The sequence below is a fragment of the Carassius gibelio genome, chromosome A22 (assembly GCF_023724105.1).
Source record: "Carassius gibelio isolate Cgi1373 ecotype wild population from Czech Republic chromosome A22, carGib1.2-hapl.c, whole genome shotgun sequence".
In the NCBI taxonomy this organism is placed as follows: Eukaryota; Metazoa; Chordata; class Actinopteri; order Cypriniformes; family Cyprinidae; genus Carassius; species Carassius gibelio.
Window position 1 is genome coordinate 11,846,994 of NC_068392.1, and position 72,089 is coordinate 11,919,082.

At 37.3% G+C, this 72,089-nt stretch overlaps 1 long non-coding RNA gene across 1 annotated transcript; it reads right to left on the reverse strand.

Annotated features, from left to right (window-relative positions):
• Positions 1 to 6,005: 6,005 nt before the first annotated feature.
• Positions 6,006 to 29,469, reverse strand: LOC127942594 (uncharacterized). Its single transcript, XR_008149349.1, has 4 exons — positions 29,330 to 29,469; positions 19,076 to 19,227; positions 11,345 to 11,416; positions 6,006 to 8,149 (listed from the first exon to the last, which is right to left on the reverse strand). It is a non-coding gene; the product is annotated as an uncharacterized LOC127942594 (long non-coding RNA).
• Positions 29,470 to 72,089: the final 42,620 nt, after the last annotated feature.

Sequence of the window (72,089 nt, forward strand, 5' to 3'; positions counted from 1 at the left end):
AAGGAAGGCAAATCCATAGTTTATCTGTGATTATCACATTATATCACAAATATAGAGAACTTTTTGAATATTAAACATTTTGTTAATTTGTTAATTTGAAGCATTTTTTAAGTGAAAGAAAATAAACAAAGAAAAAAAAACATGCCCCCCCCCCCCCCTCTCTCTGGAAACTTACTATATATTTCCTACATTTTATTTTGTGACACGTTTGTTGTTTGTTGATTGTGCCGGCTGACTGAAACAGGCTTCCTGTAAACCTTAATGTGAAAGGATTACAACTTACAACCTTGTGTTAAATGTGTTTTATAAAAGGCCTGGACCCACAAGTAAAATTTAGGGAGCCCGCTTCTTTCAGAACTTGCAGAAAGTTAACACTCAAACGTATCTGCTTTATTTTTTATATTGTTCCAAAAAGGGTTTCAACACTGACAAGCAACAGTACATGTCTTTGAAAACGATAATGACTACTGCTTGCAAAACATAACAAATGTTTGCTGAATTTGTTTCCCAGGACGAAAGTCAAATATTAACCACCTCTTCACATACACTGTTGTCAGTTTCCTGTACTGTAAGATATTTATCATCTGAATTTTGAATTTTTTGAGGCAGGGGAATTAATTTGGAGCTGCAGCGTTTAATTTTTAACTTCATGCATGCATTTTAGATGCTTCCTCCGCATGTGTCCATCAAAAAACTACTGGTAAACAAGCAGAAGATGATTATTTAATTAAGAATATACCTGTCAGATAGAGAGAGAATCTATAAGACGAGTAATTTAGCAACACAAAATTCTGCTCAGGCCGCGTTGAGCCATTCTGTGTTTATCTAAATAAAAAATTATAATTAATTGTAAAATCATCATAGCAAAAAATTTAATCAAACCCACACAATCCTAGTTGACCCATTAGAAGTTGTTATGGTTATGCTATTTTGCAATTAAAGAATTAATAAAGACAAATGAAAAATGCATCAGAGAATTGATATATGATCCATTTTCATCTAATGGACTCTAATTAGCACTTGGACCATTTGCCGTAACAGATCTCGAGCTGCAGACTCCGACAGTGCCAGGTGGATGAGTATTGCTCTTATGTTAATCCCTTCGTCATTTATACCTCCTAAATAAGGCTGCGGGTCAAAGGGCAGCTTTAGCCACCACTGGAGGTCCATCTTTTTCACTAAACACACCACGGCGAGGGTTAAAAATGGCAGTGAGATGCACAAAAGCATCCAGTGACCTTCCAAGTGAGTCTCAGTGTTCAGAGGTTTTTGTGGATGTTATCACATAAAAACATCTTTCTTGCTCTCTCTTATTAGCTTCATCAAGGCATAATTTAAGTTGTAACTAAATATAGTAAATTATAGTGAGCTGTGTCAGCTTTAAAGGCTGTAAATGCGTTGGTAAAACAAAACTTACATGCAAGCAATTAAGCTGTTTACTAACTGCAAAATCATCATAGTAATTTTATAATTTATTAAAAAAAAATGTTTATTTATTTGGCATTCTGGAATAGTTCAAATTGTAATGACAGTTATAACTTTTGTGCATTACATTTCTAGTAAAAAATGAATAAGTCAATAACGTTTAATATTCAGTACCACTTTAAATGTGAAGTAATTATTATGTGCTGTGGTTTTAACTAATATTGATAGATAATACTGGATACAGTGTGTTATAAAATATATGGATGTTGGGTTGGATAAGCAATGCTTTTTTGGATATATATTGCCGCCTTGTGGTGGTATATATTGCCACCAATAATATTTTTTTAAAGGGAAATGTATTCATTTATTTATTTACGATTATGATTTTTGCCCTTGCATCTTCCAGATCTTTTCTGATGTTTCTTTTTATTTTTATTTTCTCCCTACTTCTTTATCAGAGATCTTCTGACAAATATTATATATATATATGCCACAGTCCACACATGAGGAACCTGACACAACTGACCTCGGGTTGGAGGTCATCATCAGGTCATCACCCCTCCAACAATCACATCACACTCCATCTCAACTGCTATGCTGATAAAATCATCAAGACAAACTACTTCTATATCGACCCATGCCATAATAATGTAAATGACCCTTAATAATTTCTCAATGAATTTTTAGTTTCAAACGTTATTTCAGTTTAACATAATTCAGATTTAGCCTATTGTCCTAAAAGTGCAGGAAATGTTAGAATTAACAGAATCACACACACACACACACACACACACACACACACACACACACACACACACACACACACACACACACACACACACACACACATATATATATATGTGTGTGTGTGCATATATATATATATATATATATATATATATATGTGTGTGTGTGTGTGTGTGTGTGTGTGTGTGTGTGTGTGTTAAAAGTATGTTGTGTTAAATAATAAGAGGAGCATTTTAGGCAGCCGAATCGTGAATTTTGCAACATGCTCTTTGATACATTAATTGGTAGACTACAAATCTTTTACCATTCACACAGTATGACCACCAGGTGGCGGTGTCTGTTTAGTTATGATGGATTATACACATTTAATCGCTATCATAAATGTATTTCATATTTCTTCTAAATATTATTATTATATTTAACATTTTAAACAGTAGATCAATTAGCAAATAGAAAGTGGCATTACTAGGCTAGTATTTTAAATTAATGAATAAATATAGGCTATCACACACATTTTTTATTTATTTAAATACCCTATAATAGGCCTCTCTATTTGAAAGTGTTTTACTACAAAACAGTTCGCCTATGTCTGAGGTGTCAAATAATAGAAAATTCAAGATTGGAATTTTTTTTTCTAAGCCTACTATTTGCAACATTAAAAAAAACATATACATAACTGCTCAAAAAAATAAAAATAAATAAATAAATAAAAAGATGCACGTAGAGTAATTCATATTTAAAACTAAAATTGAATACTAAATGATTAGCCTAATAAAAATGTAAGGCTTCCCACAGTAGCCAACGCAGCGTTTATTTTTCTCCCTAAAACTCCAGACAGCTTTTCGCCTCCAGGACACACTGTGCTATTTAAACCTAATTCTTTATTTACTCGTTTTGCTGCTGGTACATTGTTCACAGGACCCCGCTGAACCTTCATATCTTCCAACTCAAATGTTGACACATGCTAATAACACCTGACAAATGTTAATGTTGGCCGAAACTGAACAGGGGACTTTCTGAAGTCCGCGGAGTAATCGCAAGCATCAAGATTTTTGCAAGCACGGTCATTCTCGTAAAACCGTAGCGCAATAACTCATTTATTCATCTGATGGGGGCTGATGTTTTAGTGGAACGTCAACCTGAATGTAATTTACGCGCTGATGTGTGTCACGATCATTTTGAGTTCCTCCAACTCCACAAAAGGAAGCCATTGAGCTGGGGGAAATATAAAAGCACTGCGGTATTTCTCAAAATAGTGTCATATTTGAGGAAACCCTCGAGTATGTGCACAGTTCGACATGTCTAACCGCGAATATTCACTCGAGTCAATCCTCGTCTGATGCTCGGCTCTCCAGGAGCCTCTTCTTCTCAAACACCTGCAGTCTTCACATTTCCTGTTGTCAGTTTGGAAACCACAGTGACATTCAGAATTCGAAAAAAAAAGAGAAGAAGAACGGTCTGTCCCAAAATACTGCTGAGGTCTGTAACTTTGAAAACAAGAGCTGAGAAGCCTCAGGGCTTTAATTATAGACACCCACACAATGAGCAAATGAGGGGCTTCAAGCGAAGCGAAGGTGATACAGAATTCGCATTTCTGTGTTTATTTTAGAAAAGCCAACATGCTTATGATGGGAACAAGGGCTCGAGGAGAACAAAGCAGGAATTGTACAGTATAGGCTACATAGGCTCGGAAATGGGTCTCAATTTTTTAACAAAACGTGGCCTAAAACATAAAAATTCTATTAAAAAAAATAAATTTGGTTCCAAACAAATAAACGAATGGGAGTCAAATTCTAGCTTTAGGGAAATGTTTGTTTGTTGGGGTGGTGCTCTCAGGCCTTCTGGGTATAATGGATCTTACCCTTTTTATTGTTATCAATTAATGTTTAATCTTATTGTTTGCCTAGTTATATTGCAAATGGCCAATTTTCATTTTTTATTTAAAAAGTGCCTGCATGAAAGCAGTTCAATTCATATATATATATATATATATATATATATATATATATATATATATATATATATATATATATATATATATATATATATATATATATATATATATATATATAAACACACACACACAAACAAGGAACTAACTAGCATCTACAAAAACTATCTAAACACGATTTATATATATATATATATATATATATATATAGTTTATTCCCCCCAGAAAATTACATGCTGTTACTATACTGAAAAGTATTCCATAGCTCATTGTGTAACAAGGGAGTTTAAGAAGATATAAGATACTTCAAAAAGGATTTATTTCTATTTGTTTTCCTCAAAAATGTTTGGCAGTTAATTCAGCTTAAACTACTTAAACATTTATTTATTGATATTTCTGACTACTTTTGAGAAATTGAAAGGTCTTACATTGATTTGTACTTAAGGGGCACAGAAAACATATGTGGCCAATATAATTCTCCTATATATAATACGATATATTAGCAAAATAGCTAAATGTAGCAAAAAAAGTAATTCATATAAATATAATTTATTAATAGCAAACCAAAAAAATGGTGGGAATTTAAATACATATATCTAATAAACTATTTACTTAGTTCTCAATGTTATTCAGCCATTTAGCAAATTAAAGTTTAAATTAAATTTACAAATAATTTCTGTACAACAGTCACTGGTAACTCAACCTTGCGTGCCACATATTTTAATCCAATCAAATTCTTCTAAGTGTGAACACCCCGCCCCCTAACACCCTTCAGCCAATTAACAAGTAGCAAATGTTCAAATCAGTACTGGCTATTTAAAATGGAAGTTAAAAGGTAGTTTATATATAGTAAGTGCATTACCCATCAAGTACTAAAATAATAAAGCCTATAAAATTACATTTTTAAATAGTTTAATAAATTTGTCTGATCAAATGACAGCCACCGTCAGTGTCCATGACTGGAATCAAAACACAATGTCAAAAACATGAAGGCTATCAGAATTACTTTGCCAGGATGCTTTGAATTTGTTAATGCAGTCTCCAAATATCTTTCATGTGACAGTTTTCATCAAATAGCCTAAGTATAATCCTGCCACGGTAAGTAAAGTAGCCCAATGTGAAGAAATCACACACAGCAGGTCTCTGATGGAGGCGTAATCTGATGTTAATTAATCTGGTGGATTGACTGTGGTTTAAAATCTCAGCGGCGAGCGGAGGAGTCAGTCTCTGTCAGCAATGTCACCGAGGTGCCACGGGGCCTTCACCCACAGTGATACGATAAGCCACTTCAGCCTCTTGACAAATTTAATTTGGATTAATTTTTTATAAACTACCGGCAATGTGACATAATCTTGGATTGGCCTAGAAACGGACAGTAAAACCGTTAGCCTCTAATTAAGATACGGCCTGTAAATGCAGTGTGCTATCCTCCTCTGATTTCACCGTGATCGGTTTAGTTCAGCTCAAACGAGACGTGTAGATGATTTCACAAGCCTTGAACTTATAGCTCAAGTGAAATAACTCTTAAATAATATGTGTATTTTAAGCTATTTTGTTTATTTATTGAGCGCTTAACCACATATTCGCAGTTTCCTTCAGCCATTTATTACAAGATGGAGGGTTAATGTGTAAAAATGGTACTGACTTTGACACGCTCTATAATCAAATAAAAGTGTAATTATCTCTACACACACAGCCAAAGACATATAAACAGATACATAGACACATACACAATACAAATGACTGCAGTTTTAACTGTAAAAGACTGCGAAAATGCTACTGTAAAAACCTGTTAACTGTTTAATGGTAAGTTTAGTTACTATATAGGCCTATGGAAACCTGTAACAAATCAAACAATACAAAAATGTAGGCTTGCACAGGGTTTGGATAGGTCTTGTCTTTATTTATTATACAAAGGAAACATTCATTGGCCTTAAAGGGGCCTTTGACATGGTGTTCTCGGTCGAAGAGCCACAAACAAACTCAGATGAGCAAATGAGTATACCCAGCTCTGTCAGTTAATATTTATATCCGATGGCACATTGCGAGAAGGAAATCTGGGACACAGTTGCATTCATTGTTCAGTGAGCTTTCTTTAACTGTCCAACCCACCGACAGCAATGAATGTTGATTGTGACCTTTTGTCGTAGTTTTCAAAGTCAAACTTTTCAGGCACCGTCCGAGGCTGCCAGTAGTGTTGGAAGACAAAACCGTTGTGTCTCCAGGAGTGCATGCTAGAATTCGTCTTTGCCCGCGGTGGGGAGAGACGAGGCTCGGTGGGGCTCGGCCGCAGGGTACAATCAACGGTCGATGGTTTTTTTCTATTTAGCTTAAACTCACCGACAGCGTTGAATGTTCACTGAGGCAAACGGTGGCCTGATGGTGAGTCGACTTGACAGTTTGCGCAGAGGTCACTGTGGAGACAAGCGGGTGCATCCCACCTCTCTATGCTGGAAGGACATAGCACAGGTCACCTACTCCAAAATACAACACAATGAATTCTGCTCTCAAACTTATATGCCCTTTTGAAGGTTTGGGAACACAACATAACAAAAAAATTGACTGTATTTACTCCCCTTTGTCTTATTGTGCACTATAAAAAATGTACAATTACATTTACAGTTTTTATAATCTTTAGTTGAGATGTAATAGCACTGAAATATTTTTTGCTGATGTAATCAAGGCCATATGGGAGGGGCGAACATATGAACCAATGATATTTGATCATTTCTTCACTATTAAATCAAGCCCCGCCCAACATTTTTTCCAGTTCAATATTCTTTTTCATTTGAAAATACAATACAGAAGTTGTTGCTAAGTGAATATACAAGTAATTCAAAATAGAGTTGACATACACATCATCATTGGTGATGGCTTTTAACAAACACAGTCTTGCTAACATGACTATAAAGCAAACACAGTCTTGCTGTAAAAAAATGATTAAATTCAGTATCTATATCTTAAATATAGCACATCTGCCCTTAATACAAGTGAAAGCAGTAACAGAGAGACAGAGAAAGCAAGAAAAGGAAACAACAAAAGAGAACAGATGTTATATGGAAGATCTGTAGCATATTTATATGAAACTTATAATTTATTATTCAATAAATACTGAAAAGGATCCATTATAAGAACTATTATCTTAAGTCTATTCAAAAGGTGAGAAAAAAGCAGATACTTTAAAGGCGCGCTCAGTATTTTTTTTTGGTTTATATTGTGCTAGTTGCAATTTATAACATGACATACTGACATCCAGTGTTATGGATGTAGCCTGATGCGAAACCAAAAACATTTACTTACTAATACCATTGAAGAAATGCTTGTTTTCATAGTTCACTATGAACAATATATTCAGCAAGTAAAAGTTTGCAATAATAGGATGGTTAAAATAACTAGTTTTCAGCAGGAAAGTGTCTTAAAGTGGTAGCCTCCATGAGGCAACCCACTCCATTTAAAATAAAAAAGCTTTTATTGGGCTACTGATTATGTCTTTTAAAATCACATTTACTTTTTACTGTTTCGTAATATTTGTTAAGCACTATTTCTTTTTGTGTATAACTTTTAACAAGGGGGGAAAAGAATGAGTGCACCTTTAAAGGATAATTCTCCAAAAAATTAAATACTGTCATCATTTACTCAACCCATGTTGCTCCAAACCTGCATGCATTTAAAAAAAAAAATGTTGGTAACCAAACAGATGCTGGTAGCCACTGACTTTCATTGTATTTTTATATAAGTCAATGGGGACTAGAAACTGTTTGGTTACCAACATTCTTCAACATCTATATTTTGTGTGTTCAACTGAAGACAGAGACTCGTACAGATTTTTGATTGGGAACCACTTGATGGTGAGTAATCAGAATTGTCATCTTTCATTTGAATCTCTTTAAGTCAGTATACATATTATGTGCTCTTGCCATCTGAACATTAACGCTTACCTTTACAGTGGTGCAGGATAGGATAAGTCTCCAGGAGTGTTTTTTGCCCCCACCTCATCCAATGTATCTTCTGAACCAACTTTGGAAACTGCCAAGACACCCACACATACACCCACACACACATAAAGAAAGAGATTGTGGTGAAAACGAATCTGTACATTAAACAGATGATGGGTGTGAATCAAACAGCTAACCACACCCCTACCCCCACGCAAATAATACACACACACATACTTTGCCACACTTTGACTTAACTGCCGCTCTCTTCTCTTCAACACCCTCACTTTGATCATCATAATTACAGTAATTGGGTCGGTAAGATCTTCACACAAGAGGCCTCTATCAGGACGAAGGAGGAGGACATCGCACACACACATATGCCACGGCTTCTAATTGCATGCTTTGGTGATACTGAAAAACATGGCTTCCTCACATATCAGGCAGACAAAAATATCTACACTGATGTATACCAGACATGCAGCCGTTCAAAGTCCAAAAACACTGTGTGTGTTTTGATGAATGGCCAACTGAAGCTTACTGACAAACAGGAAGCCCACAGGCCTGTGAAAAGGATGCACAAAGATTTCATACGAAATAGCTTTGTGGATATATATTAGCATGCTAGGATAGCATCTCAATAAGCTTGAAAATCGTTCCATCATGGACATCTGAAGTCATGACCTTTTTTTTTTTTTGGTCTGTTTCACAAATTTTTGGGATTGTGAAACATTATAAGATAGATTTTAACTGCGGTTGCTTGCATAAACACCATCTCGCAATGTCATAGCAGGGAAAATAAGGAAGTCTCATTGTTATGTTAAAAGTGCCTTTTTGAAAAATAAATTATGTGATAAAGTGACAAGAGGTAAAAGCTAACTTCTAAAAAGTTATTAAATCAGTTTATATTTCAAAGCGTATTTAATTATTTCCAAGTGTTCTGAAGCTTATGAAACTGCTTTGGAAATAGCGGTTTTAGTAGAGACTTTTATTATGACAGGCAGCCATAGTGACTAAGTCTGCACCACATGTTAACAAACAGAGTGTTCTACAATATAATGTTTAATAAAGTTCTTCTAGTCATCTAAAGTTACTGAAGATGTCACAAGATGCAAGTTCTCCAAGTCCAATGGACTCTCACGGCATGTTGAGTTAGATGTTTCTCGTGAAGGAGAACCATTGAATAAACTGCCAGTCTTCAAAGAACCGATGTGCTCGTTAAATTACTGGAGAGAGCTAAAAAGTCTAAAATGTTACTGAAAATCTTAAAGTAGTCATGTGAAAAATGTATTAAGAATGCAATGAATGCATATTTATTGGATATGAAGCAACTGTGATATTTCTATGCTAACAGTCCAAAGTGGGAGCTGTACTGTTGTTATGTTAAAACAGCTTTTTTGGCGCAATAAAAACTAATAGAAGCTATGTTAAGTTATTGTACACTGGAAATAGCTTATACTGGAACCAAAATGTTCTCTTAAAGATTAGCAGTCATGCTATTTCATGCTAACAGAGCTAAGATTAAAAAACACAACATTAGCGGCTAAGCTAGCAGAGCAGCGGGTGCACTAGGTGCGTGTTCTGTGCTCCTTGTATTTAAATTTCCCTCAAGTGAGATGTGGGAGGCTCTTAGAGAGCAGGAAGCTAATGACAGTTTGAGTAACAGTGGGCTCGTTAGTCTCCCACCTCCTCCACTGTAGACACAATCATTTTTCTGGATTATTTACTGCTGTGCGCTGGTTTCCTCAGAGGCCTGCGCCGCGCAGCTTGGCAGCCTCTACCGCTGCGATCTTAACACCTTCGATGAGAGATTATATACACACGTGTGCTTTTTTGGCTATTTTTATTCAAACAGTAGGTACTGTGGAGAGAGAAAATGTCAATAAACCACTAGGCTTCAATAAAACCTAGGTTTAACTGAACAGGAAAAAATAAAGAAAAATCATAGATTTTCAATATCTTGTCAGATTTTCGGATCCCACTGCACTGCATACATAATATTTGACTGTATTTTTGATGGCACAAAGTGCTAATGATAAAATAGTTTAATAAATGAACTGCTTCCACTGTATAAATGAGTCACTCTCATAGTAAAACCATAATCAGTTTTACATTTACCAAGCTCTAGATGCTGTTATAAAACCATGGTTCATTTTTTGTTTTGTTTTTATGGTTTTACAGTAAATGCTCCTGTTAAACCATTATTATTTTTGCAGTCAATATAGCTTTTCTACAAAAATAATAGACCATGATTACGGTAATAAAATCATGATATTTTTGTAGTTACCATGGTTTTTCTACAAAACTTGTTACTGTAGTAAAACCATGGCTATGTTGTATTCCTACGGTATTACTGCAATTGCAGTAGTAAAACCATGGTTATTTTTGTAGTCACTATACTGTTTCTACAAAAGCCATAGTTAGACCATGATCACTGTAGTAAAACTATGGTTATTTTTGTAGTTACTGTTTTTTACACCATATAGTTAGACCATGATCACTGTAGTAAAACCAAGTATTATTTTCGTTAGAGCTGCGATTTCTGTTCCGAACATTACAGTACCTTCATGTGGCGTTCCAGTCCCTCAATACCTGTGTCCATGTTGTGACTCTCCTTAATTTCTTTCAGCAATCTTTACTACCCTACCATCACTTGATTGCTATTGGGCAAAAAATAATCACAATACAAGCCGATGCCCCTTTCAGTCCAAAATTACGCTAATTTCCAACCCCCTCTGACTTCGTAACACAAAGGCGAGACAACCTGGCCTCTAATTGGACATTATAATTGCAGATGTGAATTAATGGGCCAAACAATGATAGTGTAAGCACATAAAACCTCGATCCCCGACCGGCGGAGTAAATGGAAAACAGATCCAGAATAAGGGAGGATCTTTCCCATGGTAACCCCTGGCCGGGACTGGCATGCTCTAATCCTGCCACTTCAGCAGGGCTGTTGTTATGGAGAGAAGCAGGATATTTTTCTATTGTGTGGATGGAACGGTCGCCGTTGATTGTATGGGGACACGGGTTTTATTGTAGACCCACACACACACACACACATTACGATACAGTTTCACAAGAGTTAGCACATCATTATCCTGACGGTCTAAACACAAGTGAATGTGATAGCTGGCTGGGAATGTGATGTTGGGGTATTATGTACACACATAACTCCCCCCAAATACGTTGAGACAATGTTTGAGGATCTCACAAGCAGGCTTCTTCATTTCTCTGACATAATTACAATAAAAAGATTTCGCCCTCCCTCAAGGAGAGTAATTACCTCGCGACACGCTGAAAGCTCTTCTCATTGTGAGATGCCACAGACAAGACGCTGTCTCCTTCATGTCTGGAACTGAGAGAGATGGGGAGAGAGAGGAAAACGTTTAACAAAATGGCCTCTTTTGGGCAAATCACTTTCATAATATATGGTAGAAGAATGATATTTTAATAGACTGAGGAGATTTAAGCCACATATCTGAGGTTTAGAGGGAAAAGTGCACGAGGAGCCGTTGCATTTTGGTTCATTTCTCTTTTTGTAACAAATCATTGAAGGGCGTGGAGGACGTGAAGGATTTCTCCAAGCACTTTGGAAAGAAGTTGAAAGACTTCTGGACTTCCTTTTGCAAACACTCACGGTGTGTACAAATTCTAGACTTGGAGGGGTCAGTCTGAGGGAAGCCCGTAAACTTTTGGCAGGAGTTCTGCTTTACTCAATTCTGATACATTTTGTAAGAGTTATGCTTAAACAATTTGCCAGTGAGGCAAGAAAAGTAAACTTCCTTCAAAATGATATATTCTCTGAAAACAAGTCATAATATCTCAGATAAGATAACATTATTTGTTAAAAAAGATAAATAAATATGAAAGACAATGAAAATGAATGAATGAATAAATAAAATGACAAGAAATGAAAATTAATGAATACATAAATATAAAAGATGAAAATTAGACGAAAATGAATGAATTGAATGAATGAATGAATGAATGAAAAAGATAGGCCTTCATATATAATTAAAATAAATGAATGAATAAATCTAAAAATATAAAGTGGGATGAAAATAAATGAATGGATGTATGAATGAAACAAATTAAATGAAAATGAATGTAAAAATAAGACTAAAAAATCAATAAAAAATCGAAATGAAAATTAAGTTAATGAATGGATGAAAAATACATTCGAAACAAAATGAGTTGAAAAAGAATGAAAGAATAAATAAAACAAATATACAAAGGAAATTAAAATAACCTAAACAAATCAATATAAAAAAATAGATGAAAATGAATTAATGAATGAATTAAAATACAAATGAATTGAAATTAAACAAATAAATAAAGTTACAAATAATTAAATAACAGCTCCAAATGAAACTAAAATAAATGAATGAACAAAATTAAACATAAAAATGAGACGGAAATAAATGCCTGAAAAATTAAAAAGATACAAATGAAATGAAAATGAATAAATCCAAAAGATAAAAAGATGAAAATTAAAAAGATATTTAAACAACTAAATAAATTAAACAATCATTTATTTTTGCAGTGTGATTTGAGACCATAAATCATTAGCCTAGTGGTCTAACAATGTATGGCAGAATAGTATTAAAGGAAGTCTGAAAATAACCACTTGCAATGAATCACATGATTATAATTTGAATGCTATTAGGTAGCAGTGGTAAGTTATATCTGTTCTTATCAGTGTGATACAGTATCATTTGCAAATTCAACCGATTCAACCATAATTTGCATAAACAATTGCAATTCAGTCAAATTAATTCTCCCAATTCAACATTACAAGCAGCTTTTGAAGAAACTGCAGCTGCACGTTGAAACAAAACATTCAAAATATAGGTGGGTTAAAGATAAAATTTCAAAAGACTGAACTATTTCCTTGTGTGCTCCTTTAACACATTCGGCCTCTGTGTGTCACAGATAAAGCTGCTCAGAGCCAAGCGGCTTCACCTGAGTGAGAAACGTCTGTGTTAGCCTGCTAGGACAGATGGCAGTCAACCTTCGATATCTCAAATGCCAGGTACATGTGGGAACACAGTGATGCCCAATCTCACATGTAGCAGAGGCAGAAGATGAAAAGAAGGAGCCAAGGAGACTGACAACATGTGAAACATGCAAGTCTCTACGGCGCTGTCGGACACAAAGAGCACCTGGGAGACAAGAGCTGAAACTACATCAATTCATTCTGAAACACTGAGGGCAAAACTAGCTTTTTACTTGGAGACAAATTAAGGGCGAAGTTTACATTTAAACATGTTATACATTTAAATGCATTGTTAGGACAGCAATAATGATAATATAAGTTTAACATTTCTCTTCGTTTGATTTCAAAGGTAGTGTATCTAATCAAACTAATCTGTATTTTGGCATAAAATCGGTCTGAAAAATAATTAAGAAATTAAATCTATTGAAGTTTTAGAAATGACAATGAGTGAATATTTTGCTTGTTTTCTAATAAAAAAAAAATGTAAATGTTTGAAATATTTATGGCATATTTAGCAAAGCAATAATAATCATAATAATAGGTTTATCAACTCTTGTTTTTGTGGTGTCCAAAGTCATGTCAAATAAAACTGTTCTGTATTCTGGCATAAAATCTGTATAGAAAAATAATATTTAATCATATTTAATAAATTGATCCTGACCAAAAATTAAACCAAAAGTTGAACCAAAGGATTTGTTTTTGCTCAGATCTTTCTCTTTAAGAGCTCAGATGTAATAAATCAGCTACACATTTGATGTTTCCACACCAGAAGAAGAAGAAGAAAACTAGGACAATTGTTGACATACTATAAGCAAGATCAGCTCTATGCTGTTACAAAGTTTGATCATTTTAAAATTATGAAATTAATTATAATTGCTCACATTTATAAACATTTACAATTATAGCATTTATAATTATAAATGTCGACAGCAGACTTTGGTATCTTGACAAATCTGAGCCTTTTTTTAATTGTAGGATAAAAATGCAAGACGACGGAAGTCTCCATCATTTAATCTCATCACAGTATGGAAGAAACATTTAAGAATCTAAATCTGTCCTACGAATTGCTGGCTCTCCAGGCACACTGAAGCCCCTAAAATCAGTTTTAATAAAGATCTGTTTAATCTGCTCAAATCACAGATGCCTACAACTCCAACACCCATGTGAAGCACTGAATTGAATAATGTTAAGTCATCCGGTTTCATTTTCCAAGCTTTCATCTACTTGACAACTTGAGGAACATTTTTATTTTGGAAACTTCTTGTGGTTTGCAATTTGCAATAGTCTTCCACCAGCTAATATATGCACAAGCCAGAAACCTAAACAAGGACCACCCACAAACTGCTCTGAAACCTTACAGTGCACAACAGTCTAGAAATACATATAATTTAATAACATCAATGTAGATGCATGAAACTGAGATGATTTTAATGTTTTAATTAAACATTTAAAACCTCAAATATCTACACAGTGGCATGACTTCTGCAGATCAGCCTCCATACATACTCATTCATTTTTTTCTAGACTTTATTGTGGTGTTAACCAGTTGTAACTTGTCGCCCAAGCTCTGGACCACCCAGATTAGCTGTCTAAACAAGGCCTTAGATGTTTTAATTGTCTCCATCTTCTGGGAGTGCCATTGACTTGAAAGTACGTCGACATAACAGCAGTTACCTCCATCATTTGTGCTTCAAGATTTATACAGAGTACAAATTCGACACAGTGAAAACCAGCTATTACACACCCAAACCTTATATCGAAAATAGAAATTTTAAGCATTTACAATGCCATTTTCCAAGATAAAATTACTACCATCTTCAATTTTATCTAAAACAAACCTACAGAAATCTGAGAGAAAGGCTCAGAACTAAAAAACAAGGTTATACGATTAATGTGTAAACATTTCCAGGGCTAAAAAAACACATCTGCGAGGTAGCAATTTTTATTTGTAAACCTGTATTTTGTGTTCCAAGGTCGTGGGTTCAATTCCCACACTGGTAAATATACTAAAAAACAACATACAATAAATATATAAAGATAAAAGCATCTATGAAATTCACAGGCCTACAAGCACAACGTAAACACCTTTGACGTAAGAAATGTTATGGCTTGTAAGCAGGAGCATTCAGAGCTACGTTTTTAAGATGAAAGGACATCATAAATTCGGAGACGCTGTAATAAAAGACTGTCTCCCAAAACAAGACGCTCCATGGCCTCTGATAGTCTGTAATTTACAATGACAATATCAGGGACAGTCACGAAGCAGGAGGCAAAGTGCAGGGTAGCAGGAGAACATAGGCTCCCCCCCCCCCACACTTTAATGATTCATCTTTTGTCTTAGAAACATTCATCTTCTTAGCATATCCAAACAAACTGTTTCCCCTCGAAATCTTCAAATGATCCATTAAAACGAGCTCATTTAAGAGCAACAACTATTCAGGCTGCAAAACACGGGGACGCTGAAAGAAAACAGTAAAGGGTGCGATCGCCCCCTCCTTCCTCTTCATAATATGCTAAGTTTCACCCCGAGGTATTAATCTGTTTCCATTGTAGCTAAGCGCAGATGCTATCAAGCTCCATTTGTCATTGACAGCGAGGGTAATGACCCTGAACTCGCGTGAGCAGCTCCTGGGCTGCAAAGACACAAGGTGGTAAGTAACTCAATATATTTTCCCACAGCAGCATTAACGGCTACAAATTTGCTAGGCAAATTGAGTGTGATGAGCACATTTTATACCGCTTTGGCTCGTGGTGGTACCGACTTAATCTCTTTGAGACCATTTATCTCTCTAAATGCATTACGGGCAAGGAGGGCCTTTTGTATCATTGTTCATATTATCATTTTTGGATTACAATGTTGGTTGTTTGGACTAGACATCTTGACCTAGTGCTTGATTTATATGGAGAATATCAATATCTAGTTAAAAAAGACATGGCAGTTTCTTTGTGTACAAGGCAAGCATGGGTATGAATATTCACAAAGTTCCTACAGAAAGGTCCCATATTGAGGAGATTTTCCAGGTCTTTCTATAAACACAGTCATGTGAAGAGTCTTTTATCCCTTCACAAACCCTGGGCTCTAAAGTGCTTTCAGTCCATCTGAAGATTCAGCACGTTATGAAAGAAACAAGTCAGGAATGTACTGAACACCACTGTGTCCAAAACAAGCCTCCACAGAGCCGAGGATTTCAAGTGTTCGTGAACTTAGCAGGAATAACGTTCTCACATTCCATCTAGGTTTGCCTAAAATGCTACGATCATTTCAAACGCTACTGTACGAATCACCAAGATAAAGACACAATGTGGTTCGCCAGTGGTTTTTTACCTCCGGTGATAAGTGAAATGGTTGGCTGTGCTTACATTGGCAGGCAGGTAGGAATGAAAGGCCAGATAATCTCTCTTTGGTCAAGTGCCCGTGGGCCTGGCAAAGCTCTCGGAGGTAGCAAAGCTATCCAGTTTTCATGCCGGTAACTATCGCTCAGGTCCTGTAGTCCAGCTACCTAATTAGCACAGGCCCAGGAAACACGCTCATTTAGCATGCTGTAAAGTAGCAGGTTAACTATTCTCCCACTTACAAAAATATACACAATTTCCAGACAATATTCAGTTCTATTTTCCAGTACTAAAATATGAATATGCAACACAGGCTAAGGGTTAGCACATGTGCTATAATGTTTACATTTATAATCTGTGTTTTTATCCAAAGCGGTGCATTTAAGATATACATTTGGCCATATGACCATGTCGTTGCTAGCGCCATGCTAGCCAGTTGAGCTATAGGAACACTTCGGCCTGTGGTGCTGAAGCAGTTAACCAACGTAGATTATAAAAATGTTGTGCGAACATTGTTTTGAAGTATTTCTAAAAACCTGAAATGTCCAGTTTTCTAGTTGTGATTAGAACATTATTTAAATATTATTAACATCACATAAACTTGAACAGAAAGACAAAGACTTTAGCTGGACTATGCAAAAAGCGCATATAAACGTACTTACAGAGTGGAATACTACAGGCAAATACGAAGAACCAAATACGTAACTGTCAGTAATCAGGCGTTTATATAAATTCAGACATTTTCATCTGTCAGCACTCGTTCAACTGTCCCTAAAATCCTCCTTGACAGCTCTAAAACCCACCAAGCTTGTGCCAATTACCACAGGACAACGTTAGCCGTCCCGCTGCAGTGTGATTTTATAAAACTTCTCTAAGGGCCATGTCTGCTAATACGCCATGAAATGCACCGTTAGCTTCGCAAAAACCAGCTAGCATGCTAGCTGCTACCCTCCTGCTGGGTGCGTAGAATAGGGTGAGTGGACCTTGGGGCTTCCCAGCATGGGAGTGAAGACTTGAGGCAGAACTCTTACAAATAAGTAAGAGGAATAACTAAAATGGCAGAGTTTTAGCATTCTCAATTAGTGCTTTCAATAACAGACCCCAACCCCCGTGTCCAGTCTCACTTATTTGGAGGGAGCTTTCAGTTGGATTCCCCAGCCATGCAACAGTAGTCAAAGGCTGGAGGTGTGTTGTTAACACAGCAGGAGAGGATGAGGCTGAGGTGCGAGAGAAAAGGACTCAAACGGCTGAGTGAATCACATCCAGGAACACAACAGCTGGAGAGGTTGTCGCCAGAGGGAATAAAAGTAGCTTTTAAACACTTGTTGAGGCGTGTGGAGGTCTACAACAGGGTGGAGTGGGGAAATAAGGAAATATAGAAAGAGTCTGTTGAGACTTTTACAAGGGACGAGAGCGAGGGAGGGTGGGTCCAATGGGGGATAGAGAAGGAAGAAGAAATTATAGCCTTCTGGCCATCAAGCTTTTCCGTGTTACCTATAATCCTACAGGGCCAGTCTGTCTGACCACTTGACAGACTAGAGATAATTTACTCAAGCTTTTAGTTTGGATGAAGAATACTCTTAGTCGAAGTGGCTGAGAGTTTGTGTTGGGAATACTAACTGGCAGCACAATGCAACATTTTTGGCCCTGGAGAAAAGCAAACACTTTAAATGAAACGGCTGATCAGTAAAAATGATATTTTTGGATTTAAGGGCAGAGCTGTAAAAAAAAAAATATATATATATATATTGCACACAAACAACATTTAAATGAGCAATGCACAGAAAAACTAAATTCTGTCATTATTTACTCACCTTCATGTCGTTCCAGAATCATCATGCTGTTGTTTTGCACCGCTTTTTAGACAACAACTGTCTGTAATGTTTTTAAAAGCACTGTAAAAGTATTCTGTACACTGCATCCTGTTTGGTGTCAATACTTCCAACCAGCGACAAGAGTTTCAGCGAATAACAACTTAAATTTTTGAAGTATATGGCATCAGAAGACTATTCAGTCGTTTGGATCACTTTTATGATACCTCATGGCGTTTTTTTTTTTTTTTTGTCCTTTTTGGAGTCCAAAAGACATGTTCACTATAAAGATTATCCATAAATGTTTATTTTGCATTAAGCCGAAAAAAGCCCACTGTTTTGGAACGATATAAAGGGCAGTGATTTGGTTAAACTATTCCTTGCTGCAGCTACAAATCACTGCATGCTCGTGTTTAATGGTCACTCTTTTAGACTACCTGCAAACTAACTTTTACATAATTCCAGACATCTTCATCGTCAGCAAAATTTGGAATAGCTATATTTCAAAATTAAATTCTTGTGCTGCATCTCTTAACCCTAAAGATGACATATTGTTCCAGACTAGCTCATAATAGTAGTCATATTGCCTTGCGGTGAGGTAATTGCAGTGAGTAAAATACAGGGAGTCTCAGATGTCGGTTTAACATGACGAGGTTAGATGAAGGCACAGATAATCAGTCAAGGAACTGACGCCTGAGCGTGCAGGATGAGCCAGAGAAGAAACGACATGTTCTGCACCTGGATCACATGGCAAAATGCCCAACACACACACACACACACACATGCACGTTTGCAGACTCTGCTGAGCAGCCATTTGAGGACACAGAATGTGCATTTCAAGTTCACCACAAGTCCTCGGAGGTAAATTCGTTACCTTTATCGGTCAGCTTCGGCCCATAGTGGTCTGACTTCGGTGGGTGAGCTCTGCCAAGTCGCCAGAAGAACCAGGCTAGGTTAAAAGACTCCCAACACTGCATCTTTTAACAGCTTCCTTCGCTCTAGCGCTGTTTCTGGTGTCTTGATACCCTATGAAATACAGAGGGGGGGGGGGGGGGGGAGGAAGAACGATAAGAAAATCATTTCACCAGATGGAACTGTCTAAAGTCAGGCGAAAGCAGAAGGCAGTGCATTTCATTTAAAAAACTCAATTTGACAAGATGAGATGAGGTTGCGGATTCCAATCATTACATTCAAATCCTTTTCGTTATCTTTCCCGCAGCACCCGCAAGATGTACAAAGGGTATTATGGAGAAAAGTCCTGACAGTACAACACCTCCCAGTCATCAGACTCGTGACTGTGCGACTACCAGCTGTGTTTTTGCCCTGAAAGGATGAGCAAGGCTTGACAAATCAAACATTTGCCCTGCCCTGCTCTATATTACACTGTGTGGAGAGGTGACTTCAGCATAAGAGGATGACTCTGTAGTGGTAATAGACGCTCATCAAATCGCCAGCAGCTGTGCAGCTATTCAACACACTCTCCCTCTTTCTATTTTTTTTTTAGGCCACAGCTGCACAGATAAAGGATGAGGCAAATATTGCACAATGAATGACAAACATAGAGCTTCCACAGCTCGTTCGAGGCTGGCTATACATTTGAACACTCAATGCTTGTCCTCCTCAACGTTCGGTTTCAATGGTCAACCGTTCATATTTAATTGCCATTCCCGCCAGCCCCCACCTGGCTCTCCGCTCACCCTGCACAGCCCAGAACCCCTGAAAAGCGGTGACAGTGCGCCTTTGTTCACCCCAGACCACTCCTCTCTCTCGGCGCCCCCCATCCACCATCCTTTGGGTTGACAGGCATGCCTGTACAAGCTCCGCAAAAACCGAGAGCGGGAAAGACAGCGTGAAAAGTCAGAGAGAGAGAAGCGGGGAGGGTCTCTCCTTTTAAAGCTCTGACGATTCCTGCAATTCTGTCAATTCAGCAATACCAGAGGGGGCTTCAAAAGGGGGTAGGAGATGAAGCGTCCGTCAGTGTACAAGCCCTCCAAAAAAAGACTAAGATACTGTAGATTTACACTAGGAATCAATAATTCAGCTATGCATCACTTTCTAGGATCCAGTTTGAAAAAACATCCAAGGCTAAAGTGTTGTATGCTTCCCTGAGTTCGCTTACAACTACAACCCGAAATTTCCTCTAAACATCTGCATAACATCCCATTACTAAGATAGACATTCAAGTAAGACGTTCAGGCTGTATACATGTGCCTTTATTTCCCATGTGGCACAGTTCCCTTCGCCATTAGATCATAAGAAACCATAATTTCCCTGGTTTTAATTTAAATAGTCATTTTATGGTCTGTTTTATTTTAATATCCATGTTTATGGTAGCCATTTATCTTGGGGAAGATGCAAACAGATTTCGAACATATTTAAACTAATTAAAAACGGTTCGGAAACAAACACATAGAGCATTTTAGACTTCTGTCTTATTTTATGTAGCAAAATGTTTATGTAATGTTAACATTAACATAAATTATAAAGCCTATATTCTGGAAACATCAAATTGGCCTGTAGAAATGGTATGGGAAAGCCAGAAACATACTATAAGCAAGTATGCAGACAAATTGTACATGTGTGTTTATCTTTAACAAACCTCAGTACTCAAGTGGCCCACATAGTTACCTGTTTGTGCCATTAAAGTCGGAATGAAACATTATTTCTGTTCGTCTTTTCTTCCTCATTGTAACGTATATCTTGATTTTGTCCATTGGGGATTGATTGGATTGTTGTTACTTGCTAATTGCTACGATCACTCAAGTCATTAAAGATGTTGTTGCAAAGGGGGCAGGATGTTAATGTTTTTAATTAGACATTACCAGGGCACTTTTTTTATAGTGATTTAGATAGATGCATTATTTGTAATGAACACTGCTCACTAACTAAAAAAAAAAATGTCCATTTTGATTTCATGATAACTTAAAACCATGACTTTATTCAGGTACTAACTAGCTAGCTGTTAACAAATTGACACTTCAAGAGTATGTCGTATTTCACGTTAAGGCCCATTATAGTGCTACTTGTGCCAGTGTTTATGGTGCCCCTTTACTTTGGGAAAGATGCAGACAGATTTTAAACATCTTAAAATCCTTAAAGTGGAAATAATCCACAGTTTCTGTCAATCTCATGTTAAACTTGACTTGAGTACCTACAGAGTAGTATTGCATCATTCATATCCCTGTAGAGTCTTTAGCTTTATCAGATTAATAAGAGACAGATAGAGCTTTATGCTTCTCTCCAAAAACAGCCAAGCTCTTGGTGGCGTGCCGTGGGCGGAGCTTAAGAGTCACAAGCATGCAAAGCTTTTGCGTAGTGGTCATCTGCAAGCAGTGACATCGACAAATAAAAAGGGAACAGAAACTCTATTGACTTAAAATAACTATGGCTAACAAATTAACGACTGAAGCACATTGATGGGTGTGCTGTTGTTGCTCACGCCCTGATTGATGTGTGCACGCTCTTCCAGGAGAAGCGCCCATTTAGGGAATTCCACCCTTTATGATGTCATACAGAGCAATACTCTGAAAAAACTTTCAGAAACTTGACGAACCCTGAAGGAATGTATTTGTCACATAAATATGCCGTCATATGTCCGATGAATTTTTTGGAGAATTTGGTCATGTTTAGCATAAGAATACAATTTTTTGAAGTTTAAATAAGTCAGAATGCATGAAATAGCATTAGACATCCCCTTTGAAACATATAATGTTTACTTCCTCCACATGTTTATTTTAGACTTGTTTCTCTAGACTTATGCCTATATGCAAAATCCCAAGCGCATGAGTAGGTCAGAAACATATTTAAGGCATGTGCGCTAGATAGTTATATCTCAGGTAGCTACTGTAGATATAAACATGAGGAGTGTGTAGAAGAAGACAGATCATGCCAAGGCTCGCTACAGCTCCCACTGTGGCAATGGTGAGAGGTCAAAGTATGCATAGCTCAAAGCGTTTGCTTTCACATACTAGCACAGAGTATGTTATTTTGAGTATATACGTAATGTATTAGGTTTTAAATCATAAGCATTTTCCACAACGCAAGAGAAATCATTCGCATCCACTTGTAATCGTGAGTAGAGCAGCAAGACAAATGTTTGGACTGAAGATGAGCACTCCTGTAGTGGTTGTGCTGATTCCACAATCCTCAGGCAATCCCTGGATAAACCTTGAGTGGAATAATTCAAGATTGTACTTAACATTATTAGTCTTTAACACAGGAAGGATTTGAAAAGCATTTTTAAAACAATGACATATAATACTGATTGTAAAAACATTGCTCTTTTGTCCTTTCCAAATCTATCATATTACATCACAACAATTCATTTGTATAATACACATATTTAACTATTCTTTTTTGTCATTTTTGATCCCAAAGGCTTAGGGGATTATAAAATTCAATACAGCATATTATAAATTGGAGCTGAGAAAAGAAGTAAATGCTCTATACTAGGAAGACGTGTTGAAATACGTTGAAAATGGTGAAATGTCTCAATGACAATTCAAATTTGATGACTACACCCTAAGTGGGTTTGACTTCAGGTGCAAGCAGAAGCCATGCTAATGCAAATGCCAACAAAGGCAATGCCACAAGTCAATGGGGGAAGCTTGATAATAGTCACACACCAAATTGACTCCAGCACAGATGTTTTTTTTTTCAAAAGGACTGTTTAACTCAAATTAGGAGGTGACCAGGGCAGGACCACAGGGAGTTTGGATGCATTCGTAAACAGACCATGAAAACCTCTTGAGATTACTAGTCCCAGTACTCAAATTGACAAAACAGGGAGGCTTCAGCAGTGGTGCTAAACTAATTGAGTGGTCCCTTGGGGGCTTCAAGTTCATTGTCCACCATGTCTCAATTAAACATCCATCAAACTGGCATCTGTACCCAAGCAACATCAATGTTCTTGTGTATGGCACATTTTTCAAACGGTCTCAGTCAGGTCAGAAAGCAATCGACACAAAGTCTGATAATGTAACTGGCAATCCCAGCTGCACACTATGAACCAATAATTTGGCATGTGCCACCATAGAGATAACAGAAAGTAACCTTCTGGTGGTTTATTCATTGTGGAAATGTTGCAAGACGTAGCACAAAGTGTTGACGCCAAATTGCTTGCCAATTTAAGCTTCCTTTCTGCTAGCTATGGATAAATGCTTTGGATATGAGAACCACTAATGCTTGGATGCACTTCTTGTAATAAGTACAATATGGAAGTGCTTTGAAGTTCACCGCTCGCAGGTCTTTAGCTCACTTTGCAAAACTTATGAATAGGGTTCAAAGACATTCAATGAATCAACAGCAACTTGAAAGTTGGACCGGTCCCTGGAATGCACTGAATGGATCACACAACAGAGTCTCGATTTGAAACGAGGGACAGCCGAACAATAAAATGATACTATATCTTTTACGGATTGCAGCACAACTGACATCAAATAAAGGCTCCCTGGTGCTGCTCTGCTTTGATAGAGCCACAAAACCGGACAAATGCTGAATTTGTCAAAACTGCGCATTTGACGGCTTTCATCTTGGATTGAGCTTCTGACAATGAGATTGAATTTCCATCTACTGACTGGAACAAACACGTCCGCTAAATCGAACACAATGTTTTTTTGCGAGTAGAATCATTTTTTAAAATGCTGGGATTGAGAGAGGCTTGAAGAATCAAGCGGCACATAGAGACAACAGTGAATTAATTCCACTCTTCCACACGGCCTGTCGGAAAATGCTGTCAGGTTTCAGCGGGCGAGCCCTCGACACTTGCTGCTTAAACTCCCGTTAGTCTACCTAGCCTGAAACAAAGCCAGCAGGAATCCACCAACTCCACAGTTTTGCCTTGCCCCTTTCACGGTCCATCTCTTCAATTTAACGGATAGCACAGTAACAGTTATTTGCTTTCAGCTGTCTGAGGGGATTCTGGTTGTGTCTACCTATACTTCGGATCCAAACTGCAAATCTTTAACAGCCCTCGGTCATTCTTTCACTTGGTTATCGATTGCAGAGTGGCTGTCCTTTGTCCAGTCCTTGGAAGAAGTGTGAAATTATCTGTATATAAGGAGGCCCGCTGAACCAGAGACCATTTATTCTTGTCGCTGTTAAGGAAAGATATCGACTGCAATTGGCGTAAAGCAAATTGTTTGTTGAAAATGCTGGCTGGCCTACAAGATACAGCATAATTTCAAAGGCTTTCATACAGTACCTCTAGTTCTCAAACCGATGCCATTGGTGAAGGACTTAAGAACAGATTTAAATAAATCATTATAATTGCAGAAAAGTACCAACCTCGAATGAACTGACTGATGATGTAACTTCTTAGCTTAAGCTAGCAAACTTTTTAGCTTAGCATTTTAGTTTAGCTAAAAGAAGTTGTCCAGTTAAAGAAATAAAAACAAAATTACCATCTAGCAACATTATTGATCAGTAAAAATTTAAGAAAGTCAGTATAAAGTTACAAATGAAGGATAATTTGGGCACTATTTAAAACTATATACATATTTGTTTTGAGGTAGCTAACGTGTTAGGGGGTCTACAATTCTTATTTTTTAAGTGGTCTGCCAGCTAAAGAACCACTAAGTGAAAGAGCTTCTGATTTAAAACTGGTGACCTAGATCTCAAGGTTATGGTAAGTCATATCTTGTGTGGTACTCATTTTACTTCTTTGGATCACTTTCAGCCATTTAATCAGTGATAAATGACTTGTAAAACCATTAAAGACTCATCTGAACATGTACATGCCATGTACAATGAGCTCAGACTTAATTTCTTTTTTAAAAAGCTCTTGTATTTTCGATGTTTTGTTCACAACTAATTATAACAAGCAACCTTATGTATAACCACATGCTAAAGCAAAAAAATAAATAAAGAACTTTTAGCACGCACACTACTCAGAAACTAATTAAAAACAAATCAGTACCTCTTTTTTCCATTTTTTTTTAAGTCAGCTACTGTGTGGGGGATTACAAATGAAAACTGCAACTGAAAAGCAAAACTGTTCATTAGCATAGCAAATTCATCTGTGTTGACGGGACAACGTCAAAAGTGTTCAACAAGCTCTCTGCATGTACTGGAATGACATTTCTGTGGGTTAGCTCCCAAAACACAGTATGAAATAAGAGCAAGCAGCTGTCTCTTACTGCGTCCAGATGGTAGCAGAACGTATGTAAATTGCCTCATTAACCTTACAGCACTTAACTACCGGGCTGCGCTGATGGTTCGGCCCACACGGGCATTTTATTAAAGAACATTAATACTATCAAGCAGCAATCACACACTGCCTGAGGTGATTTGCTCAGGTATTATTAAGCACTGTAATAATTATACATGACAACAACAACTTCAAGGCTGTTTTAACAAACACTACAAAAAAAAAGTAGGTTCTTCCGCCCACCTTCGCAACCCTTTTGGTCTCAGCCACACCTCATACAAGCAAAAAATTAAAAAAAGGCATCACGCAACATTACCCCAAGCCCTCTGGAGTGTGCGTGTGACAAAAAGCATGGAAAACCGACCTGCACCTGGAGCACAGAGGGGCACAGTACAGGTCAAAGGTCAAGCCCCCAAGGGCCACTGACTAAACAAGCCTCCACTCCCTCTTGCTCTCAAAAGACCAGACAACCCCTGTGGTTGCAGCTCACGACATGGGTCTTTTCGTCCTTTCTTTCCGCTTCTTCCCTCGCTGTCTTTCTCCTTTGGAGAGGCGCATTAATCCATAATCACTCAAACGAACAGGAGCTCAATTATGCACCAGTTTCTCCATTTTCTCTTGACACATAAAGATCTAAAAACAATTAACCTCTACCCGGCGACGCGTTTTCACACTGAGCGCAAGAGAGGAATAAGTCAAGAACCCTCCATTCAAATTCCACCCCATAATTCAGCAAGAATAAATATTATTACATATTTTCCTTTAATGCGGTTTAGTTTAAGTATAGCCGAGATAATGGATAGTATTTCTATGCATACTGAACTGAAAACTGCTATGTGTGCTACATAAGAAGATATTCATTACAAAATGACATTTTTAGGAGGGATATCTGTAGAGTATAAACCCATTTTACTGATAACAGAAAGGTTCAATCTTAAAATTTAGAAGAAAATTCTGAATTCTTAAATAAAATTTTTAAAAGATTAATTTTGGGCCAAATTTTTCTTTAAACCACCCTTTACATTGAGAGAAACATGTCCAGACCAAGATTTGTAGTGGTTTAATGTGTTTTTTATTACCAAAAAACACACTGAAGCCAATCAGTTACTCTTTCCTTTTTTCTTTTTCTGTTTTAAGTCAGCTATACTCTGCAAAGGATTGCAAACGAAAGCTGCAACTGAAAAGCAAAACTGCTCATTAGCATAGCGAATCACTCCCAGAATTCATCTGTGTTGATGGTACAAAAGCATTTAACAATCTCTTCTATTTTGGTCCCTCAAAATGTTGAATAATTGATTAGATTTATACTCTTAAAAAAAAAAAACAGAGATGCCAGTTTGGGCTCCTTCAGGCTGAACAGTTCTTAAAAGAACCATTTTTTTCTTAGTGCTTAGTAGATTTAAAAAATCTAAAGTACCTTCTTCCACTATAAAGAACCTTTTGTGGAATGGAAAGATTCCAAGGATGTTAAAGGTTTTTCATGAAACCAGTAAAGTCTTGTGATGATCAAAAATACATCTACTTAAAAACATACTTGATATCTTTATCCACAATGTGCTTTTTTATAAAATTTTCCCCTCTGCAGCCCAAAAAGACGTTTCGAGTTGATGGGTGTGACAGTAGGGAGAACACACGCCCATGGCCTCTCGCCCGAGCCGTGCAGTGCTCTACGTGAGGCTGTCTGATTGTATTGAGCCCTTTAGCCCTCAATAAACACTCTTCCTCTGTCAGAGAGTCTCAGTGGCCTCCTATTCATGCGCAGGTAGACTGCCCAAAGAACGTGTGAGAGGAGAGAAAAAACAGCTTGTTGCTTCTATTGAACCTTTTATTATGCCCCTTCAAAGGCTTATGGCAGAGGAGGAGAGCGAGAAAGAAAGGATCTGCCGTCTACTTAGTGCCATTGTACTCCCAACATGTCGGCTCTGAGCTGTGTGAGAAAACACAAGCAGGCTACGTCCAAAATATTGCACGTCGAGCAAATCAAAGTGCTCCAGCTAGAGACAAAATGGCGATTTTTGGGACACTGATTCAGGAAGATGCTTTCAAAAAAAAAAAAATATGATGAAACAGACACTGTTCAACGTAATAGAGATTCAGGTGTTGTAAGCATATCTATGATAATAATAATAATAAAAATACTAAAATTAATAAAAATCAGCATCTATTTTTTTCATTGCCATATTAAACACATATGAACCCTGCAATGAAATCCAACAAACAAAGATTAATTGTGCTTTTCCTCTCTTTTTAAATTTCGTTTTGTCTAAAAGGTGGTTTTTAGAAAGTCATTCGTCGACTTTAATAGTCCTCAACATACAATCCTTTTCAAATTTTAATACACTGTTCAGGATGCTGTGCAAAAAGGTTGTTTTATCAACCCTCAACTCCATCCTTCAGGTTTCCTCATCGCACGTTCATTCTTGCATTATTATTCCTAACTGTATGTGATTTCACATGCGCTAAATCTCACAAAGACAAAGCACTTAAACAAGCTGAGAATCCAACGCTCTGTCTAATCCACAGATTAACGAAAACCAAGAGTGACAAAACAGGCTATTTGGATCCTGAAAAGCAATCTTAATAAACCAACCTTGCTCTATACTAAAGCAAAAGATGCACTGTAAAATGACAGGCCTTGTTTGGAAAAAAACAACAACAACAACAAAAAAAAAACTGATATGCAATTTTGAATAGCACGTTGAATAAAGACTCCCGCTTACACACACACACAAGGAAACGTTGTTTATGCTTCTCTTTGCATTTGTGCCAGACTTCTTTCTCCGTGGTCCATACATTGCAGAAGAGTTGGCCCCTCACATGCTGCATACTGGCCCCAAACACTGAACGCTGGCCCCTTGATTGTGCAGGGCAAGAGATGCAAGAGGAAAAAACAGAAGAAGAGACCAAGTAGTGAAAAAAAAAAGAGCGAAAACAACTGGCAGGCATCCAGACTCATGGGGACTGCGTTGATCATTATGTCTAGCCTTCAGGTGTCTGAGCCGGCTGCGTTTTGGGGGGAGGTGTGGTTTCCAAAGAAGCAGACAAAGAGAAACTCGTTCACCAGGATCAAGAAACCGAGAGAGGGAGGGTAGCGAGAGAGGGGGAAAAAAAGAGAAAATGCTATAAAAATTTGATTAGGCGATCCTCTACTGAAGTGACTTTCTGTGTTCTCCTGCCCTTTTTTTTTTTTTTTTCAAAGCATCGCCCCAGAGAACAGGACAAACAGATTTTTTTACAGGTCCTAATTAAAAACATCTGAAGACCCTCAGACATCAAACACTCTTGCAAGGTCTCACTGCATTGCTTTGCGATCTAGCCTAAATAAACCTTTTTTTTCTGAACTCAGCTTTCCCAGCTCTCAAGATGGTACATTTATATTAATACAAGGATTATTTATACTTATGATCCCCATTTAAACATGCATGTGCATAAGATCAATAAACACACAACTGTTTGACACAGGTCACCGGCTGTCACAACTTCACAGCACCCGTCAAATTAAACAGAATCAGACAAACTGCATCAGATTTTCACACAAATCTCCTTTGAATATTAAAATAAAACTTTTTTTTTTTTTAAGATTACATTTTCTAAAAATAAAAAAAACTATGGACTTAACGGGTCAATGGGTTTACACTGGACTACATTAGATTGAAAATGTTCATAACATAATACAGTGGTGTTTCGCAAAAAGACAAGCAGTAAAATTAATCAAATTAAATTTAAAAATCAACTTGAAGCATGCAAGAATTCACAAAATGCCGACAGTACTATAAAATAGTCTTATGATATAATATAATTTGTAGAATAATTTAAAAAAATATATAAGTGGGCTAGAATTAAACGTTTGTTGTTGCAGAATACGTCTGTAAAGATCAAAACAAAAACTCAATCTGATTAAAAACTCGACTGCGATAAACATCTAAACGCGTATTGCAAAGTGTTTTTCGTAGAATTAAAAAAAGTCATATCGATACTAACCATTCATTCTGCTCGAGACGAAGAGTTCCTCTTGCATTCGCGGGGAAACTCCGAGCGGTTACAGTAAAAGCTGCTGCTTGCTGTTGCGCGAGCCGCGATACCTTTGCGTTTAACTTCTGACTCTTTTGCGCGTCTCGCTTCCTGCGCAGTGAGAAGAGACCAGAGCCGCCGCGACGCGTCATCAGAAGAGACGCGCTCCTATTGGCTGAACGCGCGCACATTGATAACGCTGCTCTTTGTTCCATTGGGCGCGAGCGGAGGGACAGACGCTCCTCCTCGCTGATTTCTGTGCGCAAGAATGTGTGAGAAGAAAAATGTGGGAATGTCTTCTGATGTCTGAGGTCAATGCTCTTGGAACAAACATTGCACCAGTGTGAATCTGCATAGGTAGTTTAATTTATGGATTATGCATTGATCATGGTTTGCTTTAATCATAACAATCATGTTGCTTTCATGCATTTTAAATGTAGCATCACACAAACTTGATATTCAGATAAAGTCGTTATTATCCAAATATTATCCAAATATATTAAGAAATTCAATTTGATCATATTATGTAATATTATTATAATTATTATATAGTTTAGACTTAATAAACAGAAGTAGCCTAAATCATATAAACAAAATATTCTATATAGTAATTGATGTTTGCGACTAAATTATGTTTTTACAGTAGATCATTTTTTATATTGCTTGCACCTATAAGAAAATGTTGAAATTACTGAAAAAAAAAAAAAAAACACGTAAAGAAAGAAAGGCACCTTATGGTGATTTGGTTGTAGCATAAAATCCTGAATGGTTCATTACTTTTATTTTATTATTATTTATTTATTTTTGGGTTAAACAAATTCATCGGAAGACTATAATACTTAGCTTGAATAATATTCAGTGTTCCTTTATTCTCAAGACTGACGTATTCTTCACAAGATACCTGTTTATTTGTGCATCTAGCAACTGTAAGCCACTTCCATTCACATATATCCTTCACTCCCTGTGTTGTTTTAATTGGACAAATGTCCCACATGGCATCAAAAACAGTACTGAGCAAAAATTAATCGGGATGCTCCATAAAGCCATCTTGTTTGCTCAGTTACACCCTATTTTCCACAAAATGAGTACCAATCTTTGGCGTTCCACCATAGGAAGCGGTTTTCTGTGGAGTTCAATTCAATTTGAAGACACTGAATTGTGCTTAAATCCCCAGGCAAGAGGAATATTCTGGCCTCTTTCTCTCCGAGTGGCTCGGAAAACCAAAGGCCCAAGGTATGTTGGGGAATATTAGAGCGTGCGTAATGCGGGTGAACATCATCCCTGCATGAATGCAGCATTAAATCAATATTCTGCAAAGCTTTCCCTTCTTGAGTTATTCACTTGACTGCTGTCATGATCCACCACGTGGGTTGTGCAGTTGTTTTCTGATATTTTGTGACACCCCCACCCCCACCCCCACCACCACTCTTTCTCTCCTTCATGTGTATGGCCCACCACCTTCATGCTTTGATAATTCTGCAAGAGGAGAAAAAAAGTGTCTGATGACATATTCTTGTCAGCCAAAAAGGGCAAATCCAACAGCTGATTAGCGTATATTAGCTTTGACAGGCATTTGAATCGAGCCGCACCTGCTACTGAAAGACTTAGCATCAGCATCCTTTTTTTTTTCACTCTCAGAATGACGTGTTTCTCATGTTGGTTGGTTAGCTCTAGGTAGCCGCTATGACATGTGGTGTCAAAAGCATTCCTGCTATGGAGATGTTTACCAGAACTTAGCTTTGCATTTAATTTCTTTTCGAGATTTAAGGCTCTTTAACATTGCAACAGGATACAACCAATTAAACAGATCACATACTGTACTGTAAAGGTTTCAAGCAAAGTCCATACATATGTTTTTTATTTATAATAATATAAAATTTTATACAAATTATTTGATTAAATTATTATAAAATATTGATACAACTAACACGCTCAAGTCCCTTATGGTTCAAAACTAATCTTAAAGGGACAGTTCACTTAAAAAAGGAAACCTGTGTCATTAATTACTCCCTCTCATGTCATTCCCGTCATACCCATAAAGACTTCCTTTCATATTCAAAACACAAATTAAGATATTTTGGATGAAATCTGAAAGCTTTCTGACCCTGCATAGACAGCAATGCAACTGACACTTTCAAGGCCCAGAAAGGTAGCAAGTACATCATTAAAATAGTCCATGTGACATCAGCAGTTCAACCTTAATTTATTTTTTTTAACGTGTCGGTTGCATTGTTGTCTATGGAGGGTCAGAAAGTTATCGGATTCCATCAATAATATCTTAATTTGTGTTCTGACGATGAACGAAGGTCAACATGAGAGGGAGTAATAAATCACTGAATTGAAATTTTTGGGTGAACTATCCCTTTAAGGTTAGTTTGAAACCCTAAGGATACTAAAAGGCTATCTTCTGTAAAAGAGAGTAGACGATTTTGTTAAATGATTAACTAAAAAAAATGTATATATATTATTTGTGACTCAGTCAATTATACAAGAGCTGTTGACTGTGACATTTCTGTAGACTGACCGCGTGAGGATTGTGAGCATCATTTCCAGCTGACACTCATGTATCATGTCAGGAAATAGGCTTGTGCAAATATATTATGGAGATATTTTAACATTAATCTCTGTTCAGAAGCACAGTCATACTCAGAATGGCCGTCTTGCTTTCATTTTTATTTAGTCTATAAGGGCTCGTCAGTTATGTGTCAGTATCCTGCTGCAGGTGTGTGTGTGTGTGTGTATATGCATTTGGAGGGAGCAGCAAATCAACAAACTAAATTCAAAATAGATCAGCAGCAAAGCGTTTGGCTCATCGCAAAATGAGCAAAATCTTATCTTTGTTCCACTCCTAAATTTAGACTGACGTCTTGCAATGCTTAGCATAAATTGTGGAGAGCAAAGAGGATTCAGAGAACTATTAATGCATGATGATTTAGGTCTATTTTTAGCCTTCGCTCTGATGCAAGGACGTAAAACAGCCTTGCCCGCGCGTGTAGGCTTCAAAAAATATTTCTTGTTTCATTTTTAGACTTTTTTTTAAAGAACAATAATAATTTTCCACTCTTCACAAAGTGTGATTACCATCTTTAAGAAATGATTGCTCATATTTATGAATATTAATGTTTAATCAGTTCAAAGGCATGTGTGTGCAAAGTATCTGCAGTAGCAATGCTCCATGACATATGTATCTAGATCAACAATAAATTGTATAATAACTATAAATAGCAGTCTCGTTTTTTTTCTAAAAAATCCCATGGAAACTGATAGTAAAATAAAAATATTTATGCAAAAAGAAAAATCGCATTTGTTATTCTAGGTACTTTTTTGCACATTGTACATTTACGTGTACTTTATCGACATACTTTTAGGATTTAAAACTAACTTTTATACACAGTATGTACAACTTAAGAGACAAAAATCTTTATGAATCCTCAAAAGACAGAAGCAAATGATCCAGAAACACTGGCTGAGAAAAAACTTTTAATAAATTTAATGGATTAATAAATAAAATCCAGGTGGGGTTAATCAGTCAAGTCATTTGCACTCTTAATACGGATTAATTTATTTATCAGCATAACTCAATAGCAATGAAATATAAATCAAACACACACATTGTATGCACATCCCAAAAGTTGTATATACATAAAACATATTGACATTTTAGAAACAGTCTCTCTATGTTAATACTGGCGTCTATCCGAATGGCAAAAAAGTATGCGGTAGAACCACACTTTCCGACCCCAACACCTACGAATATGGATGCGATCACGTTTAAGATTTAAAATTATGAGTCAAAATCAGAACATCCCTAGCAAACCTCAAGATTTGAGTATGTGTTGCATAAAAAAACCTTGCAAAATTGTGCAACACTGGCAGTTTCGTTCTAAATCGGAGATTAGGAAAGATAAAATGGCACTCTTTCCATATAAATTTAGCTGCTTTAATCCAGTTCTGAGTGTGCCACGTTCCCTACATCTACTCCACGGAGGTTTGCTACACTGTCAGCTTTTCCATCCATCTGTTGTGAAGACCTCGCTATTGCCTTCACGATGCCATAGATGGACTATTTAATGCTTGCCTCCTCTGCCTTATGACACCGCAGCCACAGGTCCACACATACACACACAAAGCCCCGAGGGAAGAGTATGGCATCTGGCCTGGCCTCCATGCCAAAATAAGGGGGAAAGAAAAACCCTACTGCTCAGAGCGACAGCCTGCCAGTCGAGCACACTGAGGACCCTGGCAGGCATCACGGTTCAGCTGAGAGATGCTGATAATATCCACCCGGGTTTTCCTTCAAAGAATGCCATTTCTCCAGAAAAACGCCTGGGCCCTATAAAAGCAGCCTGGCGTGTGAGCGCAATATGCCTTGAGACCGAGCATTATCTGTTGCTGAAGGAGACCTAACCTCATTACACTGCATTTGCCGTATGAGATGTCTGAGGAGTTAATGGAGGTTATTAGATTTGACCCCTCGATTTGGGTCTCAGGCAGCCACTGTAGTTATTTCGGTGGGTCTGATGGATGACGAAGTGGAGCTAAAGGTTTCACTTGTCATTTTGGTCAGCCAGGTTTCATAAAAACAGCAAATGATGATTCACTCGTGGGAACTGAAAATCATCTTTCTCAGAGTGTCGAAGGTGCAAGGTGTTCACAATTTCAGGGCCAACGAAAAAAAGTCAAGACAGAGCATGTGTAACACTGCAATGTCTCAGGCAGCTCATCTGATCTTTGAACATGTTCAATCATCTAACAATTCATACTAAAACTTTCACAGCAGCTTCCGACGGGAGTTATCCAATCAGAATATTGAGAAAGTGTTTAAGAGTCTTTTTGATACCTTGCAAAACCAGGTTGGGCTTTGGTGGTCCCGTCTCCTGATGCCTTACACCAAGCACACAACAATGCGATATCAGGTAGGTATGTTGATAGCAGGACTTACTGACTTATGTATGACATTACATTCCCATTTTCTTGCATTCGACCCTGTTTTTTGCAAAGAAGCTCCAAAGATAGGGACTAGGCACAGTGCAAAATGATGCCATAAGTGGTCAAATTACTACATAATTTAGTTTAAATAAGGGTTACATTTGCACATATGTTCTAAATGTGTGTTAACTGCCAATACAAGGTATAAATGGACAATTTACAGCACCTTTTAACATGCAATCATATTTTTGAGTCAGTATTCAAAAGACCCTTTAAGACCTTGCAAAACCTGTTGTAAGGTTGGCTTCCTTTGCAGAACATTTGGTGCTCTTCTTTGGTCTCTTGATCCCTTGCAGTGAAGGCCAAAAGATTTGCAAGAAAATTAGGAGCAATGCAAAATGATGTTGCAACTTGCTTGCCACATTATTAAATAATTTAATTAAATGTCCCATTTGCATGTATGCTGTATTTTGGCAATTTACAATTACTTTAAGCATACAGTAACATTTTTGAGGCCCTTTAAAACATTGAAAAACCAGTTGCACGTTTGGGTTTCTTTTGCTGAACTTTTGGTGGCCTCATTTAATCTCCCGACGCCTCACACGGAAGCCCTGAAGATTTCCAAGAACATTAGGTCCATTACAAAGTTGTTATAAATTTAACAGATTTGTGGTTACTTGTCTGAATATAATGGTGACTGCAACAGCTATGAATAGGCTCATACAATCAGATTTGAGAGGCTATTCAAGAGACCTATTAACAAGACGTAAGGTTGGGTTGCTTTGCAGCATTTTGGCTATGTTTTCTTTTGTCTCTGCCTTTCTGAGAAACCTTTAAGATTTAAGGAGGTTAAATCTATAATAGTCATACAGTCAGAGGACAGGTATGGTTGAATGGGATAAACTCTCAAAAGCACTTACATCACGGGCAAGCATTGGTTCACAGGCAAGAAGGTGTCACATTCTCGTTCTTAGTCTTTAAGCACCTCAAAGCCGTCCTAGTTAAAAAAAAAGCTTCAGGCTGACATTTTGACTTCAAAGTAAGTTTTAGTTTTATTAACGATTGCATCTTTCTAAAACTAAGCTCTGGGCTGACCATGCACACTTAATTTTGCTATTACACTTAAGAATGAGCTGCATACTGTTGTCTCAAAGGGGCCATAGTAATCCTGGGAACATGGCACGTGTTCTGCAGAGAGGATCCGGAGTAGATCCAGGTCAGCTGCGAGGTCTCAGCTGTAGTAATAGGCTTTACCTGTCATCGGCATGAAGCCCTCCTGCCTGGCACACACACGCCCCTCACCCACCAACCCCAGTAGATATTCCCTCAACCAGCCCACTCATGCGTATCCTGCTTGGAAAAACACGCAGTCTGTCAGCTTCTGTTGCACCCCTCTATTTCTCTCTCACTCGCTTTCCCCCCTCTTTCCTCCTATCGTTTTAATTCGCATCACCCAATCAGCTGTATACCGCATATCTGAAGTTGCGGAGGTGTAAATTAAAGGGAGTGATGCATCCTGGGCGGTTGAATTAAAAGAATGTCTTCAGTGAACTGAGTAAATGTTTTAAAAGTGCATTTTCTAAAGTCTCTGATGGATATAATGCATGGAAACTTTAAACCTTAGAATTTTACATTTAAAATTTGATACAATTCCATTTTAAGAGGTCAAATAAAATAGAAAAATTCCTCCTTTTTTAAATTGAAATTTCTGATTCAAGTTTTAAAAGCTAGGCACAATGCAAAATGACATCACATTTAAAGACACATTTGTACATAACCTGCACTCTGCACTTTTTTTATTGAAACTTTTAAGAGGTTTTATTTAATGCGAAGGCATGTCATTTCTGTTCTACTTTCATAGAATTTGCAAAAGGAACATGAAAAGTAATGACTGCTTTCAAACTGGTTTCCCAAACCTCCTGTCATTGGTCTGCAAGCAACCATTCCATTGGTTGAATCACTGTTGCTATGCTTTACTGGTCGGGATGCTGAAACAAACAGAGCAATGTTTAGAAAACAATGAAGTGTTTACACTTTTCAGGATGATCAACCTACAAATGACTCACTTATAGTTGTCTTTTACATATTAAGCTTGGATAGTAGTATTACAGATTAAAAAATGTAATTAAAAAAATGACACACTTCAGCTTAAAATTTTATATTTACGTTCCACATTTCAAATGCCTAAATTCCATGTCAATGCTTTTTGCATACATGTTTGTATCCAATAGGATATATGCACAGGGTATTTAGCTTTAGCTATGCACTCATACAGTCCTGTGCAACTGAATTAAACCTCATTCTGCTAGTGTCAGAATGCACATTTAGCTACTTTAAGCTCTACTCTTATAATTGATCTGTCAAAATGCTTTGTCTTACATTTTTCGAAGCCTCTGCTTCAGTGCTTTGAACATTTGTGGATTTTCAGGCAACACAGAACAGGACCAAAATGCTAATGACAAAAATCCACGTGAGGCTGTCTGACCAAGTTTAATCGCACTCCTCCAGAGCTGAATGTGATAGAAAAGCAGCTCAGTTGACTCAAAGAGCTGAGAGTAACTCTGGGAGTGTAAGGATAAAGGGATACATCACCCTGCAGTCTTTCTCGTTTTTCCACCGAAACAGCTACGCCGCTGCATTTCCAGCCTGTACGCTGCTCAATAATTCAACTGTTTGTACCTGTGAAGTGATGGGGTCTCATTTCGAGGCCCTACACTAATGTATAATTAAATGGCAAGCCACATGAAAGTGCATATGAAATCAAGTCAAGATCTCCTTATAGATTCAGCCTGCTGGAGCTATAATGGCACCACCTGGATTGTTTATAGTGTTTAGGCTGTTTGATGTATATTTACCTAGATTCTTTCAGTTTTGCAAGTAAAAATGTTTAAAGATGCTTCCCAGGTCCTTTGATTCTTTTTAATCTTAAACTCAAAAAGTTTGTTCACTATATCCTATTGAATCTGGGGAGAGATATCTAAGAGGTTGTCCTATTTTGCTAGCATTAGCAAGTAGCAACCATAGGCTGTGTTTCATTTCGAAGGCTGCATCCTTCATTTGTTGGCTGTGTGTGCCATTGAGGCTGCTTCACTTCAGAATTAAACATTGCATGCCAAAGTAAAAAAGAAATTACAGTAATTTATGCCTCACAAGGGATGACAGTCAGTTTTATAAATGTTACTTTCCAGGGTGCTGGAGGGTTCATGGGAGTTTGCCCAACCAGTCCACATGTGTTTTGTGGACTTGGAGAAGGCATTCGACCGTGTTCCTCGCAACATCCTGTGGAGGGTGCTCCGGGAGTATGGGGTCGGCGGCTCCCTACTTAGGGCTGTTCGGTCCATGTACGACCGGAGCAAGAGCTTGGTTCGCATTGCCGGCAGTAAGTCAGACCTGTTCCCAGTGCATGTTGGACTCCGGCAGGGCTGCCCTTTGTCACCGGTTCTGTTCATAATATTTGTGGACAGAATTTCTAGGCGCAGCCAAGGGCCGGAGAGTGTCCGGTTTGGGGACCATACGATTTCATCGCTGCTTTTTGCGGATGATGTTGTCGTGTTGGCATCCTCAGACCAGGACCTTCAGCGTGCACTGGGACGGTTTGCAGCCGAGTGTGAATCGGCTGGGATGAGAATCAGCACCTCCAAGTCCGAGGCCATGGTTCTCAGTCGGAAAAGGGTGGATTGCCCACTTCAGGTTGGTGGAGAGGTCCTGCCTCAAGTGGAGGAGTTCAGGTATCTTGGGGTCTTGTTCACAAGTGAGGGAAGGATGGAACGTGAGATTGACAGACGGATCGGTGCAGCTTCTGCAGTAATGCGGTCGCTGTACCGGTCTGTCGTGGTGAAGAAGGAGCCGAGCTGTAAGGCAAAGCTCTCGATTTACCGGTCAATCTACGTTCCTACTCTCACCTATGGTCATGAGCTGTGGGTCATGACCGAAAGGACAAGATCCCGGATACAGGTGGCCGAAATGAGCTTTCTCCATCGGGTGGCTGAGCGCTCCCTTAGAGATAGGGTGAGAAGCTCGGTCACTCGGGAGGAGCTCAGAGTAGAGCCGTTGCTCCTCCACTTCAAGAGGAGCCAGCTGGGGTGGCTCGGGCATCTATTTCGGATGCCTCCTGGATGCCTTCCCAGGGAGGTGTTCAAGGCACGTCTCACAGGCTGGCCTGGGAACGCCTCGGGGTCCCCCTGGAAGAGCTGGAAGAAGTGGCTAGGGAGAGGGAAGTCTGGGCGTCTCTGCTTAGACTGTTGCCACCGCGACCCGGCCCCGGATAAGCAGAAGATGATGGATGGATGGATGGATGGATGGATGGACTTTTTTTTAAACAAGATGTCCTCAATGATGTATTTGACCAAAAAATGCAACCACCAGATGGCGCAGCCTTTGAACTCAAACAGCTACAGGCTGTATTCAAATTAGCATACTAACATACACATTCCATTTCTATCATATATACAAAAAAATGTAAATATATGGTGCTATTTTGAATTCAGCCCATGTTTTGCTGTTTTGCTAACGAAAGTGAGCCCAAAGCTAACAGAAGTGCACTAATAGCCATACACGTCCAATTTAGATTTACACTATAAGCATTCAGAAAGTTTGTCTTCTCTTCTCTCACAAACGTTTTTGTCGATACGACAAGAACCAATATTTGCAAAATATGTCTCTCTTTGGTTTCAAATCAAGCCCAGGATGTTCCCTGTGTTTTAGATGTGGGGAAACAAGTAGGATAGACACAGGTTAGGCAGCGCTACTCAGATTTTTGCATCGGTCCTATGCAAGCTCTAATATCTCCACCCTACAGGCAGCAAGAGGGGTGGCTTAGAGCTGTGTGCTCTTCGCTGAGCTAACTGTGAAGTTAGGACTGTAGTGTCAGTCCTTCTTTTCTCTCTTTTCTTCCCCTAAGAAGGAGTATGCGGAGTTGGTAAGCGAACGTATTATGCACGGTGCTGGGAGAGCCAGATAATAACCTCAAAGCAGATCTATACATTCAAGAGTGAGCAGGCAATCCGGAGAATAGGAACTCGGCAAATTCTATGGATTTCGCAGCATGGATTTTCACGAGAAGTGTGTAACGAGCTACTGAGTCGCGTTATTAGCATAATGTTAATGCATTACTCTGGTTAAATCTCTTTTCTAAAAGAGCCAGATGCCTCTTTCGCATGAGATGGTTGTAAAAGTAATGCCTCATTTCACATATTCATTCCCCAAAAATTGAATCAACTTGCATTCCGACTGCAAAAACAATTAATTTCAGTCAATTGGTAATAAACAGCATGAGTTTTAAATTGATTTCACAACAAGCTGAGAGCTGTTCAAAATAGTGCTCATACAGACAGTCTTCACCTCAACAACTGTTTTGCAATTACTTCACATACATGGGACTCTATGCGACTCGAGTACATGTTGTCATTTTATTTTGCCATTTCGCATCTCCTGCCCCCCTCTGTGCAAACAAAAAGTTCTGGGGATGAAACGATGACAGTTTAAGAAATATGAGGAAACAATGATAATCGTGACTTCCTGTCATGATGTCATTATATCTATCATAACTGTACCTTTAGTCACACACACACACACACACACTTGCATTCGTGGTTTACGGAGACTCTCCATAGGCTTAATGGTTTTTATACTGTACAAACTGTATTTTCTATCGCCCTACACCTAAAACTACTGCTAATTTTTGAATTTCACATAACACAGCTTTGTATGTTTTTTTAAGCCGATCAATGGAATAAATGCAATATTTAGCAAATAACACCTGTTGAAGCATTATTCAATCTGATAGTGTTTAGCCAATTCATACAAATGAATAAAGATGTCAATTTGGACAGAATACAAGTAAATGTATTTTAATGATCTGACCATCAAAGACATGCTTTTCATGAATTTTCATTGCCTCTCTGCCATTAGGTGAATACATTACGTGGCTGATCAAAAATAAAAACAAAAGAGCCGCAGCTTCCCTCAAACAGCATAATTAACCAGACAGTACATGCAATATAATGATGGAACTCATTTGCTTCAGATCCACATCAATATCGAAGAAAGATCACAAGTCCCAGCCCTAACCAAATAACTGACAGGCTCCCTTGACAGGAAATGACAGCGTACCCTGGATACAGTTAGGGCTGGTTTTGGGGTTTAGGTTAGGGAGGGGTCGTGGCACGAACACACACACACACACACACACACAGCTCCCCTGAAGAATGGAAGTACTGTGTCACAGCCTCTGGATTGCTAACAAGGGCTGGGTCTTTAAAAGGGAGGGACTCTGGGTGCCTGCATTTAAAATATATGAAAGTAAACAGGAGGGCAAAAATAGAATCTGTGGTCTTTAGGAAACACCACAGAAAGAAAGTAGAGAAAGAGAGGAGGCTATAAGGGGAAGTTGAGAAATTCAGAGTAAGGTAGGCTACTATTTCAGTCTCAAGCACCCTGAAGAAATTGAAATCACATGTGCTGCAGAAAATCATACAATCAATGTCAAGCAAGATGCATAATGCTTATGTGTACATTTTAAGTAATATTCTAGCGAATCTGACGAAGTATAAAATACGTCATTCAGGTTTTAAATGCTTTTAGGGCAAAAGGCATTTAAGTCACCCTATTTTTTCAACATGGAAGTAAGCTATTTCCTACAATTGTGTTATAGATATATGTTTTATAAAATGTTATCAGAATGTTTTTGAAAGGTTCTCTCAAAGTTGCGAACTACATTATTCCAGTAACATTAATAGAATATTAGTTCAGAGATATCTGGTTTTTAATATTATTAAAAATTATAAAATGGACCATTCCCTTAATTTTAATATTTATGTTGAGCATTGACAATTGTCGTTTTCATAACTTCATGGAAACGTTAACAAAACGTTCTTGGAAATGTATTGTTAGCGGTGTAGCTACTATACAGTAGGTAAATAACAAAATGAAAAACAAAGTCCAGTAAATGGTAAAACAGTTTGCACCAAACTTAAGTGTTCATGATTATGATAATAGATGATCATATAACAGCCATTTGGCTTGTCTTTCCACAATGTAGCACAGCCCTATTATTTAATGTAATAATCTGGATACAGAACAAGTTGAGTGCAACTGACAGCATTTCCAGTATAATATTGAATACTACAAAAATGTTATTGACTTTACATAAATAAATAAAATACTAAAAATAAATGAATAAAAACACGAAATCTGTTTAGAGTGATGCACAAACAATGGAAGAAAATGGGGCCAATCATAAGCATTAAAATATTGTTTCAATACTATAGCCCCAAAGATGGTTCTGTGTAAAATTATATTTCTTTAATTTGATGCCATGACAACATAAAGCTTAAGTCTTAAAAACGACAGTAAAGTTGTCTTTAATGCTCATATAAAAGACATTATAGCGTAAGAACTAATATAATTGCTTTTGTAAAATTATAAGCTTAACGTCTCATTCAAATCCTGCAAAATTTGTCCCCACTGACTTCTATTATAAGTGGCTTCTATTTTTTCATTTTTTTTTTTAAAGAAAGAAGAACTTTTGGGTCATCAACAACATGCCATAAATTGTCGATTGAGTTTAACTTGTATTTAACATGGAATATAATCCATGAAATGCTTATACAAATGTATCCAGTAAAAAAGAGAGTTTAGATTCCGGGCAAAAACGATCAGTGTTTCATTCTCGCTTTGTGTACACTCTCAGACTAAACAAAATGATGAATCATTAATTACGGTAAAGGGGAACTTAGTCACATCTTTCCAAACATGCTTACTCAGAAATGCATAAGGAAGAAGTGCATGCTTTGCATGACAATTAAAGTATAGGCTAGTAGCTGTAAATCACTGAAATAACTGCAGGGTGTTCATGGCTAAACGGAGGTGGTGTTGATTTGCTAGCTCATTTTACACCCCTATGTTTTCTGAGAATGGTTGTTTAGGAGTTGTTAGCAGTTTCAGTGATTGGCTTCTGGGTTTCTTTGTCACCGTGTTACCCTGTGAAATGTAAAAACGGTTCTCTTTAACGTTAGCGCTCCCTTCCACTAGCGCTAGATGTTAAAGAAGACAACTAGATTATTAAGTCCTCATCTTGGTTTTCTGCCTGTCTACTATTATTGAAACTAATCAAAACCCCAAACACATTCTAGCATGTGAAGGGCAAGCCTACCTAGCATAAACACTGGCAGCGATTTTTACCCAGCACGATGCTATCAGTCCTGGCAGCTGCATTGTGCTAGCATGCACCATCCAAAACACGAAGGCTGGGGGGAGGTAGAGCACGCAGAGAGGATGTGGAAGTGGTTAAAACCGTTGAGGCCGTGGTTGAAAAGGTAGTGTTATGCGGCTACTGCTGGGAAACAGTCGTTACTGGGTGTAAAAGACACTATTTCGTTCATAACAAAACGGTGAGGAAACAGAGAGATACAGACCATTCTTTTAGCGCTTGTGAAAAATGCAGGACGTTTGGTTCGAAAAGTTCACATATGTGTCTTGCTTCACAGATTAATGCCTTGAATGAGACATCACACTTACAAAGACACATACACGCTTGATTCTCTAGCAACTTAAAAAGACCCTTTCTATAAACAGCGTATTATATATATATATATATATATATAAAACATACAGAAATTACATTTAAATTAAAACATACATACATAATTATATACATACACCCAATAGTATTAAAAAAAGATGCTTGTGATTCATTTTTATTTTCTATTCATTTTATAGGAGTTTTTGCAACCTTGTTACCACAATTTGTGACAGATATATTAAAATACAGTTTAAACTCATGATTTAATAAATAAAAGGGTGGCAAAATTAGCCTAAAGGAACAAGTTTGCTAGTATTGCAGTATTGGTTTGTAGTGACTAATACACTTCATTCCTAAAAATGAAAGGAAAAATGCTTATTTTTTTTAGAAAAGTATTATTACAGTAATATGGATAACAAGGGTGAAAATGTTAACATTATGACATAATCATTATAACATGATTTTAATTAATAATTTTAAATAAGGTTAAGAAGGTCAAGACCTCAGGCTATCCCCACTTTAAGAGGGGAATAAAGGCATTTGATTTGTTTTAAGTAACACTCAGTAAGCCAGAATAAATATTTAATGTGCTTCATGTTTATTTGCTTTTCATTTTATGTGAGAGTTTTGCAGCCCTATTACCACAACTTGAGACAGGTACTTTAAATAAAGTTTAATACAATTTTGTAATAATAATAATAATAAAAAACATTTAATAAACATAAAAAATAAATGACATATTTATATTATATATATTTTACTTAGGCTAAATTTTGAACCCTGTTACTATTCCACAATTTGGGTAACATGGTTGAAAATTTTGAAATGTTTTAACATTTATTTTTTTATTTTCTATTCATTTCATGTACGTTTTTGCAAACCTGTTATCCCAACTTGAGACATATATTTTAAATAAAGTTAAATAAACTCTGATTGAGTGATTTTGTAGTGATAAACATCAAATAAACATCAAAATACATTTATATAACATACATTTTTATATATATTTAACACACACACACACACACACACACACATATATACGTACAAATAAATATATATGTGTGTGTGTGTGTGTGTGTGTGTGGATTTTAAAAAGCATATAAAGCAAGCAAGAGTTTGGGATCCATTGTAGGTGTTAAGTAACTGGAAAAATAAAAAAATGATTGCTTTATTATTTTTTATTATAATAAATAAAGCCACAGGGTTGAATTTGGCTAAATTATAACAATATATGATTAAAATGAGTAAAATTGTTAAAGTAGTTAAATACTGTGAAGGAGGTCATGACCTCTGAGGAGGGACAGACCAGTATCACCACTTTAAGGTGAACTTAAAACTTGCTACTTTACATGCTAGTCGAACTTTTCTGCTAGATAACAGTTTAATAACGAATAGTTTTTACCAAAACATGTGGGAATGGTGCCTCTAATACTTTTAAAAGAAGTAATCAGACACCAAAGCATACCAGACTCGAGGAAAATGTCAAAAAGAATGAAGCACACCCAACAATAATTTGAGTCATAAATTACATCAAAGATTAACGTAAAGCATAAAGTACAGTAGGCGCAAGCTCTTGCACTTTTATTTAAAGATAATTTTACACCTCCACCTTCCTGGTTGCCTCAGGGTTAGTCATATCAAGGAAGGGAAGGTGCTAGCTTGTCTTAGGCGTTGGATAAGCTCATCTGAAGACCATCACAGGCTCACAAATAAAAGTGGGATGACTGCGAAAAGGAGACGATTAAAACGAGAGCCGTAAGATACTTCTCTAAGCCTGGTCTCGGCAGGGGGCTATCAGAGAACTCTTAATCCAAAGCTCAGATTGATCCACGACTCCCTCACAGGTTTCGATTTTGCAGGAAGCCATTCAAGTGAGGGAGATCATAACGTATAATTAGACCCACGTCCCTCCATTTTCAAAACCACCTCAGGGATCTCGTATTAAGCTTAAGATATCGAGGGTAATTGGCCTTTCTGATGTGTGTTAATCCAGAAACACAGTCCTTAACGTTGCAACGTCTGATTGATGGATAAGAAATCGCCTCCTCAACGTTTTCTTTCACACTTATTTCATTTGCATCCACAGTTCTTTGACCTTCCATTGCAGTCAGTTGGAAAGGTCAAATGTGTAATTTATGTAATAATGAATGTTTTTAAACAGGTAACCTTAAAGTCCGCCCGCTGCTGGTTGGAAATACACGCAAATTGGCACCTTATATAACTTGTTTCATTTCATGCATGACAAAACTACCCCTGAAATTATTTCCTGAAATAATGAACCATTAATCCTACAAAACCGAACCTGTCTTCTTGAATATGACTTTATTTATAGTGGAAGCAGCATCATCTTTCTCTGGGGCAGAGGATGTCACATGAATGCAGGGAGGCTTGTTTGACTCGTGTGTACAATCTTCCCCCTCTCGCTCCTGGGGGTGAACGATGCATCAGTGGTCGCACATGGCCTACATGCTCGCTCAAGCACACTGCAGCGTGGCTCCAACCTTTCCTCTCTGCAACTGTCCTCTTGTACATCTATTTCCCTTGCTTTGTGCACAACCTACAGATTTCTTGCCTTTTGTAAAGCAACACGGTCAGAGCAGTTCCTAGCGGATTTTTTGAAGTATTAGAGGGCTCCTAAAACAAAATGGTATTTGTGCATAAGTAACACTTATGCTTTAGTCATAGCAAATTATGCAGAATATACTGTATACATTATACACACTTTGACTTTGAAGAGCTTAACGAGAAATGGTAACCTCGGTTCTCACAAAAATAGGAAATATAGTTCTATAAATTGTGTTAACTTTTGGTCTAAACTGTTTTTTATTTATTTTTTATGAAATTTGTATTGTTTTATGTAATTAATTAATAAATCCTAAAAAATATATTACATTAAAAACAATCAAATAAAACAAATACAATTATAATAAATTAAAATATATATTATTATATTTATATTTTTATCATATATTATTAAAAAAATAAAAACTTGTGTGGGTATATATACATATATATATATATATATATATATATATATATATATATATATTTACTATATACTGTATACTACAACAAACACTTAAAGGGTGTCAAGTAAGGGAACGAGTGAGTTGTTTGTTCGTTATCTGGCTTGGCTCGGTGTTCATCTTCAGTTCTCTCTTCACAGCAGTTCAGTCAGTGTACTGTTTGAGTACATGAATTACTCTGGGATATTGGTTTGTTTGAACTCAGAGGGAGTGTCAGCCACATTAAAAAAAGTTAAAACGATTCAGTTCGATTTGGTGAACTGGTTCAAGAAGATCCGGTTACATCGAATGATTCGTTCGCGAACCGGACATCACTAAACTGCTTTGTTTTGAACTCTCTCGCAACAGACATGGTAGAGAAGACAATGCTGAATAAAGATGTAGTTTTTGTTATTTTTGGACCAAAATGTATTTTCGATGATTCAACAAATTATATATATATATATATATATATATATATATATATATTTTTTTTTTTTTTTTTTTTTTTTTTGTTTTTTTGTTTTTGTTTTTTTCGTTTTTTTTTTCAATTTTCTTTGTTGATTGATTTAAAATGTCTTTGTCAGCCCAGCCTCTTGTACAGTGCATACAACTATAGCTGAAGGACTTGAAATGAATCACATTTGCACTTTAGATAACATTGCCGTAATTCTCCATCTGGGAGGCATGACATAGCCACTGTAACCCATCGAATCCGCTCACTGTTGTCCTTGCCTTGGGAAGTTTATCTTTCTATTTCAACCTCAGGTCTGAGTGACCGCTAGCCTGCGGCAGAGCTTCGTTTCATAACTGACTCATGTATAATATAAAACTACCTGCTTTAGCTTTAGTTAGATTAGCTTAGCATACATCCGCTGGCTTTGCTACTGTATGTGTTCTTTTCTTCACATTTGTTCTGTATGCATTCTGATGTAACTTTAACAAACATTTAATAGTTCAAGTTTCTCAAACAGTAACAACAGCAAACATAAACAGACTAGCATGCTAGTCTTACTATTTATGTTGTTGAAAGTATGTGTAATGTTGCACACCTTACTTTTAAAGGTTGACACACTCAAAAAAAAAGTACAACGCTGTCATTGATTTGGTACCATAGAGTACAAAAGCTAAAAGGTACATCTTTTTCCCCTTGTTTACCCCTGAATGGGGTTTCCGCGCAGTGACAACGTCTTTCTGAGAGTGAACTAATATGAACTTTTCATCAGATCTCCTTCTTGACTTATTTGATATCATGTGGCAATGATCAAAATATTTAGCACATTTGTACTTTTCATATGCGATTTTAAATTAGTAAGCAGTTTTCCATCTTAAACATGAAGAATTCTAGTATTTCACTTTGAACATATATGTTCATTATTTATAGGATTTATATCCATAGTGAAAATAGTCACAATCATTAATCATTAATATTTATTGTTTGTGTTGCTAATTAAATTATTTAACTGTATTTAGTTTCATATCTCTGTGAAAAAATTTAATAAAAGCGCTTACTGAAAGTCTGTACCACATAATAAACAAGACATCTTGCACAATAACAAGGCAGACTGTTTAAATCACATGCCCTGGTCATGACTAGCTTTAATGATATTTAGACATCAATTACAGCTAACTAACTGCTTTATGGATCAAAATTTGGGTGCTGTCAATTATTCTGATGGATTGCAAAAATGATTTCATGTTATTTGTTAATTCTGCCTTACATTCAATTAACATTATCTGTAGGGCTGTGAAATAATTGGGAATGCATGCCACCAATGGAAAAAAAAAATCACTTATTAAAATGATTAATGCCAGAAGATTAGAAAATAAATAAACCAATTAATTTCTTGATTTTATACACTAAACTAAACTAGGTTCCAAATAATATTTTTTCTCATCCCTAGTAATAATGACCAAAGTAGCTTTACGCATTCTGTTCTCTCAGTACAAAAGTCAGTCCAGTGGGCCAAGGAGGATATCAGTGCCATCCCCCTCTTTACACCAACAATTCAATGCAGTGTAAAAGGGGCCTATAGACAGTCAATGGCAGACTTATAATCAGAGCGATCGGATGATCCAACTATGGTTAAACTCTGCCAGTTGCCAGAGTGGAGACAGAATTTTCTCTGTGCTGGAGCTCAATATTTGGCTTCACCAGCAAAGCACATTGTGGTCCCAAGACAGTGCTAAGAGTGTTCAGCATTTCCTGTGCCAGTATTTATTGCATATCTCTATAAATGTCAAAGATAAGCTCATGTACTCTGTGGGATGAAGCCCTGTTTAAAAAACTATCCATATTATACATATGAGCAATATCACAAGAGTAGCATGCGATATGGCTGTGTATTGGCACTGCTGTGATATAAGTTGTGCAGTAGGTAATCACAGCGTGCCGATATCCAGCCATATCCCATGGCTATGAGTGTGATATTGCATTTATACAACAGTTCAATGGCACAAGTGTGGAAATTAAAGAGGCAACAACTGAGTGTCTTTAAAAACCTTTTTTTGTTTCTCAGTTTGACAGTTTTTACAGCTGAGCCCAAGCCTCCATATTACTAATTTGAAAATGTCAAGAAATGTTGAGTTGCTTATATGAAAGCTTGTTGTATTACAGTATTAAAAGCTCACTGTATTATGAAGAGTAGTAGAGTATGATGAGAGAGAGTTGGACTGAATGAGTGTGATTACCTAAATCTGATACAGCATTCATTCTTCAGCTCAATCTCATATTCACAATAAAACATTGGTTTAAAAAAAACAGTGACATGACATTCAGCCAAGGATGGTGACCCATACTCAGAATTCGTGCTCTGCACACACACACACCCGGAGCAGTGGGCAGCCATTTATGCTGCGGCGCCCGGGGAGCAGTTGGGGGTTCGATGCCTTGCTCAAGGCCACCTAAGTCGTGGTATTGAAGGTGGAGAGAGAAATGTACATGCATTTTATTTATATAAAATATTATTTATTCAATAATAATATTTAATAAACAACAGCCATCTTAAAAGTTGCAAAGTACAAATGGCTCTAACATACAGCATTAAAGTTACATAAAATGTAACGTGATGAGATTTTGCCCTCAGCCAAATCTATTTGCTCTATTAAAAAAACACATTTAAAGTCAAAAAAATTGCCACCTGTCACCTAAAAGCAAATCTTAAAACTTCATTCCGTGACACAAAACAGTAGTAATTTAAAATTATAGTGGATTTGGGCATCCGCCATGACACTCACTGTGAGAAATAGTTCAAGCAGAGTGATACAAATGGTGAAACGGTTCCTGTGGCGATACTGGGTGAATATCTCATGGTTTGAAAGACTTCTCAGCCAATCACATTCAAGGACCGGAAACGACTGTCGTGTATATGTAAATATATATACAGTATACACACACACACACACACATACAAGTCAACGAAATCGCTTCAGATGGCATATCCTGAGAAGCTAAAACCTCCCCTTGTTCCCAGCAGCCCTCAGATGTACTGCACAGATCTGGCTCCGGGTCGTTGCCTCTCATGGCTGCCTGCTTTCATGCGCTCGCTCAGAGGCTCCAGGGCCAACGGACTCAGTCGACCTGAAACTTACTTCCTGTTCTGTGGGCTCTCAGGCCTTTGGGAGCTCTCGTCTCGTACCACCCATTATGGCAGGGGTTAGTCAGGAGGAGATGTGTTAAGATTTTTATTTTTAATTAACAAGTTAAGGAAAGAAATTTTTTACACATGATATAGCACTGGATGATTTTATTTATATATATATATATATATATAATTTAAAATATTTAAATATAATAGGATCAGCAATGTTAAGAGAACACAAATTTATCTAGTCTTTGAAAAAGCCCTCAAAATGTTACATTGTTTATTGATTTTTTTTTTTAGTTTGGATGATTGACTAACTACAAACAAACTACTTTTCACAAAACGTTAATAGAACATTCAAAAGTAACCTTTCCATATCATTTGCAAAATGCTAGAATATAATGTTCCTATAATCTGTAGCATTTGACTAACCAAAGAAAAATATTTTGAACATACAGAGACGTTCAGAAATACAATTTTCAAAACTTAATGGGGTTTCTTTTTTATCAATTTAAAGACGTTTCATATAAAATGTAAAAAAAAAAAAAAAAAAAAAAAAAAAAAAACACTTCTAGTGTTATGCTAATTATACTACTACTGCGAGTCAATGCACAATATGTTTTCATATTTATTTGTAAATGTACTCTTATATTCATGGATTCTCTGAAATTGTTAAGTTAGATGTTCTTCCAATGTTCTTTAAACGTTACTTGTTTCCAAATGTTCAGAGAAAATTCAAAAGAAATTGTTCCACAATGTTTGCATAAAATAATAAAACTGAACATTCTTTTAATGTTTTCTGTAACATTTACATAATCAAGATTTTATTTCATTTTTTTACTGGAAGTTCCGTACATGCAAAGAACATTCAGAAATTATTCAGAAATTCAGTTTCATAACTTAATGGGAACATTAGCAAAGCATATTTTTGTAAGCTGGAAGGGAGGTCTAAATGTCTGAGACCACATGGAAATCTGAGCAGTAAAATTATATATTAATTTGTAGTATTTAAAAGAAAATATTTAAAGGAGTTTTATGATGAAAAATAGAAGGAAAAAGATTTTGCAGTATTTCACACTGTCACTAATCAAATACTCTTTTGTCCCCCTTCCTTTTTTTATGTTGATTATATAATCCACAGTGAGTCATTGCACAATATTTATATTTATTAATATTTGTACTCTGGGGTAAGGTGTGCAGTACACAAGGGTCTCTTGAAGATTTCATTTGGTGGTCTTTCCTGACACATGTACTGTATGATTTTCTATATATACCAGGTCAAATTATATATGTGCATTTTACGTTTACCACAGAAATGTATGGAATGTATTTATAGCTTTTATGGAAAAGCTTTTGGAATCGAGCCCAGTACCCCACATGCTCGTAATTTTTTTTAATGTGAGAATAAGAGCGTTTCACCCAGCAGGACTTTCAAAAAATGCTTGCTAAAATGATCTTTACCAACACTAAAAGGGCCTCCAAATGGGCATTTGGGGGAAAAGTAATGTCAGAAACCTTTTCTCTCATCCCACAGAACAAATCTGTTTCATTTCGTTCACATCGCTTTTAAGACTTCTTCGGTTTATTCATGTGGTCTGAAGACAGAGACCATTATAATTATTCAAAGTCTTTAACAAAGAGCTGTGTGCAAACATAAAGGAATAGTTCTTTGTCATAATTTACTCATCCACACGTCATTTGTCCATACAACAAGACAGTGGGGTTCGAACAACTTTCATTACAAGAATCAGGGATTGCGTAGCGGCTAAAAACAGAGAGATTAGCCCTCATCATGTATGCTTTATGTTTGAAACAGCTTCACAAACAGTCAACAAAGTAGATTACATTTCTGTGTTGCAAACATTTAATACTAATGACAAAAGTATTGGGATAAAAGTCTGGATAAAGCTAATGATGCGGCAGCCGCATTCAAAAAAATAAAATAAACTGACCTTTGAAACTCATTAAAGATCAAAGATCAAATAAATATCGTAGGCTTATATGTTAAATTTCGCCAGTAGGTATAGCGACCAGTGACTGTTAAAATGCATTTGATGTCTAATTCATTCAATCAAGAGATTCATTCAAAAATTATCTAATCAAGTTTATTCATTGATTTCATATATATTAAATTTTTATTACAAATATATTACATATTTGCATTTTTAGGCTCATTTATAGCATTTTAGACTAACTTTGTAAGAAACCTAAGTGAATTAGCCTATATATTATTTAGTTTTTGTCTAATGTTTTGTTTCAAAATTGTGGAAGAACAGGGTTCTCTATTCTAAAAATAATTTATCCAGAGTCATAGCTTAATAAATAATATCTGGTATCTAACTAATAGCCTACTATTATTACGGTTTCTGAAAAAAAAAGAAAAAAAAAAAGACAAAGTGTTCTGAAAGATATTTTAAAATACTATGGAATCTTCTTTATTAATAATTAATACATTCTCAACGTCTTAGAACGTTCTTAGAAAGCGAACTTATGGAGTTATTTATACTTGATGCATGTTCTAAGAAGTGTTTAAATAACATCATATTCACAAAAAGAAAACTGAACATTTTAAAACTGATATTTCCGGTCCTTGATTCTGATTGGATGAGCTGCGTTCGAAGCTGTTGTAAATTAAACTACAAAACATAAACCTTTGTTTACTTCTGTGTTGCTCGGCAACCACTTTGTTGGAACCACAACTGTTTCTGATGACCTTCATTGTTTGGTGTAAGAATACGGTTTTTATTTATACGTATATGTAATAACCATTTTATAAAAGCAATAAGCCCCATGAAGCTGTGGTTTAACTCCACTGCGCATTGTCCTTAAAGGGGCGAAATGCTGGGGGGGTGAAATGCTATTTCATGCATACTGAGTTTTTTACACTGTTAAAGAGTTGGATTCCCATGCTAAACATGGACAAAGTTTCAACGATTAAGTTGTACGTTTGAAGGAGTATTTTTGTTCCCAAAATACTCCTTCCGGTTTGTCACAAGTTTCGGAAAGTTTTTTTTTCGAGTATGGCTCTGTGTGACGTTAGATGGAGAGGAATTTCCTTATATGGGTCCTGAGGGCACTTCTGCCGGAAGAGCGCGCGCTCCCGTATAGCAGAGCACTGAGAGCACAACAGACATTCACTGATCAGAGCGAGAGTGTCGCGAAAAGTCACAAAAGAAGTGTGTTTTTGGTTGCCAGGGCAAGACAACCCTGCACAGATTACCAAAGTAAAAACAGCATTAAGGGACCAGTGGATGGAGTTTATTTTTACAGAGCATCAACGGAGTTGTGCAAGTGTTTTTGTTTGTTCTCTGCATTTCGAAGATGCTTGTTTTACAAACAAGGCCCAGTTTGACGCCGGATTTGCACATCGTTTATTTCTTAAGGATAATGCAGTCCCAAGGAAAAAGGGTCACGATCGTGTGTTGGAACCACATGCGGTGAGTAAAACTGCTTCAAATATCTCTGCCTCCTTGTTAGTGCGTCCGCCTCCCATGCCGGAGATCTGGGTTCGAGCCCCACTCGGAGCGAGTGCGAGGAGCGTCAGAAAGGACCCGGGAGAGAGGGGTTACATAAGCAAATATATACAGTTTCAATCCATACCACATAGAGACATCCTGTTTTAGTCGTTGCTGCTGCTCTCGTTCAGTTTCAGCCTCTGGATCTGATTCTGGATCAGAAATAAACGGCTGAATCTGACTGTAAGCCATGGTTTGTTTTGGATGATGGTTTTTTTTTTTCCTCACGGTAATGTCACAGCTTCCAAACGCAAAAGCCTATTGGCGCTCGTGATTCTTTAGCTCCGCCCACATGTCACGCCTCCAGTCGGTCGTGTTTTTCCGGGAAAAATCGGTACAGACTATCTTTCTCTTATGAATATAATAAAACTAAAGACTTTTTGGAGTTATGAAGGATGCAGTACTACTCTATAGGTACTCAAGATTAACAGGAGATTGAGTGAAAACGAGCATTTCACCCCCCCTTTAACAGCACCCCTTGGCTGTTATAAATTTACTGTAAACTATGGCTTCTTAGAGCTTATTGCTATATTTCAACATTCTTTGAAATTTAAAAATAAAACTTCAAATAAAGTTTAGTTTTGGGTGAAAATAAAGTTAAGAAACGCTGTAAGATACGTTTTTGTATCCTTTGATATAACGTTATAATTTCAATCTTTTAGAAACATTTCACAACAACGTTCCCACGTTTGTATAAACTAAATTTGTTATCTGTGTGCGACATCGTTCCTCTGTGTTGTTGTCGTTGTCATTTAAGTTTTGAATTTAGAATATTTTAAAATCTTTATCTTTATAAATATCGTCCGGGAACGAACGGGCCTTTAGGGGTTGAATCTTTAACCCTATAAATGCAGTATGATTGACATGCTAAATCGCTAATGCTTCATGTCATTCAAATATAGATCTTTAAAAAGGGGGTTTCAATTGCTCTTTCTGTGAGCAACCAATCACCATGCCAGCTTCCCGTTTCAGTCTCATCCCAGTGCTGATTAAAGGTTTGCACTGCTGCCCGAGGGGGGGGGGGGGGGGTCTTTGAATAGACAACTTCCTGTAGTTTAAGGCTAGTGATTAACCACCCAACCCCCTTATTCCCACCAGGCCCTGTGCCTAAGTGAGCAGTATGCCTTGCCTCCTCTTACTTAGAGCTTGGTGAAAGCGAGAGAGTGAGAGGGTTCGACAGCCAACTTAAACATAAAAGGGTAATAAAGAACCTTCTATTGTTAGCTGCTTCATTGTTGCCCATTAGGTCTAATAGTGCTATGACCCAGTCACTATACAACTCTAGTCCTTTGCTTCATGGAGTTGTTCTGTCATTTTGATGTGTCCAAGGCCCATAATTAGATGCTATTTTCAAATATAGAGTCCTCTTTCACATGACAATTGTTCAGCCGTTGTTGAAACATGGAAGGTGCAGAGCCAGAAAGATGAATTGCAAATTTAAAAAAAATGCAGCCTCAAAATGTATATATATTTCATAAAAAGACCACTAATAAACATTATATTTAACTAATTTTATGCCTTTTTATTTTTGTGTGAACACAATGATACATTTGAAAAAAATGTCCTCAAAAAATTTACTTATGGGGGGGTGGGGGTGATCGAATGAGAGGATGAATTTTTATGAACTAGGGAAGGACATGTATGATTTAAAAAAATCTTTTTCCTTTTTGAATTTCCAAGAAAGTTTGTTTTCTTGTTTATGGCTTTTTGTACACTTGTAGGCCGAGATCTGCATTTAGAAACAGGTTTCTAAAAAAAAAAAAAAAAAAAAAAAAAATGTTCCACTGCTCTCTTTTCATCTCAACCAGCAACAAAAATAAGTGACGTACATTTTTCAGATGTTTTTCACACTCCTCCACAAGCAGCAAACTTTTCATATCTAGTTGCTCTTGTTAAAAGCTAATACAATTACTAATACATTGAAATAACTAATTATATAACATTTTATTTATTCATGCATGTACTTAGGATTTGTGAAAGATTTGGGCTTTTATTAATCCAACAAGTGTAAAAAACTAAATTAAATTCAAAACAATGTGACAGACACTAAGCTGTTTCTCTGCACTATTCATCAAGACTTTTCCTTGTATGGGCAGACTTGCTCCCTTCACATGTGTAAATATTTTTGGGGGGGGGTCTTGCTGGCTGCGACCCCCTTGGGCTAAACGGTATTGATCTTCCTTTGCTTTCTCACGGCCACCATTCGCCCCTGTGGTGAATGAAAATGACACAGAAACCTTCGAGGCCGCCACCTGCCCAACACCTCCCTTTGTCTCAGCCTGGTGACATCTTCTGACCCTGGGAACGTGGGGCCCCCTTTGTGTGACCTTCAGATTTGACTGAGCACCTCTTTCTGTGGTTGGTGCCTTCAAGCAATGATAACTGGAGCAAAGTGTGCATCAACGTATGAAGTCTTCAAACAGGTACGACACATGTCTGAGCCACTGCAAACAAAAAACAATCTGTAATGCATTTAGATAAAAAAAAATTGTTTGCAGTTGCAACTTGACCTGATTTAAATGCATGTATGGAAAACTACAAAAATGTTATAATTGCATGTTATTTTATAATTGAATTGAATATGAATGGATAAAACTATTGTAGGGGGAGATGTATTGTTTTGTCAAAAAACAAAAAGGCCTGAAGTAGAACAGATATTTTTGTGATTCAGCTTGGCTCACAGATGTGTGTGTTGTTTTTTTGGAGCGTGTCTGCGGGGCAGCTGCGTCTGAACTGCCCCCATTCTTACAGGATGTGACATGGCTGTCGGAGTGTGTGCTCATCACTCATATGCTACACAGAAGACGCACAAACACACACGCAGCCAGCATCAATTATTACATAAAACAATGAATACTGCCTATATAAAAGACCACGAGGACAATAACTACAAATATGACTGCTGAAATGCCTCTTTGAAATCTCTTCAGATTTGCTTTAAAGTATAAACAACTGAGCATTCCATTCAAGTTCCAAAGGACAGCAATGCTAACGCTAATGCTAATTTTGTCACATAAATCCAGCCTCTGCTTCGAAACTAACCCCGAACCAGTACGCCTCTATGCCTGATGGAATTCAGGGAATGATTACATACTAATACCCACAATTCCTTTATTTGGTTCACAACGAAGAAAGGAACAGATAGCGGCGGTCCTCGGCGCCGGAGCGCTCATTGTGTCCAGGGTTAAATATAACTGAGTGGAACCTCTAAAGCAAATCCGATCTGAAAGGCAGGCAAAGTCGAGAGTACGCAGCTGTGGGCAGAAACATGTATTTTTTAAAGGCTGCCCCTAATGATTCGAGACAGTTGGGTAATTACGTAAAGGCACACTTTTAAGGCCACTGTGGCGTGGCACAGCCGTCCCTGAAGCTCGCTGGCATGTAATGTGTATTTGAGGAAGCTAGCCTCTTACCAACATGAGAACGACAAACATACACCCATGGGGAAAGAGAGGAAGAAAAGAGTGATAGACTGATGAGGGTGATTGACAGAAGATGGCTAAGAGCACATTTGCTCAGTAAGAGTGAAACACACGTGTACACACACAGGCAAATGAAAATTAATGTTTGTGTTTCAAATAACTGACGCTTCTTTACCTGCCTAGTTGTTACAGTCCCTAAAAAAACATTTTGTCCGTGATTTTACCATCAAAAAACTGTGTTAAAACAATTCTTTAATAGGCAATAATCTGCCCCGTAAATATATAGTTTGTGTTAAAAAAAAAGTATATGGCATATTCATTGTATTTAATACAGTTCTGTCTTGGAATTGAAATGATTGAAATTAAAAAGTAGACTGCTTTGTCTTGATGCTGCTAATGAATGTATGCTAATGAATAATAATAATAATAATAAATAATTAAGAATAATGATTCATAATTATAACAATGCTATTTTAGAAAAATATTTTCCCATTCCCCTAATGGAAAGTGTGATCACATGAGTGAAATTTTGGGAAAGTTTTGTGGCCAAAACATTAATCACAGCACTCACATTAGTCACTACTAAACCACAAAAATGGTCAAATAATGTTAAATGTGACCACACATTAATAACACTAAATATGTTGCTGACTAGCATTAGTAGTAATTGATATAAATTAAATATATATATTAAAAAAAGCCTTTTGATATGTCCCACCCCTATTTTCTTACAACAGGAAATATGACTACGCAGGAACAAAAAACTGTTCTTGTAAAGTCATTTATGAGAGATTTAAAGTCTATATCAATACTCAAATTTTCGTAAACACATCCTTACCAGATAGGAAATCTTTAGAGACAACTAAATGTCAACTGAAACACATACCCATAATTTCATGACAAATATGACGCCAAAAATCATTCATTCTAAAGCTCAATGTCAAATGAAGCTTAAGGCAAACATCTTTGTACATTAAAATATGTAAATATCATATATTTGCAATCTGTGTATTAGCTGTACTGCAACGGACAGTCAACCAACAATAAATCCAACCAAAAAACAAACATAATGATCAAATTGGATCGTTGACTCAAACGTACCGTAGCACGAACGATGATGATTTAATTAATAAGCTTGTAATGAGCATTCAAAGATGCAAAATCAGGATCAGAAATGGTAAAATTAATGAGATTTGATACCTTGTATTTAATTGGGGCCCCTGTGAAGTCTCTTTCCATTTCTTGCACAGATGAACATAATAAATAGGGACATTTGTTATTATATATATATTTTTACATAACATCTGTGCAGACAATTTTAGGCAGAAATCCTGCCCCAGCTGAGCCTCCACCAGTAGAATACAATCACAACAGCTCATTTAAATGAGCCATACATTTCCCTATATTATTTCAAGACAACACAATATTTCCTTATTTACTTCTGCGATGTGCCAATGATATATCCCCAGCCATAAATAATAATCCATATTTGAAATGTTGATGAGCCCCGGGAAGAAAAGCCTTGGGCGATTCAGCCCCAACAATGGGAAAATATGGCATTCAGCTTTACAATGGCACAAATGCAGCCCTTATTTGCATTTCTGTTGACAAATTATCGCTAATATGGAAATATTTCTCCGGAAACAACCGGCGCAGTTTGTCTCCAGCTCTGCTTCAAATCATTTGTAAATTCCGAGTGGATTACCTCCTTTTGCAGTGGCATAAAAACCCCCTCAGATATCACAAGCGGTGAAAGGGTTGTCAAACTGGTTTCTAATCTACGAGGGGGATTTAAATAAGTCTTGAATCGCGTTCCAGCCTCTACCCTACCCCTGCCGCAGCCCTCCCCCTCTCTGCTTTTCAAGACGATCGCTTCTTCGGGAGCTTTCGCAAAGTGAGATTAATTCCTGAATCATAAATAACTTGGAACAAGTCTCCGGAGAGCCCTGTAGCTATAGCACATCAGAAACACGCATGCTGTACAAGGGGGTCATGTAGTTTTAAATCTAGTGTCAATTTGTTATCCTTTCTTTGTTTTAATAGACTGGGAAGCCGTTAATATTACCAAAAAATGACTGATGTAACAAGACTGATGTTAGAAAGCTCAATCACACTCGGAGGGTCAGCTAAACTTATTTAGACGTTGGCTATTAAACGCATATTTCAAAGCAAAGCTGGCCTGTCGACATGGAAAAAAATAATCTCATAACCTTAAAAGCCACTGTGTCCGTTCCTGACAAGGCACAATCCAAAGTAATACAGTTACTGAGTGGTTGATCACTGCAAGTTGAGGTTGGAGGTTGATCAGCGTTCCTCCGGGGTTCCTCATGGTCCAGGAGACACCAAGGAATCTTCTCATAACTGACAAGTGTTATAAGTTTGCTAAAGGAAAGAGAGGAAGATAAACACTGCTGTTAGAGGTGTGGGAACTTGGCAGCGAAATGTTTACTTACTCTGCCATTCTAAAGAAATGGACCATAGCTTCCAGAAAGTATTACTTAAAGAATTTAGCATTAAAATAAGATAAAACTACAACGAAACACCTACTGGGCTATTTTACTTTGACAGCATGAATATAATTTCACTAAGAAAATAAATGTTTACAAAAAGAAAATGTTAGTGGTGAAATTTCTCACTTTTTAAAATTATTAAATTGTTAGAATATTGTATTCTTGTTATATATATATATATATATATATATATATATATATATATATATATATATATATATATATATATCTTAAACAAACATAATATATAATTTGTAAAAAATATATTTTCTCCATTTTAATTAAGACATTTAAAATATATATATAATATTGTTTTAATAACAATTTTATGTATGACACTTTTATTTAAATGTATACATTTATTTACACACAAAGTATACATTTATTTACACACAAACACAATACTGTTGTTGTGGCATGGAATGTAGTTTTATAAGTTTTTTTAAGTGAAAATGTAGTTGTTTAGACTTTAAAGGGCGTCAGTGGCCGTTCAATGTGCCGCTGGCTTTGATGTTTCTATAATGGTTAAACATGAGATATAATTAGTTTTGGGTAAATCTAACAGACAGTCTTTGATCTCATTAATCTATTATTTGTTCCAGAGCATATAGTTTTGGCTGAGGGCAAAATCTCATCTCGTTATATTTTATGAAACTATAATGCTGTATTTAATTTGGGCTATATAAGAGCGCTGCCTTTGTACTTTTGACTGAGTTGCCTAGCATCTTATGATGGCTGTTGTTGATTAAATATTATTATTCAATAAATAATATTTTAGATAAATAAAAGTATATAATAATAGTATTTAGTATCTGACATCTGCAAGATTAATTGTTTAGAGTGTTTGCTCATCTGCAATATATCTATAGGACGTTTCAAATTGACATTTAAAAAATGTCTTTAATACCTTTATAATTTAGAATGCACGTAAACTGACATCTTAGAGACTTCTTTTAGATGTTTGCACACAGCAGAAGCTTTCCAGATGAAGAGATATTTAACAGACATTTTACAGACGCTTGTGTGCTCTTTGGGTAAAGATATCGCTTTCCGTGGACATTCAAACTAATGTTTTATTGTAAATATGAGATTGAGCTGAAGAAGAAATGTTGTATCAAATGCAGGTAATCACACTTGCTCAGTCCATCTTTCCCTCATAGTTTTTTTACATAATACAGTGAGCTTTTAAAACAGCAATACAATAAGCTTTCAATGAAGCTACTCAATGGTTGCACAAAAGAGTGTTTTTAATAGGGTCCATTGTTGTTTCTTATGTATTTACACATCATGCCACCAAACTGTTGTATAAATGCAATATCACACATGTAGTAGTGCGATATGGTTCTATATCAGCATGTTGTGATTACCGACAGCCAAATCACAGCAATCCCAATATACAGCCATTATGCATACAGCCATATATATATATATATATATATATATATATATATATATATATATATATATATATATATATATATATTTTATTATTATTCGTTAAATTATATCATTTGGAGTATATTGGCATGCCATGTGAATAACATGGTTTGCATTGTAATATAATAATTTCACTGTAGTATGGTTCCATAACAGTATTTTTAGCTATTTAATAGAAGCTACAATTTTACCATTTCAAACCCTTTCTAAAAATCCACTCACCTTTTGATAGAGAATCACAACCTAACATTAATTCCCACTGTGCCAACATTGCGGATAACCTAAAAACAACCAACCAAAATAAAAAATATTTGTTTTCCTGGTGTGATACTGTAATAGTATAAGCGGTTTTCTTTTGGCTGCCATCTCTGGGCATAATTTCCACAAAATCAGATTATAAATTCAAGTAAATACACAGCAGAACACATGAATTCAATTACAGAACCTCAGATACACACGTTGCATCTATAGCGTTAGCAGTAGAGTTGACCTAAACCTGCTTGACCTCTGCTGGACGACATGCTGTTTATTTGAATTAGTTTGATATTCTTTTTCAGCATTAGGGCCTGCTGCGTCTTGTGTTTACTCCTAAGAGGGGGCTGAAAATAAATTTCCCTTTTTAAACGAGTAGAAACTTGCTTATATTCATCCCAACAGAATTATAAATGGTTAGTCACTGTGGTCTTAAAGGGATAGTACACCCCAAAATTAAAATCCTTCATTTGCTCACCCTCATGTCTTTCCAAACCCATATGATATGACAAAAGGATTTGTGTAAAATTTCCTGTTTGCTTTTTTCCTACACAATGAAAGTGAAAGGGGACTGGAGCTGTCAGGCTCCATACATGACAAAAAATTCATAAGTATCAAGAAAAAAAAACTTAATATGCATGCTATAGTGCAAGTCATCGTAAGTCATATCATTGTTTATGTGAGAAAAAGTCTGAATTTGAATTTGTTATTAGATGAAGACTTCCAGTAACTTTGCAGTTACATCTAATGTTATTTTTTAAGCTCATTAATCCCAGTCTCCATTCACTTTCATTGTATGGAAAAGAGCAGCCAGAACATTCTACACAATAACTCTAAATTTGGAACAACATTGAGGGTGAGCAACATTTTTTATTTTTGTTTAAACTATTCTTTAATATAATTTAAAATTTTGAAATGAGTATGACTAGGAAAATAGTGCATTCTCTGCTTAATATAAAGCTAATAAAACTATTAGGTTGCCATTTTCTCGTTTACTGATCAAGCGCAGCCAGAACATATTAAAGGCAACTCACAGCTCTTCATTTTTAAAACCTCCAGCAACAATTTAAAACCAGAAATAGCTGATATAGCTGGTTAAGTTTTTGAGAGCTATTGGAATCTCGTACATATTAATACACTCCATGAATATGAGCCAGGAGGCACTTCATGGCTATCACCACAGACACTTGTTCAAACGTTGCTTTGGATTTGTCAATGCCTGTGAATAATTATTTGTCCAAAAGACGAACTTAAATGTGACTTTGACTGCCAGATGTGGTAAACGGAGCTGAAGGCTCTGACAAGCCTGACAGCGACTTTGACGTTAATCTAAATGCTGTGTAACGGTCGCAAAGTCATGTTTGTATTCATGTATAATTGCCTAATTTTAATGTTGTATAGCTATAATTACTTGTCATTGCATTCGTCCCTGGACCATTAATTTAGCATTTTATAAAGGAACTCACCCATAATTTCAGGTGAACGAAAGCAAACGGGGAAAAGGTAGCACCGTGACCTCACACAATGCTGTGATTTATCACGAGTGCACACGCGGAGGGTGTTAAACAGCTGTGTTTATGTTGACCAGTGCTGGGAGTATTAGGTTGCACTTCAGAGACTCACCAGCACTATTGGCCAGTCACTAATCTTCTGTGCTCGGTAATCAAAGTCCATTAATCAAACGCTGAACCTGTTTTTCTTTGGATTGCAATTCATTTGCTTTTGAAAGTCTATTGAATGTATCTGTTGAAATGCACAATGCTAACCACTGCTGCTCGGCCCACTTGACTGAACCTGCATGCATTTTCAATAAGAAATAATTGCAGGGAATGTGTGGTCAGATCAGTATGGAAGCTGATTTTCGCCATGGAATAAAATAATGATAAAATTACCAAAAATAGGTAATTGTGACTTTTTATCTAACAAATTGGACTTGTTCTCTTGCAATTCTGAGTTTATATCGCACAATTCAGACTTCTGAGAAGATATGTTTGAATTGTGAGATATAAACTTCCAATTGCGAGAACAAACGTCAGAATAATGAGATAAAAAGTTGCAATTATTCCATGGTACGCAAGATGAAAAACGTAGAATTCTAAGGAAAAAATTCCAAATTGCAACTTATAAACTCAGAATTCTGAGAAGAAAAGTCACAATTGCAAGACACAACGTTGGAATTCTGAGAAAAAGTAAGATTGGCAACATATGACTTTTTAGAACAAAAAGTCAGAACTTTGAGATAAAAAGTTGCAATTATTCCATGGTACGCAAGATGAAAAACGTAGAATTCTAAGGAAAAAATTCCAAATTGCAACTTATAAACTCAGAATTCTGAGAAGAAAAGTCACAATTGCAAGACACAACGTTGGAATTCTGAGAAAAAGTAAGATTGGCAACATATGACTTTTTAGAACAAAAAGTCAGAACTTTGAGATAGTTCAAAACTAAGAATTCTTAGCTCAAAATTCATTCAGAATTGTGATAAAAACATGTAGAAGCCTTGAAAAACTGTTATTTAAGCAAAATAACATTTGCGATTTCTATTTATAAAAGCCTAGCCATAATATCCTCAATTGGCCGAGGGGTCACAACTTATGCATGGGCAGGTTGTTTTATTTGTCAATTGCAATAATATTAATGACTGTTATTTTGATCACAATCACATCAGTGCATGTGTGCCGATCTGCATACCGCCATCTCAACACGCTTCTTGAAATCAGCATCAGTTTCCGAGTCCATAAAGCGCTCTACTGACTTAATACAACTGCCTTTTTCATTATGTTAAAAATGTACTTCATTTGGCTCAATTGCAGGCACTGAGCGCAAGAGTCATTTCATGTAATTTCTTGGATGTTTCCCAACACACACATTATTGGCTTTTTATTCAAAATACTCCAACGCAAGCAGGTAAATGGAACAAAACTCTTACTGTGAGCCATCAGCGGCCGGCATAAATCCCAGCCATTAGTTCATTCTCATTCATACTGTACTGCATGTACGGCGAGAAAATGTTTATGCAATATTTACACAGCCACCGCGTGTCCAGATTTAATGTTCTTGTGGTATATGGGAGTCAGTAAGACCGCTAATGGATTTTAATGTAACTCATGAAAAGTTACATTACGAGTTTGTGCTTAGTAAGATACAAATATCCATCTACCGTGTCTAAAAGAAACATATGGCGAATGTCAGCTGGACGATACAGTTCATGTGCTCTTGTTTCAGGTCAGTGCTTTTTAAGCATGTAGATAATGTGCTCTTCCAAATGTGTTTGCATGCAGTGCATATGGATGCATTTCTGTGAAATCTGGGTCACTTCCTATAGCTAGAAGTCAAGTCACTTTTACATAATATATATTTATACAATACAGATTGTGTCAAAGCAGCTTTACAGTGTTAAACAGGAAAATAGTTTGTCATTAATGCAAGAGGACAATAACAGACAGAATAGTACAATCAGGCCAACAATATTTCCAGGAATTAGTCATCCCTTTAAATAAATACCAATATAAAAACGTTAAAAAACTACAAAAATGCTAGATGTGCACGGCCAACGGTTAAGTAGAGAGGTTGAGATAAAGGAGTTTGAGTTACTAGTAATCGATATTTAACCTGTTAATTTTTTTTATGTTTTCTGTGTTATATTTAATATACAACAACAATGTGAACTTTTATAAACAAACATTTGGCCAACTTTTAAATGCATCATATGCAAAAAATATCAGCAGAGTTCTCTGCATAAAAACCCATGGCTGGCAGATCAATGTGCTACTTCACATTTCTCCAAGATGGTAGGAAGTTAAATGAAACTAAATGTGGAGGATGTTAACTGTGACAATGATTGACAGGCCAATTTACAGTGACAGAATGTGTGTAATTATGCGACAGAGCGGACCGTTAAAGAGGCAATTGTATGACGTAATAGTATATCTCAAAGCTTGTCTACTACACACTCAAAATTGTGTACTTATTCTTAACCAAAAAAGGCCATACTTTAAGGGCGTAGTGTAAGTAGGCACATTGGGATGCAGAAATGGTCTCCACTGACATTAAGGGCAGTAAAGGTCATCTCTAGGTGCTGATCCACCATCTGGCCTGGAAAGAGACTGGATCTGGGAGGCTACGGTGACATTGAAATAAGAATGAAACAGACAAATATTAGCGTAGATACCATTCTTGTTACCATGTAATGGGTACCTCGGGTTTTATTGGAAGTGTTTCCGGTTCCGGTTGACCTAATTAATGCAGCCTAACAATCCTTTAATGGATTTGAACTATAGAAATGTGACAGTGTGTTATGTGCATGCCAGGTTAAAGAGATGGGTCTTTAATCTGGATTTAATCGGACAAAGTGTGTCAACCTCCCGAAAAATGCTACATAGAATATTCCAGAGTTTGTGCACTAAATAGGAAAAGGATCTGCCACCTGCTATTGATTTTTATATCCTAGGCATTATCAAATGGCCAGAGTTTTGAGATCGCAGCCAACATGAAGGACAATAATACAATACGAGCTTGCACATGTACTGTGAAGCTAAACCATTCAGGGCTTTATTAGTAAGATTTTAAAATGTATTTGCTGTTCAATAGGGAGCCAGTGATGAGTTGATAGAACTGGGCTATTATTGTCATACTTCCTGGTTCTAGTAAGAACTCTAGCAGCTGCATTTTGGATCAGCTGAAGTGTCTTTTAAGCGCACAGAGCAACCAACCAATAAAGCATAACAATCATTTAACCTAGAGGTCATAAACACATTAATTAACATTTCTGCATTTGACATTGAGAGAATAGGTCGTCATTTAGAAATTTTTTTAAGATGGAAAAAGTTGGTTTTATAAATGCTACAAACAATGCCTTCTTAGGAAAGATTTCACGATCATATAGCACACATAGGTTCCTTACCGATGAAGAAGAATAATTTATTTAATTATTAAATGCAGAGGTATTTGGTCCAATAAATAACACCTAGGTTTTTTATTTATTTATTTAGCATTAGGAAATTAATAGCCATCCAGTTTTTATATCAACTATGCATTCCATTAGTTTAGCAAACTGGTATGTTTCATCAGGCCGCGAATAAATATAAAGCTGAGTATCATCAGCATAACAGTGAAAACTAACACCAAGTTTCCTGATGATATCTCCCAAGTTTAACATGTAAATCATGAAGAGCAAAAGTCCTAGTACGGAGCCTTGTGGTACTCCATAGTGTACTTGAGATAAATTCTTCATTCACTGCTATGAACTGAACCATGCCAATGTAATTAAACTAATAGCACTACTAAAGAAATACAGCCACGATCAAATGATAAGAGCAAGTCATTTGTAAATGATGAGAGCAATCTTAGTACTATGATATGGTCTAAGTCCTGACTGGAAGATGTATATATTAATGAACTACTGAAAAAATATTATGCTTTAGTTCCCTATTTGGTTCCAAACATGTATTTTGACTAAATAATACATTTAGTGTAAATACAGGCTACCATAACCACATAATGATTAAAAGCATGTGAAACGCATAAACCTCATATAACTAATAAAACCATAAAAAATTTGCACTCAAATAACTGATATCTTGGCTATATATTGTCAGTTAACAATTTGAAGATTTAATGTAAAAGATATCTACACTTTAAGTAGAAAGGCTAGGTAAAACTCGTTCCCATTGTTCAATTTACACCTCAAATGGCACAATAAGTCATATTTTGCTCGAGTTTACAGTCTGAATTGAATGTGACAAAATGGCAAGAAAACATGTCTTTCTACTGTGCTGTCCAGTTTGACCACTGTAGTCTGATTGACTTACAATTTTTTATGAAACTTTAATTAATTGAATGGTTCTTTTTAATAAAGTGTAGTCTGATTCACAAAAATGTAGTACAATTCATTCCGTAAAAACATACAGCTGGTCTTTTTAAGGATTCATTCAGATTTATGCATGAACTCAAAAAGCAGTTACTATTTGAATGAGTTTGATAAATCCTTCACTGAATAAACTTGTCAATGTTGTTACTGAACCATAATCAAATTACCAGTAGGTGGTGACAGATAACACTGATTTATTCAGAAATGAAACACTACTGTGTGCGGAGTAAAAAAAAAAAAAAAAAATATTCTGTCATATAATGTAAGTTCCCTTTCAGTCGGTCACGTTCTACGTTACGTCAGACAGAAACTGAAGAATGGGATCTCGCCCGAGAGCCCAATAACCTTCAAGTGGTAACAAAACAAGCCAATGGTACACAGAGTACCTTGGTCTGCGGAATTTGCGTTGCGAGCACTGCCCCACTGTGTGGGTATATAAGGAGCAGCGCGAGCAACTCACACACAAGCTTTCGCTTTGGAGCCGAGCACATTGCTTGCTGCTTTCACCGGAGTGTTGCAAGACGAATCAACTGGTGCTGGTGCGACGGCACGATTCAGCGGTTTGTCTGGATTTCCTGCGTAAACTCCCGTCTTCCCCTGAGAACTTCAGCACCACTAAAAGAGCTTTTTCTGTCGAGCTAAAAGAGTGAACAGGCTGAGTTTGCGTCTTTTTAAATATGTAATTTTGCCTGTGTGTTTCTGGGTGTAGTCGATATATTGCTATGGGGGCAGTGCTGACCCAGGGGTTTTCCAGGAACCTTGGGTCAGGTGATGTCCACTTTGGTGGTCCAGGAGCGCCACCTATGGCTGAACTTGGCAGACATGAGGGAGTCTGATCGTACTCAGCTCCTCAACTCCCCGGTCTCCCAGGCTGGCCTCTTCGGCAACGCAGTAGAGATTTTTGCCCAGCAGTTCTCTGCCACCCAGAAGCAGTCTGAGGCCATCAAACACATCCTGCCCCGGCAGCAGCTCCACACTGCCGCCAGTGCAGCGCCCCTGCGGACTCCTCCACTCCCACTCGGCCACAGCAGCAGCCTTCACCCCGGCCGCAGCGAGGAGACAGCCGCAGAAGGGTGGCGCAGCCCATCTCTGCCCCTAAACCTGTCTAGCGTCAGGCCAAGTGGCGTTCCTGAGACAGGCGACCCAGAGTTGGGGACATCAGCTCGTCAGGAGATGGTAGCAGGACCACTCCTTCCCCCGGAGGAGGGCCGGGGGAGAATCCTTTGTTCTCATTTTCTTTTTGTTCCCTCCACTGGCCCCGCAGCCAGCCCTTCCCTAAAAGAGTTGTATCCTCAACCTCCGGGTCCCAAGAGGCCGCGAACGACAATTGGTCACGTGATTACTCTACGCTCTCGTTCCCCTCTCCCCTTGCCAGTTTCCATGCAGAGCCGGCTCAAGAACACTCTGCTCTCGCTAAGGGACGCTATGCCTCCCATGCCGGGTCTGTCTGTTCCACCTCGCTGCCCTATCGTGGTTACGCCTGTAGTTCCCCTGACCCCGCTGGATCGGTTTCTGGGAGCCTGGCTAGAGCTCCCCAGGCCATCCCGCTGGCTCATCCGAACGATCAGGCTTGGCTACGCGATTCAGTTTGCCCGGCTTCCCCCCAGGTTTCGGGGTGTTCGTGCGGCGATGGTGGGCAAGGATGCTCCTGTCATTCGTGTGGAGGTCGCGAACTTTCTGGAAAATGGTGCGATAGAGCCGGTCACTCCAGCCGAAATGAAGTTTGGCTTTTATAGCTCCTACTTCATAGTACCTAAGAAAATAGGTGGGTTACGGCCAATCCTGGACTTGCGTGCCTTGAACCGAGCCCTTCACAGACTTCCGTTCAAGATGCTAATGCCCAAGCGCATTTTTGAATGCATTCGTCCGTTGGATTGGTTTGCAGCAATCGACCTGAAGGACACATACTTTAATGTCTCCATTCTTCCTCGACACAGACCGTTTCTTCGGTTTGCTTTCGAGGGCCAAGAATTTCAGTACAAGGTTCTCCCATTGGGTTTGGCCCTGTCTCCCCATGACTTTATGAAGGTCATGTAGGGAGACCTGGCTCCTCTCAGGGAACGAGGTGTCCGTATCCTCAACTACCTCAACGACTGCCTGATTAAAGCTCACTCTCGAGCATGGTTGTGCGAGCACAGGGATCTGGTGCTAAGACACCTCGCCCGTCTGGGTCTTCGGGTCAATTGGGAAAAGAGCAAACTCCCCCTGTGCAGAGAATCTCTTTTCTCAGTATGGAAATAGACTCGGTCGCCATGTTCGTGCAGCTTATGAATGAGCGCACACAGTCCCTGCTGAATTGACTGAGACAATTCGAGGGCAAGAAAGGGGTTCCACTGAAACGGTTTCAGAGGCTCCTGGGGAATATGGCATCCGCAGTGGCAGTCATACCGCTCGGGTTACTCCATATGAGACCGCTTCAGCACTGGCTTTACGACGAGTCCCGAGATGGGCATGGCAACAGGGCACGCTCCAAGTGACTGTCACTCCTTCGAACCTTCACCCCGTGGTTGGTCCTCTCATTTCTACGGGCTTGTGTTCCCCTAGAACCTATGTCCAGACATGTTGTCTCTGCCATGGGCTGGGGTGCCATGTGCAATGGGCATGCTGCGTCAGGTTCCTGGACTGGACCCCAACTTCAGTGGCATGTCAGTTGCCTCGAGCTGCTTGCAGTACGGGTTGCTCTGCACCGCTTCAGGGCTCTGCTAAAGGACAAGCACGTTCTGGTCTGGTCCAACTGAAAGGGAATGTCTAGGTCATGTATGTAACCCTCGTTCCCTGAAGGAGGGAACGGAGATGTTACGTCCCTTTGCCACATCACTGTTCCGCTGAATGGCCGGGTCACTGGGCTCGGCTCGGCTCCTCAGCGAAGACTTGAGTGCGAGTTGCTCACGCTGCTCCTCATATACCCACACAGCTGAGCGGAGCTAACGATGCAAATTCCACAAACCAAGGTACTCTGTGTACCATTGGCTCATTTTGTTACCACTCGAAGGTGATTGGGCTCTCGGGCGAGATCCCATTCATCAGTCCCTTTCTGACGTAATGTCTTACGTGACCTACAACATACGTAACCTAGACGTTACTCAATATTAACTTTGTTACAGAAGGTTCCATGCATGGCAGGAGGATAGTTAATTTCATATATAAATAAATGGACATTGTAACTATAAAAAATGAATCAAAATCCAGTTGAGAGCTTCAGAACTGAATCAGAATTGAATCAGGAAATGTCTACCAATATCCAGCTCTATTTATGATGGTGTGCATTATCTGAATGTTTATCACCATCAATAAGACCAGGAATGTTTATTATAAAAGTTTAATAAAAAATGGGGTAGTTTAAATTTATGATTATTGAAAGCATAGGAAAAGCTGTTGAAATTTTTTTAGCTGCTCTTGAACAGCAGTCATATCGCTCCTCTCTCTATCTATTCCTCATGTCTGAGCTTGAGAGGGAAGGATCTGATGTGACGTTATGAGACCGTCTGCTCCAATATCCTAAATCTGTCTCACACTGCAGCAGCGATCAAAGTATATATCCTCACTCAGATAATCCTTAAAGGGGTCATATGATGCGATTTAAATTTGTCCTTTGTTACAAGCTCTTTGTGCATGAAGAAGATCTGTAAAGTTGCAAAGACTAAAGTCTCAAATCCAAAGAGATATTCTTCATAAAAGTCAAGACTCTGCCACGCCACCTAAAATGGCTCATTCAAACACGCACCCACATCTCTACGTCACTATGTGGAAATATTGGTGTAATGCTGCCCAAAAGTTCACGCAAAGAAAGAAGGCATGGTTTCCGTAACCGCAGTTAATATTTGAAGCAGCCATGTCAGGGAGATGCTGTGTTTATCTAGGAGAAAACAAAAGCACTTTATTTGTCCTTACGAAAGTAGATCCATTTAGGAAACTTTAAGATTACTTACAACAGCAATGCATTTTATGGACGACCGTTTCGTGAACCTAGGAGAGGAGTTCATTCTGACTTTGCTACGTCAATCTGGTGCTTCTGAATCAGCTACTGTAAGTATGTTTTGTTATTAGTTTAAGTTTGTGCTATTTGCAAATCTCATGTGTGTGTGTGTGTGTGTGTGTTCCCCTTTGGGCTTAAACTGATGGTAAAATGAAGGACATTATTAACTTTTTTTTACATTTATTTTGAAAGATAAAGCTCGCGATTATGGAGAGGGGCGTTACATTTCCGACGAGTGCTTGCTGTGATCAGCCAATCACAATGCACTGGGTCAGTTGGCCAATCAGAGCAGACTGTGCTTGTCAGAAGGAGGGACTTTGTAGAAAACAACGCTTTTGAGAGAGGCGGGGCATAGAGGAACAAAAATAATGTACAGTATTTGAAAAATTATGTATTTTTTGAACATTAAAGTGTGTCAACATATTCTGTTACACCAAATACACAAAATAATTATCTTTAAAACAGCATCATGTGACCCCTTTAATACATACGTGCCTTTAGAGTTCAAATCAAACCCATTTTGTTCAGCATACGACCTTGACTAAATCTGCATTATTCAGAATGACAAGTACTCCTTTTACAAAATGGGCCTGTTTGTTCAGAAATAATGGTGCATTAAGAAGAATATTGTAGAAAAAAAGAGAAGTATGGGTTCACAGGTAAGCCTGACAGTGACATCAGAAGCAGAGCGGTTCTCAAAGGCCCATCTGCCTGGGAGGTTTTTGTATGGCACGTCTCCATCTTGCCTCGCCTGACCCCCTCTAAGTACAGCCTTTGAGGTTTCTCTGGGGTTTAAAAATACTCTCCGCCAAATTCCTCTCTCTCACTGGCTTCAGATGGCAGGCGAATCTGAGCACAGAACTTTTTTTCCCCTCCTTCTTTTCCCCCTCACGATTTGGAACAAAAATATCAGGTGTGAACAGAGAACACCAGTTTGCTCACCTCCGTCTTTCCTAACACACCGACGGCACTCTCTGAGGGATTGTTCTCACAAAACCAATGAATACATTACACAATACACATGACATTCCTTCAAACCTAAATGTAATAGCATTATATTTTCATTGGATGGTTAAGTAAACACTAAAGTCATTCCCTGAAATGAGGGCCATTAGCATGTTGCTGTTTTGAAATATTTAATGCAATTAAAATGTACCTTTTTATATCATAGCCCAATATTCTAATTTAGAATACACACTATTTTTTACAATAATGCAACCTCTGACTTAAAAAATTAAATAAATAAATAATAATAAATAAATATATATACATACATACATACATACATACATACACAGTTATCTAGAATAATCTTACTAGCATTAACGTAAGCCACAATGTGACTTTTTCAGAAATAGTCCAAAAACTGTTTATTTTATGTGACAAACCAGCATATGATGAATGTTAAATCAGAACTTACCAAGTTTAAAACATGGCTCCTCTGAAAACTCAAGTGATGTCACTTCCTCTTTAGAAGGTTTTATGATTACTTAAAGTGATATTGCACTCATATTTTGAAATAAATAAGTGGTGTCGATTGCTGTTTTAATTCAAAATGATTTTCATATAAATCTGATCTGGTGTGAATAGGAAATCTTAATGCATATTTTATCATGTTATAGGGTTTTAATATTAGCAATATAATAATTGCAAAATGCATGCACTCCTCTACAAATATCTATTGTAAAATATGTATAATATTAAAAT